This window comes from Engraulis encrasicolus, chromosome 8 (genome assembly GCF_034702125.1).
Source record: "Engraulis encrasicolus isolate BLACKSEA-1 chromosome 8, IST_EnEncr_1.0, whole genome shotgun sequence".
NCBI classification, from domain to species: domain Eukaryota; kingdom Metazoa; phylum Chordata; class Actinopteri; order Clupeiformes; family Engraulidae; genus Engraulis; species Engraulis encrasicolus.
Genome location: NC_085864.1, coordinates 37261557 through 37333645, shown reverse-complemented (window position 1 = coordinate 37333645; position 72089 = coordinate 37261557). Strand labels below are relative to the sequence as shown.

The window sequence follows — 72089 nt, the reverse complement described above, 5'->3', positions numbered from 1 at the left end:
GCATGAGCTTAGTACGCTCGGTTAATAGAAAGGCGAAAATGAGAAACGAACAACAAAAAACCAAAAAAACAAAAAAAACTGCCATAATCAAGACCAGTTTTGGCGGAAACAGGGTTCCGAAATACAATCTCCTGATTCAGTTGCCTGTGCGGTTTCCACTTAGTCAGTACTCGGTCGTTTCCCAACAACTGATGTGAGGAAGGTCCCGACGAACCAGAGAACACGCACAGACTCTCGGCACGGCAACAAGCTTGTCTGAGGCCAAAAACAAGCAGAGGTTCACGTTAGCCAACTGGTGGTTCGCGGAGTTGTGTTCATCCCGTGAACACTAGCATGCTATTGAAGGACAAAATGACCGGCAGCACAAAACACAAAATGTGACTGAACAAAATGTCGGAATGACAAAAATCATCGTTGACTGTACAAATAGTCAGTAAATTATATTAGGCGCATTGGGAAAACATTAAATAGGCCATGGCTCTTCTCGAAATGCCACAGATCTGTTGATACATATTAACTGAGTTACAACTCACATCATACCAGTACGCGCGCGCCGTACTGTAATGAGGAAAACTTGCAACACCGCACATGATCGCCGAAAGTGACTTGCTGACACGAATCGCCACTATGCTCTAAGAAACTTGTCCATAAACCGCACGGCCAAGTACAGCCAAGGGAACACAGACTCCCCATATGGCTTGTACCTGTCTAGGTCCCCCCAACCACAGTGCGTTGTGGTCCCCAATCCTACGCACTTATGAGCTCTCGTTATGCCAATAATCTGACTACTTGCACCTCACCCGCTTGTTGGTTGCTGAGTCGTTGCCATGTGAAGCGATGATATTCTGTGTTTGTGTTTGGGTTGATATCTTTTAGTTAGCGAGAATCTATATGGTCTCATGGGGATGAACACAACACAAGGGCATTGCATTTTGTCAAAACCGTTTCATGCCCAGAAGTCCAAACCTAAACTGTTTGGGGACCTCACAATGGCGGAATGCGCAGCATCAATTAGCAGTCACGAGTCACTTTTAAACTTGTAGCCTCACCTCTGCTGAAAACATGAGGTGGTGGATTCCAAGTAGCAGCTACAAGAGGGTCAAGTTAAACATTTCACGCAGAATGATGTGCTCACGAGAAGAGTCCCAGCGTGAAAGTGCCACAAAGGGCTTTATAACTGTTTTCATCACCGGCCCAAAATGTGTAGCGCCATAGTGACGTCCTAGCGGTGCAAACGATGTATCAATTCCCAATTTTTTAAAAACTTTCGAGATCCATTGAGCAAGCGGTTGTGTAGGAGAGATGCGCTTTCCCACAGAAGCGCAAGGGGGGACGGGGGGCCGTCGGCTACACAACCCCGCTCGGGGGGGGGGAAGTTCCTCCGAGTGCTCAGAATCTACAAAACACGCAGGGTTAGTGAATGCCCAAACTTTCACCGCAGCATCTAGTTTGCAGCTCATTTTTGGGTTAAGTTGGGTCCAATCGCCTTTTTCCAGCCATGATTCGCACGCTTGCTGGCCCCGTGTCTCGTTCAGGTTAGCTGGCAAGGCACGCTGGCAAAGACACTTTTCGCCGGGGTAACTGCACTCTACGGGGGCGCCAACCGAGGAGTGACTGCAGACTCAAAAGTTTGAGATCAAACCAGACCTGAATGCGGGCCTGCCGTGCTAGCTTCTTGTCGACAGGCATACGACCAAGAACATAACTAATAATGGGAGTTAAAACAATTAACACTAAGCAATAGCCTAGTTTTGGCCCACAAAGTAAGTTTTATAAAATTATTGATTTGCACATGTTTAACAAATCATAAAAGGGGCTATATTATGAGGTGAAATTATGATTACAAATGTTCTATTAGCTGTAATAATGAAATATTTTTTTTTTATATCACGAGTATTAATACGATAGAGGAGAAAGGTCACGATAGCACACGGTTACTCTCGTTCCTCTGACGACTACTGTATTCGTGGGCATATCACGCCACGCCCTACCTCTGAGGCTGCCCTGGTGTGATTGTGTGATACTTCTGAAGGTATCATTGTACATATAACTCCACCTGAAACAACAAGCCTCAGTAAGGCCTGCCTGTGTGATTGTGGGATACCTTGTAAGCGTTTGTTTTACATGTACCATCTATCCACGTGTATACCACAGCATCTGAGGCTACGTTGAATGTGAATGTGGATGTACCCTTGAAGTATCACTTGTAACAATCTCATCGGATTGTCGGCTGTTATGCCCTGGGTTGAAGGTTCTCTCAGTAATCACACGTGACATCTATCCAGCTGTAACACAGATTCCTCTGAGAGGAGGGGCCGGAGAGCGCCCAAAAGGCTGCGCTGTGTGATTGTGGATACTTTGAAGGTAATCACTGTACATCTATCCACTGTTAACACAGCATCCTGAGGCGTGCCCTGTGTGATGGTTGGATACCTTGAAAGGGTATCACTCTACAGCAATCCACTTTAACACAGCCTCTGAAGGCTAGCCTGTGTGATTTGTGGATACCTTGAGAAGGTATCACATGTCGTACGCATCTATCGATAGTGGATACCGTTGAAGGAATCACCTGTACATCTATCCACGTGTAAGCACAGCCCTTTAGGCCTGAGCTGAATGTGTGACTCTGTGGATTGACCTTGAAGTAAGAACACAGTGACAAATCTAGTCCAAAAACTGTAAAACAAGCCTCTGGGCACTGCCTGTTGTGATTAGTGGATACCCTTGAAGTGTATAATTGTTACATCTATCGCAGCTGTTAACACAGCCATTTTAGGCTGCCTGTGTGATTGTGGATACCCACGAACGGTCATCACTGTAACATCAATCGCACTGTAAACACAAGCCTGCTGAGCGCTTATCCTGTGTGATGTACGAATGGAGTATACCTTGAATGTATCCCTTTACATGTACATTATCCACTGTTTAAAACAACCTCTGAGGACTGCCTGTGTGATTCTGGGGACTTACGCTGGAAGGCATCACTGTTAACATCTATCGATTGTGGGAAACCGTGGACACCTGAAGTATCACTGTACATCTATCCACTGTGAAGAACAACATCTGAACCTTGCATGTGTCGATTGCGTGGATACCTTGAATGTATCCACTGTACATTCGTATCCACTGTAAAACAGCCTTCTGAGGGCTCGCACTGCTGTGATTCTGGATACCTTGGAAGGCACACCTGCGTAACATCTTATCGATTGTGGACACCTTAGAAGGTATCACTGATACATCTTATCCCACTGTGTGAAACAACATCTGAGGCTGCCTCTGTGATTGTGTGAGATATCCTTGAAAGCGTATCACTTGTACACCTAATCTACTCGTAAAACGGCCTTCTGAGACTGCCTGTGGTGATTGGGGGATAACCTTGAAGGTATCACTGTAAATCTGACCGATTTTGGATACCTTGAAGGCATCACTGTAACATCTATCCACTGTAACACCAAGCCTCTGAGGCTGCGCTGGGTGATTGTGGATTACCTTCGTACACGGTATGACTGTACAATCTACTGAATTGTTGATACCTGATAATGTATCATCTGTACATCTATACCACAGTTAACACAGCCTTTAGGCTTGCCTGTTTGTGCTTGTGGATACCTTGAAGGTACACACTCGTACAATACATCAAATCCACTGTAAACACACCAGCGCCTCTGAGGCTGGCCTAGTGTGAACTTAGAGGATACCCTTGAAGGTAATCACTGCGTTACATCTATCCACTGTACCAGACAGCCCTCTGAGGCTGCCTGTGTGATTGTTTGACTACCTTGAACGGTATCAGCTGTAACATTCTATCCACTATTAACACATCGGCTCTGAGGCTGCCTGGTGGTGATTGTGGATACCTTGAATTATCACTGTACATCTATGCGATAGATGATCCTTGCGAACGGTATCACTGTACATCTACTCCACTGTAACACAGCCTTTAGAGGCTGCCTGTGTGATCTGTTGTGTAGACCTTTGCGAAGGTATCACATGGACACATCAATCCACTCATAACACAGCCTATGATCGCTGCCTGTGTGATTGAGTGCGTACCTTTGAAGCGGTATGAATCTGATAAACTCTATTGATTTTGGCTACCTTGGAAAGGTATCCACTGCTACATCTATGTCACTGTAACCAGCAGCCTCTTAGGCCACAGCCTTTTTGAGATTGGGTGGATACCTTGAAGGTACCAGCTGCACAGTCTACCACTTTAACACGACCGCCTTTTAGGCTGCACCTGTGTGATTGTTGGATACCTTGAAGGTATTCACTGTCCAATGCTATCGATTGCGTGGAATACCGTAGAAGGGTAACTCACCATAGGTTACCATCAACGTCCCTGTAACACACTTCTCTGAGGCTGCCATGTGTGGATTGTGGGGAGTACCTTGAAGGAATCACTGTACACCTATCCACTGTAACACAGCCTCGTGAGGCTGCCTGTTTGGATTGATCTGTGATACCTGAAGGTATCACTGTACGATCTAGTCGATAGTTGGAATACCTTGAAGGTAGAACTGGAACTGTACAGCAGGTAATCACAGCCTCTGAGGCTGCCTGTGTGATTGTGGACACCTTGAATGTATCACTGTAACATCTATCCACTGTGACACACACAACTCGGTGGTTGCCTATGTGATAGTGGATACCTTGAAGGTATCACTGTACATCTATCGATTTTGGATACCGGAAGGTATCACTTGTACATCTATGCACAGTAACACAGCCTCTGAGGCTGCCTGTTTGATTTTGGATACCTTGAAAGTATCACTGTACAACTATCCACTGTAACACAAGCCTTGTAGGCTTCCTGTGTGATTGTTGATACCTTGAAGGTATCACTGAAAAGCAATCCCACTCATATGACAAACGCCTCTGAGGCTGGCCTGTGTGATTGTTGGATACCTTTAAGTACTCACTGTACATCTATCGAATTGTGGTTGCCGTTGAAAGTTATCTCCATGTACGATCTATCCACTGAAACAACAGTCTCTGAAGGCTGCCTGTTTGATTGTGGATACCCTTGAAGGTATCCACTGTACACTCTATCCACTTTAACATAAGCCTCTGAGGCTGCCTGTGTGATTGTGGTATACCTTGGTACAGGTATCACTTGTACAGCTAACGATTGTGTGTTGCCTTGAAGGTATCACTGTACATCGATGCCACTTGTAACACATGCTCTGAGGCTGCCTGTGAGATTGTGGATACCTGTGAATGTATCACTGTACATCTATCGAAGTGGATAACCTTGAAGGTAATCATTGGTAAATCTATCCACTGTAACACAGCCAATTAGGCTGGTCCTGTGGTGGATTTGTGGATTACCTGGATGGTATCACTGTACATCAAATCCACTGTAACACATCCTATGAGGCGTGCCAGTGTGATTTGTTGATACCTTGAAGGTATCCACTGTACATCTATCCACTTTAACACAGCCTCCTGAGGCTGCCTTGTGATGTTGTGGATACCTTGAAGGTATCACTCAACAGTCCGAATCCAGGCTGTAACCCCCATCAGACCTCTGATGCTGGCCTGTTGAGATTGTGGATACATTGAAGAGTTTCACTGTACTCATCTACGAAAGTGGAATACCTGTGAAGGTATCCAGTGTAAAACATCTATCCACTGTAACACAGCAGTTTAGGCTGAATGTGTGAATGTGGAATACCTTGAAGGTATCAACAGTACATCTATCGCACTGTAACACAGCCTCTGAGGCTGCGCTGTGTGATGTGGTGGCTACCCTTGAATGTATAATTGTACATCTAGTCCACAGTAAACACAGCCTTTAGGCGTGCCTGTGTGATTATTGTGGATACATATGAATGTATGCAACTGTACAATCAATCCATGTGTAACACAGCCTCTGAGGCTTGCCTGTTTGATATGGTGGATACTTGGAAGTGTATCACGTGTACATCTATCCACTGTAAAACAGCCTCTAGGCGTGCCTGTGTTGATTCTGGATAGCCTTGAAGGGCATCACTGTACAAGTCTATCGATATGTGGACACCTTGAAGGTATCACTGATACAATCTAATCCCACTGTAAAACAACATCTGAGGCTGCCGTGATGGTGATTGTGGATACCTTGAAGGTAAAATCACAGTACATCTATTGATGTGGGGGGGGGGATACCTTAATTAATCGACTTGTGTACATCCTATCCACTGTAACAACACAAACGCATTTAGGCGCCTGTTTGATTGTAGTATACCTTGAAGGTATCACTGTACATCAATCCACTGTAACACAGGCCTCTGAGGCCTCCATGTGTGATTGTGGATACCTTGAAGGATCACTTTACATCTAGTCCACTGTAATCCACAGCCTCTGAGCGCCTGCCTGTGTGATTGTTGTTACCCTTGAAGGTATCACTGGGGGTATAGGGGCCATCTACCACTGTAACCCACAAGCTCGCGGAGGCTGCCTGTGTGATTGTGATACCTTGAAGGTAAAAAAACAAAAAAAAAATTCACTCTAACAGCAATCCACTGTACACAGCCTCTGAGGCTGCCTGTGTGAGTTGTGGATACATTGAAGGTATCACTTACAACTCTATCGATAGAGGATACCATTGAAGGTATCATTCCTGTTCTATCTGATCCACTGTGACACAGCCTTTAGAGGCTGAATGTGGTGATGTGATGGATACGCGTTGAAGGTAAGTCACAGTACATCTATCGCACGTAAAACACAGCCTCTAAGCCTGCCTGTGTGATTGGTGGCATAACCTTGAAGGTATTATGTATCCATCACTCCACTGTTACACAGCCTTTAGGCTGCCTGTTGTGATTGTGGATACCTTGGAAGGTATCACCTGTTACATCATTCCACTGTAATCACAGCCGGAGCACAGCCTCTGAGGCTGCCTGTGTGATGTGTGGATACCTTGAAAGTATCACTGTACATCTATCACTGTAAAAACACGCTCGGAGGTCTGCCTGTGTGAGTCTTGTACCTTGAAAAGGCATCACTGGATACAGCATACTGCATTGTGTGACACCTGTAGAAAGGTATCCCTGTAACCTCTATCCACGTAAAACAGCCTACTGAGGCTGCCTGTGTGATTCTTGAACCGTTGAATGCATACTGTACATCTATCGAATGTGACACCTTGAAGGTGATCACTGTAACATCTATCCACTAGTAAAACAACATCTGAGGCTCGCCTGTGTGATTGTGAAACCTTTGAAAGGTAACACTTACATCAATCGATTTTGGAATACCTTGAAGGTATCAACCTGGGGGGTACACCTATCTACTGTAAACACAGCCTCTGAGGCTGCCTGTGGTGATGGTGGATACCTTGAAGGTATCAGCTGTACATCAATCGATTGTGGATACCTTGAAAGGTATCACTGTACATCCCTAAGCACTGTAAACACCAGCCTCTGAGGCTTTGCCTGGTGTGATTGTGGATACCTTGAAGGTACAACTGTACATCTATCGATTGTGGGGTTACCGTATAGGATCACGTACATCTAGCCACTGTAAACACACCGTTAGGCTGCCTGTGTGATTGTGGATACCTGTAAGGGATCACTGTACCATCTATCGGATTGGTGGATACCTTGAAGTATCATCTGTAACATCATATCCACTGTAACACAGTCCGTCTGAGGCTGCCTGTGTGATTGTGGATACCTTGAAGGTTTCAACTGTACATCTATCCCTTTAATTACAGTCCTTGAGGCGGCGCTGTGTGTTGGGATACCGTGAAGGTAATCACTTGTACATCTATCCCGTTAACACAGCCCTCTGAGGCCTGCCTGTGTGATTGTGCTGGATACCTTGAAGGTATGACTGGTACATCTATCGATTGTGGATACCTAATGTATCACCTGTACATCTATCCACTGTAACACAGCCTTTAGGCTGCCTGTAGTGTTTGTGGAGACCTTGAAGGTATGCACTGGTACTCATACTGTACACGAGCCTCTGAGGCTGCCTGTGTGAATGTGGATACCTTGAAGGTATCATCTTTACATCTATGCCACTGTACGCACAGCCTCTCGAGGCGGCCTGTGGGATTGTTGTTACCTTGAAGGTATCACTGTACATCTATCCACGGTCAGCACATGGTCTGAGGGCTGTGCCTGTGGTGCTTGTGGATATCTTTGAAGGTATCACTGTACATCATATCGATAGTGGATACGTTGAAGGTATCAGTGTACATCCTATCCCACAGTAAACACAGCCATAAGCGGCCCGTGTGATTGGTGGATACCTTGATGGGTTATCACGGTACATCTATCCACGTAACACGCCGATGAAGGCCGCCTGTGTGTTGTGGAGGTACGGCTTGAGGACAGGGGCTGTTACAGTACATCTATCCATTTGTCAACACAGCCTCTGAGGCGCCTGTGTGACATTGTGTGGAGGCCTTGAAGTTATCACTGTACGTCTACAATGCAGTCGCACTGTAACACAGCCCTCTGAGGCTGCCTGTGGTCAGGAGTGGCCAGTGTGATTTGTGGAATACATTGAAACACGGTAGCACTGGACATCTATCGATTGTGGATACCTTGAAGGTAATCACTGTAACATCTATCCACTGTAACAACAGCCTCTGAGGCTGCCTGTTGATTTGTGGATACCTTAAGTAATCACTGTACATGTGTCGATTGTGTGATACTCTTGAAGGAGTATCCACAGTACACTCTATCCAACTCAACACACCTCTGAGAGCTGCCGTGGTGATGATTGTTGGATACCGTGAAGGTAGCACTTGTAGGATATATCGATTGTAGTTACCTGAAGGTATCACAGCTACATCCCTCTGTAACACAGCCTTTAGGCTGCCTGTGTGATTGTGGAAACCTTTAGGGGTATCAACTGTACATCTATCTAGACACACCTCTGAGGCTGCCTGGTGTATTGTGGATACCTTGAACGTATCACTCTACATCTATCCACTCTAACACATCCTCTGAGCTGCCTTAGTGATGTCTGGTGGAACACGTTAGCGTCACTGTAACATACTAAGTCAGTGTGAATTGGTGGATACCTTGAAGGTATCACTGTACAGCGTAGTCCCTGTAACACAGCCTCTGAGGCTGCCTGGTGATTGTGGGGATCACCTATTGCCATGTATCACGGTTACATATATTACATGTGGAACCCGTTAATTAATCACTGTAACATCTGATCCACTGTACAAGCACAGCAAAGCTTTACCTCTCCTTGTGTTGAGATTGTGGATACCTTGAAGGTATCACTGTACATCAATCCACTGTAACACAGCGTCTCTCTGAGGCTGCCTGTGTGATTGTGGATCACCTTGAGGAATCACTTGTTACATCTCGTCCACGTGTACCACAGCCCCGCTGAGCTGCCTGTGTGATTGTGGATCCGTTGAAGGAATCACTGTACATCGATCCACTGTAAGCAACATGCCCTCTGAGGCGCGGCCTGTGTAGATTGTGGGATACCTGGAAGTATCACCGATACACTACAAACTACATCAAATCCATCAGGACACACCGCGTGAGACAGCTGCCAGTGTGTGGATGGATGTGGATCATGGAAGGTATCACTGTACATCTATCGTGATAGTGGATACCTTTAAGGTATCACTGTACATCTATCCACGTAACACAGCCTTTAGCTGATGGTGTATTGTGGATACCTTTGAAGGTATCACAGTACATTATCCACTGTAACACAGCCTCTGAGGCTGCCTGTGTGATTGTGGATACCTTGAAGGTATAATTGTACATCTATCCACTGTAACACAGCCCTAGGGCTGCCTGTGGTGATGCTGGATACCTTGAAGGTATCACTGTACATCAATCCACTGTAACACAGCCTCTGAGTGTGATTGTGGATACCTTGAATGTATCACTGTACATCTATCCACTGTAACACAGCTTCTGAGGCTGCCTGTGTGATTCTGGATACCTTGAAGGCATCACTGTACATCTATCGATTGTGGACACCTTGAAGGTATCACTGTACATCTATCCACTGTAAAACAACATCTGAGGCTGCCTGTGTGATTGTGGATACCTTGAAGGTATCACTGTACACCTATCTACTGTAAAACAGCCTCTGAGACTGCCTGTGTGATTGGGGATACCTTGAAGGTATCACTGTACATCTATCGATTTTGGATACCTTGAAGGTATCACTGTACATCTATCCACTTTAACACAGCCTCTGAGGCTGCCTGTGTGATTGTGGATACCTTGAAGGTATCACTCTACATCAATCCACTGTAACACAGCCTCTGAGGCTGCCTGTGTGATTGTGGATACCTTGAAGGTATCACTGTACATCTATCGATTGTGGTTACCTTGAAGGTATCACTGTACATCTATCCACTGTAACACAGCCTTTAGGCTGCCTGTGTGATTGTGGATACCTTGAAGGTATCACTGTACATCTATCGATTGTGGTTACCTTGAAGGTATCACTGCACATCTATCCACTGTAACACAGCCTCTGAGGTTGCCTGTGTGATTGAGGATTCCTTGAAGGTTTCACTGTACATCTATCCACTTTACAGTCTCTGAGGCTGCCTGTGTGATTGTGGATACATTGAAGGTATCACTGTACATCTATCCACTTTAACACAGCCTCTGAGGCTGCCTGTGTGATTGTGGATACCTTGAAGGTATGACTGTACATCTATCGATTGTGGATACCTTAATGTATCACTGTACATCTATCCACTGTAACACAGCCTTTAGGCTGCCTGTGTGATTGTGGATACCTTGAAGGTATCACTGTACATCTATCGATTGTGGATACCTTGAAGGTATCACTGTACATCTATCCACTGTAACACAGCCTCTGAGGTTGCCTATGTGATTGTGGATACCTTGAAGATTTCACTGTACATCTATCCACTTTAATACAGTCTCTGAGGCTGCCTGTGTGATTGTGGATACCTTGAAGGTATCACTGTACATCTATCCACTTTAACACAGCCTCTGAGGCTGCCTGTGTGATTGTGGATACCTTGAAGGTATCACTGTACATCTATCGATTGTGGATACCTTAATGTATCACTGTACATCTATCCACTGTAACACAGCCTTTAGGCTGCCTGTTTGATTGTGGATACCTTGAAGGTATCACTGTACATCAATCCACTGTGGCTACTGTACATCAATCCACTGTAACACAGCCTCTGAGGCTGCCTGTGTGATTGTGGATACCTTGAAGGTATCACTGTACATCTATCCACTGTACCACAGCCTCTGAGGCTGCCTGTGTGATTGTGGATACCTTGAAGGTATCACTGTACATCTATCCACTGTAACACATCCTCTGAGGCTGCCTGTGTGATTGTGGATACCTTGAAGGTATCACTGTACATCTATCGATAGTGGATACCTTGAAGGTATCACTGTACATCTATCCACTGTAACACAGCCTTTAGGCTGAATGTGTGATTGTGGATACCTTGAAGGTATCACAGTACATCTATCCACTGTAACACAGCCCTAACTGTGTACATCTGTCCACTGTAACACAGCCTCTGAGGCTGCCTGTGTGATTGAACCTTGAAGGTATCACTGCTACATCTATCCACTTCCTTGAAGGTCGGCACTGTACATCTATCCACTGTAACACAGCCTTTAGGCTGAATGTGTGATTGTGGATACCTTGAAGGTATCACAGTACATCTATCCACTGTAACACAGCCTCTGAGGCTGCCTGTGTGATTGTGGATACCTTGAAGGTATAATTGTACATCTATCCACTGTAACACAGCCTTTAGGCTGCCTGTGTGATTGTGGATACCTTGAAGGTATCACTGTACATCAATCCACTGTAACACAGCCTCTGAGGCTGCCTGTGTGATTGTGGATACCTTGAATGTATCACTGTACATCTATCCACTGTAAAACAGCCTCTGAGGCTGCCTGTGTGATTCTGGATACCTTGAAGGCATCACTGTACATCTATCGATTGTGGACACCTTGAAGGTATCACTGTACATCTATCCACTGTAAAACAACATCTGAGGCTGCCTGTGTGATTGTGGATACCTTGAAGGTATCACTGTACACCTATCTACTGTAAAACAGCCTCTGAGACTGCCTGTGTGATTGGGGATACCTTGAAGGTATCACTGTACATCTATCGATTTTGGATACCTTGAAGGTATCACTGTACATCTATGCACTGTAACACAGCCTCTGAGGCTGCCTGTGTGATTGTGGATACCTTGAAGGTATCACTGTACATCTATCGATAGGTGATGCTCTCTGAAGGTATCCTGATACATCTTCACGGTAACAAGCAGCGCATGTGGCTGAATTGGGAGTGGTGGAGACCTGGGGTATCAAGGGAAACTTCTATTTGTGGAAACCAGCGCCGGGCTGCCTGTGTGCTTGTGGATACCTAGGGTAATTTTGTAACATACTATCCACGTAAACAGCTTTAGCTGCCTGTTGATGTGGATACCTTGGAAGTATGCACTGACATCAATACAGTAGTAGCTGCCTCTAAGCTGCGGGGCTGGGTGTGATTGTGATACCTTGAACTACTATGTGTCCTCTGGAGGGGCATCGGGCCTAGGAGCCGATGCAGGAGGAAAGTATAGATAACCATGCCTGTCTCAGACAACATCAACATCTAGGGAATCAGGGATATTAGGGTTTCTTTGACCCCTGTGAGTCCCCAAACATCAAGCACTAATGGAATGATAATTGGTCTACTAGAAGTATCAGTAATGCAGGGAAAAGGGTCACAAGACCTATACATACACTTGCACACACCCACTTGCACATACATACTTACTCATACATGTGTTCAGCCAATGTCACCTACACGGAATTTCACTAATGTAAACTTTAAGCTAGGGGTACATACACCCAAGGCAGCACGAGGACCGGTCCATGTATGGTGCCGGCCCGCATAGTCTTTGAAGAGTGTGTATTGTGCAATTGTTCAAATGACACCTTGACTTTGTAAGCCACGTACCAGGAGTGAAGGCCCAACCCGAGACAAGACACTACCACATATGGTTGCATATTTTTATTGCTAAAGATAGGACAGAAATCCTCCATTGTAAACTTTCGCAATGACCCTAAGACGTCATAGAACGGGGGGTTCTACAAGGTATATATTCTGGCACTGTGCCAGCTGAAGCTCAGATCACTTTGCGAACGATACCTCACGCATCTGAAGCAAGCTGTTCTCGGGTTGGCCAATCCTTCGCTCTTGGTACGCTGGTGGCTGTTGGCAAAAAATTTGAAGACAATAAACTCAACAACAACGACTGCTGAAACACTGTGTGGGCTGAAATTCTTCCAAAACGTGACGACGGGACCAGGCCTTGTGCCACCTAGCACAGGGGGCCTGAGGGGCTCAAATTTCGGCAAAAATCTTCATCAGTATCACTGTACATCTATCCACTGTAACACAGCCTCTGAGGCTGCCTGTGTGATTGTGGATACCTTGAAGGTATCACTGTACATCTATCGATTGTGGTTACCTTGAAGGTATCACTGTACATCTATCCACTGTAACACAGTCTCTGAGGCTGCCTGTGTGATTGTGGATACCTTGAAGGTATCACTGTACATTTATCGATTGTGGTTACCTTGAAGGTATCACTGTACATCTATCCACTGTAACACAGCCTTTAGGCTGCCTGTGTGATTGTGGATACCTTGAAGGTATCACTGTACATCTATCGATTGTGGATACCTTGAAGGTATCACTGTACATCTATCCACTGTAACACAGCCTCTGAGGTTGCCTGTGTGATTGTGGATACCTTGAAGGTTTCACTGTACATCTATCCACTTTAATACAGTCTCTGGCCTCACAGTTGTCCTAGTAACTGCTATCCAGACAGCTAAACAATCCCATTAGAAAACACTTGAGACACCGAGGGTGAAGTTTGGTCGTTTATGGATGATTGTGAAACTGAAAAACATACAAATTCATTCGTATAAATCTCTTGTGTTGATATGGATATTCGAATCAAATAACATAAAAGTTACATAAAAACGGCATTGTCTATATGAATTTCACTGCCGTAATATTGGAGCTAAGCTAACATAAATTCATTGAGAGTAAAATGACAAATTAAGAAGCTGGTGTACTAGTTAAGTCGGAACAGATATAACATCAAATAAAAATATTATTCACAACTTACAGAGATTGCCTTTAGCTGCGTTCAAGGAACGAGAAGTTAAACTGGTGGGTTTCATGTAGCGCTTGAGATAACTGTCAAAGAACCAAGGGCATTCTAAGGTCTCGCAGCTGGAGTACAAATGTAAACATATGTCAAAATAAGGGTTTTCCTGTTAAATGCTGGCGTAGCCAGAACAAATACAGTCTCTGAGGCTGCCTTTGTGATTGTGGATACCTTGAAGGTATCACTGTACATCTATCCACTTTAACACAGCCTCTGAGGCTGCCTGTGTGATTGTGGATACCTTGAAGGTATCACTGTACATCTATCCACTGTAACACAGTCTCTGAGGCTGCCTGTGTGATTGTGGATACCTTGAAGGTATCACTGTACATCTATCCACTTTAACACAGCCTCTGAGGCTGCCTGTGTGATTGTGGATACCTTGAAGGTATCACTGTACATCTATCGATTGTGGATACCTTGAATGTATCACTGTACATCTATCCACTGTAACACAGCCTTTAGGCTGCCTGTGTGATTGTGGATACCTTGAAGGTATCACTGTACATCAATCCACTGTAACACAGCCTCTGAGGCTGCCTGTGTGATTGTGGATACCTTGAAGGTATCACTGTACATCTATCCACTGTACCACAGCCTCTGAGGCTGCCTGTGTGATTGTTCATACCTTGAAGGTATCACTGTACATCTATCCACTGTAACACATGCTCTGAGGCTGCCTGTGTGATTGTGGATACCTTGAAGGTATCACTGTACATCTATCGATAGTGGATACCTTGAAGGTATCACTGTACATCTATCCACTGTAACACAGCCTTTAGGCTGCCTGTGTGATTGTGGATACCTTGAAGGTATCACTGTACATCAATCCACTGTAACACAGCCTATGAGGCTGCCTGTGTGATTGTGGATACCTTGAAGGTATCACTGTACATCTATCGATTGTGGATACCTTGAAGGTATCACTGTACATCTATCCACTGTAACACAGCCTCTGAGGCTGCCTGTGTGATTGTGGATACCTTGAAGGTATCACTGTACATCTATCCACTGTAACACAGCCTCTGAGGCTGCCTGTGTGATTGTGGATACCTTGAAGGTATCACTGTACATCTATCCACTGTAACACAGCCTCTGAGGCTGCCTGTGTGATTGTGGATACCTTGAAGGTATCACTGTACATCTATCGATTGTGGATACCTTGAAGGTAGAACTGTACAGCTATCCACTGTAACACAGCCTCTGAGGCTGCCTGTGTGATTGTGGACACCTTGAAGGTATCACTGTACATCTATCCACTTTAATACAGTCTCTGAGGCTGCCTGTGTGATTGTGGATACCTTGAAGGTATCACTGTACATCTATCCACTTTAACACAGCCTCTGAGGCTGCCTGTGTGATTGTGGATACCTTGAAGGTATCACTGTACATCTATCCACTGTAACACAGCCTTTAGGCTGCCTGTGTGATTGTGGATACCTTGAAGGTATCACTGTACATCTATCGATTGTGGATACCTTGAAGGTATCACTGTACATCTATCCACTGTAACACAGCCTCTGAGGTTGCCTGTGTGATTGAGGATACCTTGAAGGTTTCACTGTACATCTATCCACTTTAATACAGTCTCTGAGGCTGCCTGTGTGATTGTGGATACCTTGAAGGTATCACTGTACATCTATCCACTTTAACACAGCCTCTGAGGCTGCCTGTGTGATTGTGGATACCTTGAAGGTATGACTGTACATCTATCGATTGTGGATACCTTAATGTATCACTGTACATCTATCCACTGTAACACAGCCTTTAGGCTGCCTGTTTGATTGTGGATACCTTGAAGGTATCACTGTACATCAATCCACTGTAACACAGCCTCTGAGGCTGCCTGTGTGATTGTGGATACCTTGAAGGTATCACTGTACATCTATCCACTGTACCACAGCCTCTGAGGCTGCCTGTGTGATTGTTCATACCTTGAAGGTATCACTGTACATCTATCCACTGTAACACATCCTCTGAGGCTGCCTGTGTGATTGTGGATACCTTGAAGGTATCACTGTACATCTATCGATAGTGGATACCTTGAAGGTATCACTGTACATCTATCCACTGTAACACAGCCTTTAGGCTGCCTGTGTGATTGTGGATACCTTGAAGGTATCACTGTACATCAATCCACTGTAACACAGCCTATGAGGCTGCCTGTGTGATTGTGGATACCTTGAAGGTATCACTGTACATCTATCGATTGTGGATACCTTGAAGGTATCACTGTACATATATCCACTGTAACACAGCCTCTGAGGCTGCCTGTGTGATTGTGGATACCTTGAAGGTTTCACTGTACATCTATCCACTGTAACACAGCCTCTGAGGCTACCTGTGTGATTGTGGATACCTTGAAGGTATCACTGTACATCTATCGATTGTGGTTGCCTTGAAGGTATCACTGTACATCTATCCACTGTAACACAGTCTCTGAGGCTGCCTGTGTGATTGTGGATACCTTGAAGGTATCACTGTACATCTATCCACTGTAACACAGCCTCTGAGGCTGCCTGTGTGATTGTGGATACCTTGAAGGTATCACTGTACATCTATCGATTGTGGATACCTTGAAGGTAGAACTGTACAGCTATCCACTGTAACACAGCCTCTGAGGCTGCCTGTGTGATTGTGGACACCTTGAATGTATCACTGTACACCTCTCCACTGTAACACCACATCTGAGGCTGGCTGTGTGATTGTGGATACCTTGAAGGTATCACTGTACATCTATCGATTTTGGATACCTTGAAGGTATCACTGTACATCTATGCACTGTAACACAGCCTCTGAGGCTGCCTTTGTGATTGTGGATACCTTGAAGGTATCACTGTACATCTATCCACTGTAACACAGCCTTTAGGCTGCCTGTGTGATTGTGGATACCTTGAAGGTATCACTGTACATCAATCCACTGTAACACAGCCTCTGAGGCTGCCTGTGTGATTGTGGATATCTTTAAGGTATCACTGTACATCTATCGATTGTGGATACCTTGAAGGTATCACTGTACATCTATCCACTGTACCACAGCCTCTGAGGCTGCCTGTGTGATTGTGGATACCTTGAAGGTATCACTGTACATCAATCCACTGTAACACAGCCTCTGAGGCTGCCTGTGTGATTGTGGATACCTTGAATGTATCACTGTACATCTATCCACTGTAACACAGCCTCTGAGGCTGCCTGTGTGATTGTGGATACCTTGAAGGTATCACTGTACATCTATCCACTGTAAAACAGCCTCTGAGGCTGCCTGTGTGATTCTGGATACCTTGAAGGCATCACTGTACATCTATCGATTGTGGACACCTTGAAGGTATCACTGTACATCTATCCACTGTAAAACAACATCTGAGGCTGCCTGTGTGATTGTGGATACCTTGAAGGTATCACTGTACATCCATCCACTGTAACACAGCCTATGAGGCTGCCTGTGTGATTGTGGATACCTTGAAGGTATCACTGTACATCTATCGATTTTGGATACCTTGAAGGTATCACTGTACATCTATGCACTGTAACACAGCCTCTGAGGCTGCCTGTGTGATTGTGGATACCTTGAAGGTATCACTGTACATCTATCCACTGTAACACAGCCTTTAGGCTGCCTGTGTGATTGTGGATACCTTGAAGGTATCACTGTACATCAGTCCACTGTAAAACAGCCCCTGAGGCTGCCTGTGTGATTGTGGATATCTTGAAGGTATCGCTGTACATCTATCGATTGTGGATACCTTGAAGGTATCACTGTACATCTATCCACTGTAAAACAGCCTCTGAGGCTGCCTGTGTGATTCTGGATACCTTGAAGGCATCACTGTACATCTATCGATTGTGGACACCTTGAAGGTATCACTGTACATCTATCCACTGTAAAACAACATCTGAGGCTGCCTGTGTGATTGTGGATACCTTGAAGGTATCACTGTACATCTATCCACTGTAACACAGCCTTTAGGCTGCCTGTGTGATTGTGGATACCTTGAAGGTATCACTGTACATCAATCCACTGTAACACAGCCTCTGAGGCTGCCTGTGTGATTGTGGATATCTTTAAGGTATCACTGTACATCTATCGATTGTGGATACCTTGAAGGTATCACTGTACATCTATCCACTGTACCACAGCCTCTGAGGCTGCCTGTGTGATTGTGGATACCTTGAAGGTATCACTGTACATCAATCCACTGTAACACAGCCTCTGAGGCTGCCTGTGTGATTGTGGATACCTTGAATGTATCACTGTACATCTATCCACTGTAACACAGCCTCTGAGGCTGCCTGTGTGATTGTGGATACCTTGAAGGTATCACTGTACATCTATCCACTGTAAAACAGCCTCTGAGGCTGCCTGTGTGATTCTGGATACCTTGAAGGCATCACTGTACATCTATCGATTGTGGACACCTTGAAGGTATCACTGTACATCTATCCACTGTAAAACAACATCTGAGGCTGCCTGTGTGATTGTGGATACCTTGAAGGTATCACTGTACATCCATCCACTGTAACACAGCCTATGAGGCTGCCTGTGTGATTGTGGATACCTTGAAGGTATCACTGTACATCTATCGATTTTGGATACCTTGAAGGTATCACTGTACATCTATGCACTGTAACACAGCCTCTGAGGCTGCCTGTGTGATTGTGGATACCTTGAAGGTATCACTGTACATCTATCCACTGTAACACAGACTTTAGGCTGCCTGTGTGATTGTGGATACCTTGAAGGTATCACTGTACATCAGTCCACTGTAAAACATTCTCTGAGGCTGCCTGTGTGATTGTGGATACCTTGAAGGTATCACTGTACATCTATCGATTGTGGATACCTAGAAGGTATCACTGTACATCTATCCACTGTAAAACATTCTCTGAGGCTGCCTGTGTGATTGTGGATACCTTGAAGGCATCACATGTACATCTATCGATTATGGATACCTTGAAGGTATCACTGTTCATCTATCCACTGTAACACAACATCTGAGGCTGCCTGTGTGATTGTGGATACCTTGAAGGTATCACTGTACATCTATCCACTGTAACACAGCCTTTAGGCTGCCTGTGTGATTGTGGATACCTTGAAGGTATCACTGTACATCAATCCACTGTAACACAGCCTCTGAGGCTGCCTGTGTGATTGTGGATATCTTTAAGGTATCACTGTACATCTATCGATTGTGGATACCTTGAAGGTATCACTGTACATCTATCCACTGTACCACAGCCTCTGAGGCTGCCTGTGTGATTGTGGATACCTTGAAGGTATCACTGTACATCAATCCACTGTAACACAGCCTCTGAGGCTGCCTGTGTGATTGTGGATACCTTGAATGTATCACTGTACATCTATCCACTGTAACACAGCCTCTGAGGCTGCCTGTGTGATTGTGGATACCTTGAAGGTATCACTGTACATCTATCCACTGTAAAACAGCCTCTGAGGCTGCCTGTGTGATTGTGGATACCTTGAAGGTATCACTGTACATCTATCGATTGTGGACACCTTGAAGGTATCACTGTACATCTATCCACTGTAAAACAACATCTGAGGCTGCCTGTGTGATTGTGGATACCTTGAAGGTATCACTGTACATCCATCCACTGTAACACAGCCTATGAGGCTGCCTGTGTGATTGTGGATACCTTGAAGGTATCACTGTACATCTATCGATTTTGGATACCTTGAAGGTATCACTGTACATCTATGCACTGTAACACAGCCTCTGAGGCTGCCTGTGTGATTGTGGATACCTTGAAGGTATCACTGTACATCTATCCACTGTAACACAGCCTTTAGGCTGCCTGTGTGATTGTGGATACCTTGAAGGTATCACTGTACATCAGTCCACTGTAAAACAGCCCCTGAGGCTGCCTGTGTGATTGTGGATATCTTGAAGGTATCGCTGTACATCTATCGATTGTGGATACCTTGAAGGTATCACTGTACATCTATCCACTGTAAAACAGCCTCTGAGGCTGCCTGTGTGATTCTGGATACCTTGAAGGCATCACTGTACATCTATCGATTGTGGACACCTTGAAGGTATCACTGTACATCTATCCACTGTAACACAGCCTCTGAGGCTGCCTGTGTGATTGTGGACACCTTGAAGGTATCACTGTACATCTATCCACTGTAACACAACATCTGAGGTTGCCTGTGTGATTGTGGATACCTTGAAGGTATCACTGTACATCTATCGATTTTGGATACCTTGAAGGTATCACTGTACATCTATGCACTGTAACACAGCCTCTGAGGCTGCCTGTGTGATTGTGGATACCTTGAAGGTATCACTGTACATCTATCCACTGTAAAACAGACTTTAGGCTGCCTGTGTGTGTGTGTATACCTTGAAGGTATCACTGTACATCAGTCCACTGTAAAACAGCCTCTGAGGCTGCCTGTGTGATTGTGGATACCTTGAAGGTATCACTGTACATCTATCGATTGTGGATACCTTGAAGGTATCACTGTACATCTATCCACTGTAACACAGCCTCTGAGGCTGCCTGTGTGATTGTGGATACCTTGAAGGTATCACTGTACATCTATCCACTGTAACACAGCCTTTAGGCTGCCTGTGTGATTGTGGATACCTTGAAGGTATCACTGTACATCAATCCACTGTAACACAGTCTCTGAGGCTGCCTGTGTGATCGTGGATATCTTGAAGGTATCACTGTACATCTATCGATTGTGGATACCTTGAAGGTATCAATGTAAATCTATCCACTGTACCACAGCCTCTGAGGCTGCCTGTGTGATTGTGGATACCTTGAAGGTATCACTGTACATCTATCCACTGTAACACATCCTCTGAGGCTGCCTGTGTGATTGTGGATACCTTGAAGGTATCACTGTACATCTATCCACTGTAACACAGCCTCTGAGGCTGCCTGTGTGATTGTGGATACCTTAAAGGTATCACTGTACATCTATCGATTGTGGATACCTTGAATGTATCACTGTACTGTAACACAGCCTTTAGACTGCCTGTGTGATTGTGGATACCTTGAAGGCATAATGTACATCTATCCACTGTACCACAGCCTTTAGGCTGCCTGTGTGATTGTGGATACCTTGAAGGTATTCCTGTACATCTATCCACTGTAACACAGCCTCTGAGGCTGCCTGTGTGATTGTGGATACCTTGAATGTATCACTGTACATCTATCCACTGTAACACAGCCTCTGAGGCTGCCTGTGTGATTGTGGATACCTTGAAGGTATCACTGTACATCTATCGATAGTGGATACCTTGAAGGTGTCACTGTACATCTATCCACTGTAGCACAGCCTTTAGGCTGCCTGTGTTATTGTGGATACCTTGAAGGTATCACTGTACATCTATCGATTGTGGTTACCTTGAAGGTATCACTGTACATCTATCCACTGTAACACAGCCTCTGAGGCTGCCTGTGTGACTGTGAATACTTTGAAGGTATCACTGTACATTTATCGATAGTGGATACCTTGAAGGTATCACTGTACATCTATCCACTGTAACACAGCCTTTAGGCTGCCTGTGTGATTGTGGATACCTTGAAGGTATCACTGTACATCAATCCACTGTAACACAGCCTCTGAGGCTGCCTGTGTGATTGTGGATACCTTGAAGGTATCACTGTACATCTATCGATTGTGGATACCTTGAAGGTATCACTGTACATCTATCCACTGTAACACAGCCTCTGAGATTGCCTGTGTGATTGTGGATACCTTGAAGGTATCAATGTACATCTATCAATTGTGGATACCTTGAAGGTATCACTGTACATATATCCACTGTAACACAGTCTCTGAGGCTGCCTGTGTGATTGTGGATACCTTGAAGGTATCATTGTACATATATCCACTGTAACACAGCCTCTGAGGCTGCCTGTGTGATTGTGGATACCTTGAAGGTTTCACTGTACATCTATCGATTGTGGTTACCTTGAAGGTATCACTTTACATCTCTCCACTGTAACACAGCGTCTGAGGCTGACTGTGTGATTGTGGATACATTGAAGGTATCACTGTACATCTATCCACTGTAACACAGCCTCTGAGGCTGCCTATGTGATTGTGGATACCTTGAAGTTATCACTGTACATCTATCGATTGTGGTTACCTTGAAGATATCACTTTACACCTATCCACTGTAACACAGCGTCTGAGGCTGCCTGTGTGATTGTGGATACCTTGAAGGTATCACTGTACATCTATCCACTGTAACACAGCCTCTGAGGCTGCCTGTGTGATTGTGGATACCTTGAAGGTATCACTGTACATCTATCGATTGTGGATACCTTGAAGGTATCACTGTACATATATCCACTGTAACACAGCCTCTGAGGCTGCCTGTGTGATTGTGGATACCTTGAAGGTATCACTGTACATCTATCGATTGTGGTTACCTTGAAGGTATCACTGTACATCTATCCACTGTAACACAGCCTCTGAGGCTGCCTGTGTGACTGTGAATACTTTGAAGGTATCACTGTACATTTATCGATAGTGGATACCTTGAAGGTATCACTGTACATCTATCCACTGTAACACAGCCTTTAGGCTGCCTGTGTGATTGTGGATACCTTGAAGGTATCACTGTACATCAATCCACTGTAACACAGCCTCTGAGGCTGCCTGTGTGATTGTGGATACCTTGAAGGTATCACTGTACATCTATCGATTGTGGATACCTTGAAGGTATCACTGTACATCTATCCACTGTAACACAGCCTCTGAGATTGCCTGTGTGATTGTGGATACCTTGAAGGTATCAATGTACATCTATCAATTGTGGATACCTTGAAGGTATCACTGTACATATATCCACTGTAACACAGTCTCTGAGGCTGCCTGTGTGATTGTGGATACCTTGAAGGTATCATTGTACATATATCCACTGTAACACAGCCTCTGAGGCTGCCTGTGTGATTGTGGATACCTTGAAGGTTTCACTGTACATCTATCGATTGTGGTTACCTTGAAGGTATCACTTTACATCTCTCCACTGTAACACAGCGTCTGAGGCTGACTGTGTGATTGTGGATACATTGAAGGTATCACTGTACATCTATCCACTGTAACACAGCCTCTGAGGCTGCCTATGTGATTGTGGATACCTTGAAGTTATCACTGTACATCTATCGATTGTGGTTACCTTGAAGATATCACTTTACACCTATCCACTGTAACACAGCGTCTGAGGCTGCCTGTGTGATTGTGGATACCTTGAAGGTATCACTGTACATCTATCCACTGTAACACAGCCTCTGAGGCTGCCTGTGTGATTGTGGATACCTTGAAGGTATCAATGTACATCTATCGATTGTGGATACATTGAAGGTATCACTGTACATATATCCACTGTAACACAGCCTCTGAGGCTGCCTGTGTGATTGTGGATACCTTGAAGGTATCACTGTACATCTATCGATTGTGGTTACCTTGAAGGTATCACTTTACATCTATCCACTGTAACACAGCGTCTGAGGCTGACTGTGTGACTGTGAATACCTTGAAGGTATCACTGTACATCTATGCACTGTAAAACAGTCTCTGAGACTGCCTGTGTGATTGTGGATACCTTGAAGGTATCACTGTACATCTATTGATTGTGGTTACCTTGAAGGTATCACTGTACATCTATCCACTGTAAAACAGCCTCTGAGGCTGCCTGTGTGTTTGGTGATACCTTGAAGGTATCACTGTACATCTATCCACTGTAACACAGCCTCTGAGGCTGCCTGTGTGATTGTGGATACCTTGAAGGTATCACTGTACATCTATCGATAGTGGATACCTTGAAGGTATCACTGTACATCTATCCACTGTAACACAGCCTCTGAGGCTGCCTGTGTGATTGTGGATACCTTGAAGGTATCACTGTACATCTATCGATTGTGGATACCTTGAAGGTATCACTGTACATCTATCCACTGTAACACAGCCTCTGAGGCTGCCTGTGTGATTGTGGATACCTTGAAGGTATCACTGTACATCTATCGATTGTGGATACCTTGAAGGTATCACTGTACATCTATCCACTGTAACACAGCCTCTGAGGCTGCCTGTGTGACTGTGAATACTTTGAAGGTATCACTGTACATCTATCCACTGTAACACAGCCCCTGAAGCTGCCTGTGTGATTGTGGATACCTTGAAGGTATCACTGTACATCTATCGATTGTGGAAACCTTGAAGGTATCACTGTACATCTATCCACTGTAAAACAGCCTCTGAGGCTGCCTGTGTGTTTGGTGATACCTTGAAGGTATCCCTGTACATCTATCCACTGTAACACAGCCTCTGAGGCTGCCTGTGTGATTGTGTATTTTTCTCTGCCTTTCACACTGACAGCGTTGGAGTGCGCGGCCAGTCCTATTAAAAAAAAACCCACAGTAATACCCCTTAAGATGTAGGAGCTCTGGAACATTTCTCTCCCTGTCTGTCTCTTTGTCTCCCTCCCTCTCTCTCAGTCTTTGTGTGTGTGTGTGTGTGTGCGCGTGTTTGTGTGTCTTCATATTGATTCATGTTGACTATGAGCTATAAAACCTATGCTTACTAATATGATAATGCTGTGTTGATGTCAATGTACTTACAGCATGATGATTGGCCTGCACCCCTGACTTTTGCTGTCCATCTGAGTCCCATACTATGTGAGGCGTGTGTAAATGTCCAGGAAGAAACAATAATCCAACTATGCTCTTCAGTGTCCTGCTTGTCGGCACCCAACGTGTTCGGTCCTCCCCGATCCGTTACCAATCTCTTAGCTCATGCGCTACAATTCGCCCATGCGGTGCTTATGCGATGTGGTCCGAGTGTTCACGACAGTGCCCGATACGTCCCTCGCTGTTTTCCGTCCCTCTATATGACCTCAGGGTGGCGCCAAATTACAAATTACCTCAGGTTACTCTGTAGTATACAGTAGTCACTCTCTAGTATACGGTACGTTTGCGCTTCCTGTGTTTAAATTGATTTTAGCACCGAAAATGAATACTTTCACATTTCACCGGGCACTGTTGGACTTCATGGCGAAGGGAGAAGTGTCTGCTGGGGTTGAAAAAAAAGAAATGAAGATTGGCAAGCAGCAATTATCTTGTCAGAGGTAGGCCTATAAACTCAAATGTGACTTTTGGTTTTAACCAGGACATATTTTTGTAATTCTGGATTCATTTAACTCCAACTGCCTTTGGTTAGGGTTAGTTATCTACAGTAGCCTATTATTATTATTATTATTATTATTATTATTATTATTATTATTGTAACACACCTGAAATATTGCCTTGTACGCGTGATATGTTTTGGTGCACTAATACTAATTTTTAAAAAGAGTTTGAATAAGCGTCTAATGTCATGTATTGTATTTCTAGCATTTATACAACTTCTTCCTATGAACTTTTGTTTTGTTGGCGAACTAATACTGCTTCCTATACTGTCTGTTGTTCGGTTCCCAAGGGGACCGGGTTGTCATGGGTACGTGAGACTCGAGAGAGGAGAGGAGATTATCCACGGAGAGACATTTTTGATCGGTGAGAGGTTTAAAAGACTTTACAATGTGATTCAAGTGAACTTGACAAATACCTACGTGTAGGTGAGGGAGAAGTTCGACACACAAGCTTTCTGTGTCCGTTTTGTTTCAGTTCCTAGTTAATGTTTATTTTTGTTTGAGAAGTTAGTCACCGGTTTCGGTTTGACAGTTGGAGATGCTATCTGCCCGGTCAACATTGGAGCCTCGGCTAGCCTGCTAGCGCCTGGTAGCGCTGGTTACTGCTGAGGACCTTCAGGCTGAGAGGACCAGCTCCGTGTCAGAAAACCATTCTGGTGGCGTGAATGGTATTGGGGTCGAGACTCCGGTGTGACATCGGGTGACGGTTGAGTTTGTGGATACGTGAATGTGGATAAACGGCGATCTGCGAGTAAACATTTCTGTTCAATGGACGGTAAGAGCTCCATCGCGCGCCAACATGGGTACCCACAATAACTTTCGTTAACCCCGGACGGGTATTTTTCTTGATTCTGTTTTGTGTGTGTTGTCTTTGTCTGTGTTTCTGACATTTGGTCAGAGTATCCTTGAAGGAGTGTTTGGGCGAATCAATTCCAGTGTGTAAATTGCTATCATTTATCTTTTAATATAATCTGTTTCCCATTGATGTTTTATTTATGGGTGTTAGATACTCCAAATTCATGTAATATAGTGAACGTCTGTTATGAATGTTGTTATCAATATCTCTGAGGTGTAATTCAGAGTGGAGGCTCGCGTACAACATAAGCACAGCAGTCAACAGTAACTACTTCTATAGTTTACCCCAGGCCTCTGGTAAAGTGAGTAATCCCCCCCTAGACGGTAAATGACCTAAACCCCTTAAGGCGCGGCTTTATAAATTCATTGTTACCAGTATGGTAATGACCAAGTCGTGGTGCATTACTAAAGGGCCTGTGTTGTGTCACAGTATTGTAGTGCTATGGTAGTTACATTTCAATGTCTATTACAGCGTGCCTCAGGAGGTACGGCGCGCATTAAGGGGCTACTAGTTCTACTTTTAAGGATGATGAGTAGGGTTGCTACATTATTATTATTATTATTATTATTATTATTATTATTATTATTATGAGTAGTATTATAGAGTGGTTCAAAACATATATTACAGGAGGGCAGTTTTTTGTCACCATTGGAGAATACGTCTCCAACAAGTATGATGTGCCTTTTGGAGTTGCTTAGGGTAGTTGCTTGGGCCCTCTCCTCTTCTCTCTCTATATGTTGCCCCTTGGCTCCATCATCAGAGAGCAGGATGTTGATTTTCATAGATATACCGATGACACACAATTATATATCTCTGTTGAGCCAAGCCAAACCACTGCCATTCATGCCTTGACTAAATGCATGTCTGCCATCACAGATTGGATGAACAGTAACTTCCAAAAATTAAATGAGGATAAAACTGAAGTGCTGCTCATTGGCCCTAAGGAAAAACGTGCAAAACTCCACTCAAGCCTAGGTGACATAAGCATGCATATTAAAGATAAGGTTACTAGCCTAGGTGTGGTCATAGACTCGAATTTGAGCTTTGAGCCTCACATCAACAAGATAACAAAATCTGCTTTTTTCAATCTTAGAAATGTCAACAAAGTACGCGGCTTGGCCCCCCCTGCTCTCTTCTCTGGCCTGCCAAAAAAGTTAATTGACAAATTGCAACTCATTCAAAACTCTGCGGCGAGAATCCTAACAAGAACCAGAAGGAGAGAGCACATCACTCCTGTCTTGGCAGACCTGCACTGGTTGCCTGTCTCATACAGAATTGACTTTAAGATTCTGCTGACAGTATTTAAAGCATTAAATGGACTTGCCCCTAGTTACATCTCTGACATGCTCTCTTTTTATGCGCCTGCTCGAGCTCTCAGGTCCACTGATGCCAAGCTGCTAAGGACTCCCACCCCCCCCCGCAAAAGAAGATTGGCGACGCCGCGTTCGTTTGCTATGCGCCCAAGAGATGGAACGCCCTCCCAATCAAGATCCGATCAGCCAGCTCCGTCGACTCCTTCAAGAAGCAGCTGAAGACCCACCTTTTCATCCTTGCCAACTCCTAGCTGCCAAGGCGGCACAGTGTCCCAGCTGTAGCAGCGTCCTTACTGTTCACGACCAGCCCTGGCAGGGGGCTACCCTAGGTGGCCGCTGATCTCTGCCTGAGGTTTCTTCCTGGCTACAGGTTTTTTTTTCTCAGACCTCATTGAGCTTTTTCCCCCTACAAACTATGAATCAAGCAAAAGGGAGTTTTTCCTCACCCCTGATGCCACCAGGGGCCGCATCTGAGCGCCCAAATTCAGTGGGACTATGTATGACTTACGCTAGACCCAGCCACTATGGATCTTACGTCTCTAAGAATCCTGGTTCTAACCTACGTTGACCTATGTCTCTACAATCTCTATCTATCTCTTCTACCTCTGCCTTCCTGCTATTTCTGTCTCTCCTTTTAAATCCACCTCTAACAATGAGGTTTTTTCCCAATTTGTTAAGCACTTTGAGTTACATGCCTTGTATGATACAAAATACAATTATTATTATTATTAACAATTATTAAACTATAGTATTCATTTACCTCGGGATTAACAAAAGTACTCTACTAGTAGGGGCCACACCACTGCCAAGGTTTTGGAGGCCCTAAGCATATGTGGTTTGGAGGACCCCCTCATAATTAAATAATAATAATAATAATAATAATAATAATAATAATAATAATACGGATCAGGCCCAGATAGGAAATGGATAAGGGCCAGATGAGCTCCACATACGGATCCCAGATCCGGGCCAGATGAGCCCCAAATGTGTATTACGGATCGGGGCCAGATCTGGGCCGGATCCAATCCACATGTTTTCTATTAGTGGCGATCTGGGCTTATCTCTAGCCGCGGCTCTGGTATTACACTAGCTAGGCCTATCTATCTATCTGTTTCAAGATGAATGTTATTCACCCACAACATCAGCCAATAATAATGACTTCATAATTGCAAATAATTCTACCTGCATCATATCAGACCCTAAGTACAATGTATCAATCTGTATGTAACCCACAGACAATCAGTTATTTTACATTGGCCCCCAAAAGAAATATATGCGCCTGGTGGTCCTGTCGGAGGACCAAAAAAAGGCAGTCGAAAGAGAATGCAACGATGACCCAGGTACAGGGTGGTGGTATGAGAGCGTCAAGAGATAAAGTGGTCCGTGGCTACTACTGGTCCACTATAAATGACGACGTGAGGGAATAGGTAGGCGTTTTTCTCTGGCATAACATCACATACTTTGTTCAGAAAACATTTTGATATTAATTGGTTCACTCTCACCTGCATTGTGTTTTACTTTTTCAGTACAAGCACTACCACCAATGGCAACTTTCATGATCCAATAAAGACCGTGCCCCATCTCCTCCACCCAATCCAGGTAGTCTCTACCTTTGTGCTGTGAACCGTGCCAGAAATGAGCTAATTGAAAGCACTAATTGCACTTAAATGTTTTTGCAGGTGAATGAGCCATGGACGGTAATCGGCATGGACCTAATCGGTCCCCTGAGGACCACCGAGGCAGTGCACACATAGGTCCTCACCGTCACTGATCTTTTCACCAAGTGGGATATGACTGAGCCTCTCCAGACGGCCTCAGCAACAGCTGTTGCTACAGCACTGATGGGGAAGCTGTATCTCTTTAGATTTGTCAAAAAATTCATATCGGACCAAGACCGAGAATTTGTCAATGTGGTAGGCTATGTAGGCCTATACAGCCCAACCTCAAAATGTTTCCTGCGTTTTCCATGGATAGGTATGTGTTTGAGTAAAACAAACATTGCTATTCCATTCTATAAACTACTGACAACTTTTCCTCCTAATTTAGAAATAAAATATTGTCATTTAGATTATTTATTTGCAGGAAATCTCAAATGATTAAATAAACACACAATGTCTCCAAATCTCAAAAAGGCAAAGAAAAGAAGATGATATTAACTTAAAAACAACATAATAGAAATGTATTGACTTAGGAAGACCATGTCAGGGTATTGATCTGACCATGTCAGGGTATTGGCCTGGTGGTCCTCCATCCACAGCTTGATTGGCAAGCTGAGAGGCTGGAGTACTGTCCTACTTTACAAAAACTATCAGCATTCAGGGACATTGTCAGAATAGAAGGATTCATGTTTTAGCCCAAGGTAACTTTGTACAGCGAATCAGTGGCACACAGTTTGCAAAGATGAAAATTACCGATTTCAGCCTTGCGGAAATACCTTCAGATCATCACCAATCTAATCCAACACTTGGTCATCTAGACTAGAGACCTGGAGAGGTCTACGCACAACAGTATCTTACACCTGCTGTGAAATTTGGCCACGAATAATCTGAGGGTGATTCAGGCCTCATTATCAAAACTGATCAACCATTTTCACTTAACAGCCATTACCGGTGCAGCATGATGGAATAAGCTGTGGCATCTTCATGCTGATTGTAATTTTGATTACAATGTAGACTACACAACATCTTCATAACCTCTGATGCATCTCGTCCAATCAGATATCAAAAAATGTATTCACCGTATCTAACTACTGTATAAATGTTCATAATCTCCACCTGTTTACCTCCTCAACAGTACGCCTTCTGCCTCTGCAGCGGTGCCCCTTTCGACTCCGAGACCGTGAGTTAGAATGGTATACATCTAAGACATGAAATGACAAAATTACTAAATCAAACATAAGAAATAAGCACTGCAACGATGTGTTTTACAGAGCGATATACCACAAATCCGCAAGTGGTGGTGTCTCCAACTGATGGAGAGGTTCTCCATCCAGAGGTAAGATTTACTGCACAGTGTAATGCTAAGGGGGGGGGGGATTGGTTGAAACAATGACTGGAATGCAGTTACTCAGGATTTGTAATCTGAGAGTACAACTAATAGTCAGGTCATGTCTTCTAAAAGACAGGGGCAGGACTTGGGACGGAGATTTGCCTATTGGACGGAAGAAGCAAAGCAACTGCTGGATGGGACCCTTCCTCCAACCTTCAGGGTGAAGGCCATCAGGGGTCAGGAGCCGGTAGGCCAGTGTGTGTTGTCAATAATGCATTGAATGTAATGTCAGAGGTCGCTTTGGCCTTGGAACTCTGACATGCATGCAATATTTGCCTTTGGTCAGGGTCAGTTTTCCAAAAAGTTGACACCTGAAGGCAAATCATGTTAATTTTCGGCATACAACTGATTTAGGGGTATTCAAGGGTGCTGAATCCAAATCTGCCGTATGCCGGACGCAAAAATGTACCGAAATGCCTCAAACGGGCAAAATCCAATATGGCCGCCGCCACCGTGTTAAAATCCTACAATCACTTTTCTTTTGGACTAAATAAGGTATGAATTTGAAGACGGCACTTATTTTTATGTTTTCAGACATGGGGAATCCCATTATGGCATCAGATTTAAGATCAGATTGGAAGAAAATGCTTATGTCATTGGCTGGCAGCCATTTTAAAAGCAGAGAGCCTCATATTGTCAGCGATTTTTACATTTTTACTAATCTTTCAAGATCCACAGAAAATAATGCTCGTTGTCTCTGTGAACACAAATACTACAGAAAACTGCACTGAACTGTCTACTTTCACCTGAAAAAAGAAGTTTGTGTCTACCTTTTTCCATTCTTTAGGTATGGGCAGTAGAACATAGGATGACACCACAAAAAAGCGCTGATTTTTGACCCCAAAATACTACACTTCTTTCTGCCCATATTTTTGCTTTAAGGACAAATTGTCTTTGATAGTGTTCATGTTTGTTATGCAACATTTTCAGGGGGTTTGAAGGGTGCTCAATGCCAATATGCTGTATACATAAATGTATATTCCCATAGTACCTCAAAATGAAGGAATCCAATATGGCCGCCGTCACCAGTCTACAGTGTACATTTCTTTGATTACACAAGGTAAACTCTTAAGTACATTATGTAGCATTAGGTTTTCATACAAGGAAAATTCATTTCCATACTCAGATTTAAGATAGAAATCAGAGGAAATTATTTCAGTGTAGTCTGAATTCCAAAATGACCCCAAAAATTCTTCACTTGTCTCAACCCATATTTTTGCTTTAAGGACAAAGTGTCTTTGATAGTATTCATGTTTGCTATGCAGCATTTTTAGGGCTTTTGAAGGGTGCTTTATTCAAATATGATGTGTATTAGGCTCAAAAACCTCTTTAATACCTCAAAATGAATTAATCCAAGATGGCCGCCATCACCAGACAAGGTGAACTCTTAATTACATTGTAGCTATAGGTTTTCATACATGGAGAATTCATCTCCATACTCAGATTTAAGATTAGAATCAAAGGAAAGTATTTCAGTATAGGTTGAATTCATGTTTACAAGTGACAGTTGACTTTCGTGTCAATAAGCTGATCATTTGAATGAAAATGTTTTCTCTACTTCCACTTTTATTTTAATGCTTATTATGACATGATGCAATATGTCACCTCAATCCACCTCTTCCATTATGAGAAAAATGTACACACATGTACTGAATGTGCCTAAATATAATATGCACATCTACAGTTTGTGCATTAGGAATTCATTGTTTGCCAATTTTATTGCGCGCTTACATTATATCTTCGAATGGTGGAAAGGTGAAACATGGATCAAAACAAACATATATGTTATTGTGAGGAATTTACTTGATATACTATGTTAACTCATTCCCAACCAATACCAACCTCATCCTCTTTTGGCAGGACAAATAACATCATGCACTGCATGGCACTTTTGCTGCAAATGCAACAAAAGCAAAGTACAAACCCCAACTCCGATGAAGTTGGGACGTTTGGTAAACAGTGAATAAAATCAAAATGCTATCATTTTCAAAACATTCAATCTATTCATTAGATGGAGAATAGTGAAAAGACAACATATTAAGTGTTAAAACCGAGAAAAAATATTGTTTTGGGGGACATATGTACTCATGTCTAATTTGATAAATCCAACACGTCTCAAAAGAGTTGGGACGGGGACAATAAATGGCAGCAAATGTCGAGGAAGACTAAAAACAAAACAAAAGACAACACTTAACAGTTAAATACATTAATCGATGAGATGATTTTATATAAAAAACAGTGTTAATTCCTATCTTGGACATGATTTCACCAGCTTAAATGGTGGGTGTATTCCTTGTCATGTTTTGCAATGTTTTCCTTTCTGTAGTGCTTACAGTGTGACAGATCTTGACCAAAAACCCACCATTTTATCACCTGCTGGTCCTTATGATGGAGCCAAACTGTTAAAACATAGTAGAGAATGCAATTTGACCTTACTATGTGGCAGTAATCGAAGATCTCCCTTCAAAATATAATGCATGAGTGGCTTTTCATGCTGTTTAAAACCCATCTATACCATTCAGCACTGTATTTAACTCTACCGATAAGTGAGAACATCTTAACCAATGCACTACTGCACCCGGATGCCATCATGGAGGCTGACTTTTGAAGCTAGCACTAACACAAGTTGGATGGTCCATTTTCACTGTAGCACAGGATGTGCCATGCTCTATTATTGTCAAAAACAATGGACTTCTACAACTTCTGCTGACTTCTGTAAGCAAAGGACAGTTTCCCATGTCTTCTGGGCCTATTTCAAGTGAGCTCAGGTGCTTAGGAGAATGTTACACCCCTGTATCATTTGCATGCATTAAGCATTCTTAATATGGTCAATTTTCAATAGCTCTAGCACTCCAGGAGTTAGAGTGAGACTACAGCCAATATATATTTCATGATGTCATGAACCTATACAATGATTTTATTAACAAAAATATGTCTTATATACACTCAATCGTGGTAAATCAAAGGGAATTCAAAAATGTATGTAATAACTATGGTAATTATTCCCTTTGCATCTTTAATTCTGAGTGACTCAGCCTCTCTGTGATGATCTTATACCTGGACACGTATATTGTCCGTCAGTACAATTCATTTTGAAATGTTCTTCTTTGTTGTTTTTATCTTATTTGGATGTTTATTACATTTCACTGATCCCTGTCCCAACTTCTTTGAGACGTGTTGGATTGATCAAATTAGAAATGAGTACATATGTCCCCCAAAACAATATTTGTTCTCGGTTTTAACACTTAATATGTTGTCTTTTCACTATTCTCCATCTAATGAATAGATTGAATGTTTTGAAAATGATAGCATTTTGATTTTATTCACTGTTTACCAAACGTCCCAACTTCATCGGAGTTGGGGTTTGTAAAACATGACATTTTGCTTTGATCAGTCCTAATAGTCTATGCCATCTAATTCAGATGTCACATGGTTACATAAAATGCCCCACATTATGAAGTCTCTGTATGGAGTCAGGACCACATACCCATTCCTGTCCTCCTGCCAGTCTATTGGACAGGGCTTTAGTCCCACTGCTCCTGTATCTGCCACCTATACATGGGTTCTCATTGTTTATCAACACAATGTTATGAGGAGGGGCAAGACACTGGCAGCCAACCACGTGAGCTAATTTTTTGACAGATTTTGTGACAGTTTCCAACAATCAGAGGTTGAGTTGTGCGCACGCAGCTAGTTTCGCGCAGTCAGGTTATAAACAACATTTAGAACCCATGTATTCTCAAAGCATGCAAAGACATCACAATTTGTGCTTGCCTCATCCAACTCTGCATCTGCAAGAAGTGGCATGGAGTACGTGGAGTCAAGCAGTTGCTGCAATTCAGCAATTCCAGGAGGGGTGATTGGGAACAAGTTAACTTAGTAGCCTATACCAAGTAAACAATTTTGGTTAGAGTAGAGGAGGGTGACTGTATGTGCATATACATTTGTCCAACAATAAAGCAATCACTAACCACTTCACCAGAGGGCTATGATCATTAGTGGGACAGTCAGAGCCTGTCACAAAGAAAGTATGCCTTTTAATGTATGCTGATAACACAGACACCCCCGACACAAGACATCAACAGCCAAGGACAGTAGAGCAAGTGGTAGTTTTTAGGTACCAGGCATAGAAATGTAGCCTGGTCCTGACCATCCCATAATACTACTATTTCTTTTCGTATTCATGGTCTGGAGGTTGTTTGATCTGACGCGATTGCAGGAAGCGGGAAGGAGTTTGAACAAACCTATCTGACATCTATCTTTGGCGATGTAGGACCATTTAACAGACATGCCTGACAGACTATCCTACCGTAGGATATCATTACAATGTAGGACCATTTGTCCTGTCTTTCTCACAGCACATGAACACAATATTCAAAAAAGGACATTCCAAGTCAGCAAGGACTATCTGATTTTTGATACCTCCTCCTCGTTTAACTTAATTAGCATTAGACAAAAGAGCAAACTTACACGCATAGTGAATCAGGCTATTGAAATGACTGGCCCACCTAAGCCCTCCCTATCTAGCTGTACAACAGTGCAGTGATCAGGAAAGCCAACCTGATCACAGAGGACCCCTCCTTCCATCACTCCTTTTCAACAGCTTCCATCGGGTCAAGGCTAGCCTACAATGTGCCACTTCTTTTATCTAATTAAGTTGTACCAGGGAGAGGTATTGAAAATCGGAATGTCCTTGCTGACTTGGAATGTCCATTTTTGATTATTGTGTTCATGTGCTGTAAGAAAGACAGGGAGGTGCCCATGCTCTACTGCCTGCCCTTGGCTCTCTCTCTCCAGCTGAGCACCATTATTGATACACTGCAAATGTACACTCCAGTATATTTGATAGGCCCATTTAAAGTCTATACTTACACAATTCTACCAACACAAGAGAACAGACAGACTATATTTTCCTCCTGCTCCCCTGTTCCACAGGGTTGGACATGTCTGTATGCTGAGCCCCATTCTATAGTCTCTCCACACCCATGACTGCAGTATGGCCAGCAAAAGGGACTGAAGGTGGCAGCCTGGTGTACAGAGACAAATTTCTCTAGCTCTGAATGAAAAGAAAACCAAAGAGATCATTGCTGCCTTCAGGAGGCACACCTATAGCGAGAATAGACCTAGCCCTCTCTGAACCTCCCGCTGTCTCAACAGAGCTAGTCATGAGTTCTTGGCTCTCTATAGATAGATCATTGGCACTACAGATGTATCATCAAAGTAAGGACCAAAGACTAAAACCACATTTCACATACACATGGACTGTCTGACTGTTCATTACAATCTCTCGATCCCCTGATCTCCTTCCATCCTCCTATTGTTGTGCAATAATTGATACAGTGCAATGTGTTGAGCTGAATTTTTGCCATACTACAGAAAAAAAGGCCAGCCTTGTAATAAATGGTTATATTTGTCGCAGTGGCCATCTCAGCTGAAATATGTACAATAAGCAAGACAATCTATGCAATAACTTTGGATGACTGATGTGCAATACCAGCTTGAGTATGTCCTTTCTGTATACACACAGACACAGACACAGACACAGACACACACACACACAATGCCACTCCATCATCTGTTCACTCTATTCTAATCTAATCTATTCTATTCTATTCTATTCTATTCTATATATTGTTCACGTCAGTCTGCCTCTTGATCCCCCTTTATAGGCCTAGATATACAGTAATCTGAGCACAGCCATTAACCCTTGTGTTGTGTTCGTAAGCTGCATACACCTGTGGTGTTCGGGTCATTTTTGACCCGTGATAACAAAACTCAGCTATAAAATACCTAAAACACTAGTTATCATCAAATGTTGTTTTTCATCTCATGGCTAACTTGGTATGTATTCATATCCATGGAAATATTACTTGATGTATTCATCTTTTTGACTTTAAAGATCTTTTATCTTACATTATGCAAATCGTTTTTGATGACCAAAACTATCAAAATCTGCATAAATTCACTATTAATACCTCCCAAAGTGATACAATTAGTGATTATGTTGTCCATGTATTACAGCTGATATGAGAGTACAACAACCCCCAAATTTATTTTATTAGTTCATCAAGAGTGGCATTTGTGGTGTTCGGGTCCAAACCAACCCAAAGAGATTTATAGCAGGATAAAGACCAAATGTCAACTAAATTAGTTTTTCAGTGCATAAAATGAATGTTTAAATATGTTGACTTGGTGTTTTTCAATATTTATATGATTTTAGTGTGGTAAATATACAAAATAACAATTCTGTCAGAGTCACAGCTATTCCGCCAATCTAATGCAAAGGTATTGGAAATGAACACCTCAATGAACATGAAAAAAGTCACACTATTCATCTGAATCCCCTATGCCATGAACATGGACCATTATGTCATTGCCACATCAACTTTATGGAAAGTATAAGACCAGTTCTACAGGTTTGGGTGCCATTATGAATTTTTGATACGTTTTTTGGAAAAAATAATGTGCAAAAATGTATTTTGCAAACAAATGTGCAAAAATCTCATTATATAATGCAGAAATGGATTCCCTGACCATGAAAACATATGAATAGACACCAGAAATACATCTGTACTCCTTTCACAACAGGAGATATGACATATTGTAGTGTATGGGACTGTCCGGCGGCCATATTGGATTTGTAATATCAAAAAGCTGGCAAAAAAAAAGTTCAGGCGACAAATATATTTTCCTCACCATAAATCACCAAACTGAAGACAAAGGGCAACCAACAGCTTTTCAGAAATGCATACAACAACCAAAAATCTATACCGGGTCAATTTTGACCCCCGAACACCACAGATTTTTTTTTTGGACCTTTAAAATTTACTAAAATGATAAAACATATTTTTTTGTGTTGAAATGATTGTGACTGAGGATTAGATGAAGCCTTATTCCAAGAAAATAAAGGAAAGTGTGTTTTTTTCACACTAAAACTTGAAAACGGGTCAAAAATGACCCAAACACAACATACAGTAAGGGTTAAACCGGCAAACATAAAGTAATTCCTATACAAAGGATAATATTAAAAAATATTAGATTTAGGGACATTCAGACTCGTGTGTGCATTTATTTCTTATGGGTGAAGAGGTGTGGAAACATTGTGAGGTGGTTTGAGGTGGAAACATTTCATCATGGTATAATGCATTAAAAATAGAATTGAAATAGGGAAAGATTTAAATACAAATGGTCAATTTATGGAAAAGAAAATATCCTGTTGCAAACATGAATTCAGACTACACTGAAATAATTTCGTTTGATTTCTATCTTAAATCTGAGTATGGAAATAAATTCTCCTTGTATGAAAACCTATAGCTACATAATGTACTTAAAGCGATGGTTCGGAGTAGAATCACCCTAATGCCATTTGAACCGTGACACCCATCCACCTTTACACCCGAAGTGTTTTCTGCCGCAGGCTTACATCAACAGAGTTGCCGTGTTATTCGATGTTTATTCCGGATAGCTTGACTCAAGCGCATATGGATACTGGGCACCGTCTCCAAACTTTCCCCACAAAAATAACATGTCATGACACCAAACTTCTACAGTATAACAAATGTGGTTTGTACTCACAAAAAGATGAATTTGAAACTTTGTACATAGTCCAGGAGTTTATTAGTAACAACACACGAGACGATTAGCTTTTCTGCTGCTAAACATCCGTCGACGTCACTTCCTCCAGCTGGGACTTTGTTGATGGAAACAAATACACGTGAGTCCGGAAGGCGGAAAACTCAAAAAGACAGCTTGCGCTACAACTAGAAATTAACCACTTCGGATTTAAATTTTACCACGTTTAATAAATAGAAGACGATGCCACACTCGTGCATATATCCTGGCTGTGGACTAAAACACAAACCTTACAATAAGTGGACAGTCCCAGCTGGAGGAAGTGACGTCGACGGATGTTTAGCAGCAGAAAAGCTAATCGTCTCGTGTGTTGTTACTTTTTTCAGGTGAAAGTAGACAGTTCAGTGCAGTTTTCTGTAGTATTTGTGTTCACAGAGACAAAGAGCATTATTTTCTGTGGATCTTGAAAGATTAGTAAAAATGTAAAAATCACTGACGATATGAGGCTCTATGCTTTTAAAATAGCTGCCAGCCAATGACATAAGCATTTTCTTCCAATCTGATGATAAATCTGATGCCATAATGGGACTCCCCATGTCTGAAAACATAAAGATAAGTGCTATGTTCAAATGCATACATTATTTAGTCCAAAAGAAAAGTGATTGTAGGATTTTAACACAGTGGCGGCGGCCATATTGAATTTTGCCCGTTTGAGGCATTTCGGTACATTTTTGCGTCCGGCATACGGCAGATTTGGATTCAGCACCCTTGAATACCCCTTAATCAGTTGTATGCCGAAAATTAACATGATTTGCCTTCAGGACCTTAAATAAGCACCTTTTCAGAAATCCTGCCTAGACTACTAATATTCTTGCATGATACATAAAAAACAAGGACATGAAGTCACACCACAGGAAATTCAGTGCACCGTGGCCATTTTCATCCTTTTGTATACATGACTGACCTCAGAGCTCATGCTAACTAGATAATGATATTGAGTTTAACTGTAAGACTAATACGAAACATGACTTCTGATTTGCTTAGTTTTAGGATGAGCCCCTGGCGTTGAGGGACCTCCCACGGGCAGCGCAGTGGCTGCAGGGACCAGTCCACACGCCCTCTTTCCTGAAGATGGAGGAATGCAAAGAAGAGGCACTGGAGCAACTCTACGAGGACAACTTCCAAGGAATGTGCATGGAGCCCTTTTCTTTTAGCTTTAAAGGACCACTCTAATAGAAAACTGTAAGTTTACATGGTTTCAAACGTGTTTTCATGTGTCCAGAAACAGAACTCTAATGTACAGAAGTTGTTTTGTTCAGTAGTAAGGACTGTTTGTAAACATTGTTTTAACCGTTTTTCAACACTCTTAGTCCCGCCCCCCAAAAACAAACACGAGCCGGAATTGATGTCAGAAGATGAAAAATCACGTCTCAATCCACGCACTTGTGTCAGCCAAAATATCTGCACTTATTTGCCGTTAAGTTGAGGGTGGGAAGTGCACTGCATCTCAGTACACAGTGCACAGTGTGGGGAATGGAACGCACACCGGGTCATTAGCAGCGCCTTGGCTAACTGGATCTGTGTACACTGTGGGAGCAGTGAAATTTGAGTGCAGATATGATAGTGATGTTATAGTTCAAATATACGATCTCTTTGTGTTATAGAGTGCATGGTGTTCATTATCCAAGACGGCGAACAGTTTGCAAAGAAATGTTTTCAATTTCAATGAAATAGAAAGTCTAACAGCACGAGTTCTGCAACTACAGGGCTTGCATATTAGCTTTCACCACGTCTCTGTATAAAATATAGGACACCGTCCACAGACATGGAGTGAAACAAATAGCTCTAATACCAAATCTGCCCCCCGACATTTTCACTGTTTGGGTGAATATCAATGACGTAACAATAGCGCCGAAAATGGCAGCCTTGTTTTTCGCTCCTAATCTTTCTGATATATTTTTAATAATATTACTATGTATAAACCTTTTTTTTCTACGACAAACAAGTTGCCTCATTCAGTATGACAGAGAGACACTACTGGACATAAACTACTCGCTGTCAGCTCATGTGGAGCCGGAGTTTCTTAACTGGGATACTGCGCTCACTCGGGACGCATCTTTCCCATTGTTGCCATGGAAGAGACGCCGCCGCCACCGCCGTCCAAGAAGTAGGAGAGCCGGTGTGTTAGTGCGACTGAGACAGCGAGCAAATCGACCACCGCTCCCAAGCATACTCTTAGCCAACGTTCAATCTTTGTACAATAACATGTGTGAGCTGCATGTGTAGCAGAGTGGAACTTTTACGGTAATTATCCTTAAAACAATAATTACCCTTTTATGTGTAATTGCACGACTACGCCACTGGGGGAATTTCGCCACCCAGAGTATTGATTGAAGACAATGATAACCCAAGGCACAACAGGTTCGGATAGACGTAGGCAGAGACGTGTACTTCTTGTTTCAAAATAAAAAGTCTTTTCTTTATTAACACATATTTAAAATAAGAAAATAAACATACATTAAAACTCCGGGACCGCCGGAAACAAAAAGGGACAGGAATGTGCAGAGGGGGAGGTCTGAGGTTATATGGTAGAACTCAATGAGACGCTCAGTGCAGGTAACCCGTGTCTACAGTATTCCTATTTACCATATGCGCATAGGCATAGGCTACCACGGCAAGCAAGTGATTCAATCAGTAAGTCTTCCCACTGCAAGCAAGTGATTCAATCAGTAAGTCTTCCCACGTCAAGCAAGTGATTTAAACAGCAAGTCTTTCCACTGCAAGCAAGTGATTCAATCAGTAAGTCTTTACACGTCAAACTGTGCACGTCACCCCTAAAGCTACAAGTGCATAAGGAGTCACGGGGCCTGCACTGAAAGCGGTGAGAGAATAGAACTTCAACAGAGTAAATCTATTGCCTAGGTAGGCCTAGTTAACAGCAGCAATACTAGTCAGACCAGGAGAGGGGGGAAGGCGGCCGGGCGGAAATTAAACAAACAAAAACAAACAACAGAAAAGCAAAACTAATTGGGCAGGGACAAAACAGCAGTAGGACTAAGCAATGTTGCCGACCCTCGACGGCACACTCTCAGCACAGGAGGACAGAGTGCGAGTTACTGGTTGGCACAGACGGATCGCACACCAAGGAGAATCTCAGGCTCACCTCCACATTAACAGGCATGGATTCGCACCTGGGGCTGGCCATCCCAGGATCTCTGGCTAGCTCAGCCAGAGCGCAGCGTTCGCCAGCACAAAAACCCCAAACACGGGAGAGCTCCAGCTAAGCGCTCACTTTCAGCTGTTTTTATAAAACAATGGGCTAGCCGCCACTTACTGCGGAGCCACTCAGTAGCTAGCTGAGTCTGTGACGTCAGACTAGTATGGGAGCTGGCAAGGGACAACGCTCACCTTGACCGTAGACAGGTCTACCCTGTTACATTTTCTCCCAGCTTTTTTTCATCGGCGCCCCGACGATGGGCTAGCTTTCCACAACCAGGAGTCAGGTCACAATGGGCCTATGCACACAGGCAGGCAGACTCTTACACAAGCATGCACACATACAATAAGCAGTCACTCACGCACTGGCACCCTCCTAGTCAGGCAGGCAGGTATGCTCCCCGACAATCATGCACACAGGCAGTCGCGCACCTACAGGCAGACAGGCACACAGTCACCCCATCGCACACACCCTACAATGCACCAAGAGAACTGATCAGCATCATCATACACACACACAAGCATACACACACACAGTGCAAGAGGACCCAGGTTGGAGGTTGGGGAGGCATGGACATGTCCCTTGAGCCCGGCAGCGCTCCGCTGGCACGGCCACTACTCAGTCCAGGGGACGGCAGACCTCCTGTTGGCCGACGAGGGGAGTGCCTCCCACTACGCCCCGATTGGGCTACCGGCGAGGGCTGCGGCGGAGCAGGGACCCGTTGCCCATCACAGTTCCGGGCCAGGTGGCCGGGCTGATGGCACCGCCAACACAACTTGGGGCTCCCAGGCGACCCTGCTTGAGGCCGCTGCAGCAGCTCCACCCACTGCGACAGGAGACTGATCTGTTCCCCCTGCCGCCTTGCCATGTCCTTCAGCTCCGACAGTCCCTCATAGTCTTCCTCCATCTTGTGCGGGGACGGACACCACCTCACCTCCTCTCAGGCAACCCAAGACTCGGTGGGTCGTTGTGGAGATTCGAGTCCCCCGCCGAGCCCACTGCTGTTTTGTCCCTGCACTGCCCTTTACTCAAAAAAAACGAAAAAACAAAAACCTAACAAACAGAAAAGCAAAACTAATTATTTGGGCAGGGACAAAACAGCAGTAGGACTAAGCGATGTTGCCGACCCTCGACGGCACACTCTCAGCACAGGAGGACAGAGTGTGAGTTACAGGTTGGCACCGACAGGTCGCAAACCAAGGGAGGATCTCTGGCTCACCTCCACATTGACAGTTATGGATTCACAACTGGGGCTGGCCATCCCAGGATCTCTGGCTAGCTCAGCCAGAGCGCAGCGTTCGCCAGCACAAAAACCCCAAACACGGGAGAGCTCCAGCTAAGCGCTCACTTTCAGCTGTTTTTATAAAACAATGGGCTAGCCGCCACTTACTGCGGAGCCACTCAGTAGCTAGCTGAGTCTGTGACGTCAGACTAGTATGGGAGCTGGCAAGGGACAACGCTCACCTTGACCGTAGACAGGTCTACCCTGTTACACATGCAAGAATCTCTTTTCAGAGAGAAATCAAAGACTGTAACATAATCTGTCTCACGGAGATGTGGTTATCTGAAGATGCGCCAAACCAGGCCATTTCTCCCTCTGGCTTTTCTGTGTTCCGGACCGACAGGTCGAAAGAGCTTGTCGGGCAAAATTAGGGGTGGAGGGGTGTGTTTGATGTTTAACGGTGCTTGGTATGACAGTGAGAGTATCCACGTAATCAAAACCTTTTGTTCTCCAGACATTGAATACCTTACAATTCTATGCCGGCCATTCTGGTTACCAAGAGAATTCACAGCTGTTGTAGCAACCGCAGTATACATTCCACCGCAAGCGGATGCGAAGCTCGCGCTAAAAGATATGTACGCGATTATCAGCAAAACATATGTACGCAAAATTATCAGCTTACATCCAGAGGCTGCCTTTATCGTCGCAGGCGACTTTAACCACGCTTCTCTGAGAAAGATACTGCCCAAATACTTCCAGCATATAGATGTAAACACACGTGGAAATAGCATATTAGACCACTGCTATACTCCCTTCCGTGATAGGTACAAGCCCCTCCTCCGCGCACCGTTTGGCAAATCGGATCATTCCTCAATCCTGCTCCTTCCAGTTTACAAGCAGAAACTAAGGGGTCTGAAGGGCCGTACACACACGTCACTACTAGTTACTCGCTCAGCGGATGAAGTAAATAGAATGTCGATGTGTTCCAGCGAGACTCGCAGGCGAGTAGGCGAGCACTGTACAAGCGATGCGATGTGGGCGGATTCCGAGTTGAAAATATTTTATCTTCGAGCGAGGCGAGTAAGCGAGTAACCAATTGGAATGCGGTACTTCTCGCCTGTTCATTGGCAGTTAAAGCCGCGGGAACTTTCAGTGAACGTTCCATGAAAGAGTGGCGAGTAGGCGAGCAAGCGAGAAGCTAGCATTGTGTGTGTATGCCGCTTTACACTAGCCTCGCGAGCCATCCTACGTACTTCCGCCAAAGGATTGGCTCCACTACTGTAGTCTGGCCGTGCTTCTCTGTGGAGTGCTTGCAGCAGTAGAATTTTGATTGCAACGCCCCCCCCAGAAAACAGCCAATAATCGAATACGCCCCCCACGTGGGGACGAAAGGGGGAGAACGCTCGTGACAATGACGTACACATCTGCGCCAGAGCCATTGGTCTGCGCTATGTTGTTGTTGAGTAACTGCCAGCGATTGGGTGAGAGGTGTCCAATAATTTCAAACCATAACTGAGTGCAAACTTCCTGCTTTCTAAAATTGCTTCAGAGCAAACAAATGCCAGACCATAAATACGAAATGAAATGATAGTATTATGGGATGGTCAGGACCAGGCTAGCTTTACACACCAAGGCGGTAAAGCGGCGCGGAACGGCCCCGTTTTTTACCGGCGTCTGTGAAAATACATTGAAACCTATCTGTCCTTACACACCAACAGGCGGTAGTCGGGCGTCAGCGGCGCGGGAGCTGGCTCCGCGCCATATTTGGAAAATAGAGCTCGAGCGTATTTTTCACGCCGGCGACCGGCGGTGTCTCATTCAAATGAATGGCAAAGTAGCATGCTAGCTTTGGCTGTGGGGAGGGTTTTCAATAGGACTGGCCGCGCACACTAACACTGTCAGTGTGAAAGGCAGAGAAAACATGCCAGCCAAAACTAAGCAGAAAGACGGCGTTCGTCCCGGGACCGTTCTTTTCCGCCTTGGTATGTTTTGGCCCTAAAACAGAGCCCACCCACTGTCAAAACAATTAGCTGCTGGTCTGATGAATCAGATAGTGAACTGCAAGGCTGCTTTGAATGCACTGATTGGGACATGTTCCGTGAAGCATCTAATGGGGATATAAATTAATACACAGAGACAGTCACTGGATTCATTCAGAAGTGTATTGAAGACATTGTTCCATCAAAAACAGTCAAAATATATCCAAATCAAAAACCATGGATAAATAACCAAGTTAAAGCCCGGGATAGTGCATTTGCCTCTGGAAACAAAGACCTGGAGAAAAAAGCCAGATATGACCTGCGAAAAACAATCAAAGCAGCAAAAAGAGAATATAGGCATAAGGGTCCGTGTATCTCGTGGCCATTCGATTTCCTTTTCCAAATCGGGAAATAGAAAACTTTTTTGTTTTGGAAATCGGGAAACGAAAATCGGAAAACGAACCAATTTTCATTATCCGTTTCATTCTGTTAAACGCGGGCAGGCTTGTAATTCAGAATTAAATTATGGCTTCGTTTTTCCATCACCTATTTTTTAATTACATGAACCGGAAGACGTTGATTGAGCGCCTGTCCGTCAGCTGTGAAGGAACGTAGGCCTACGGTGCGAGCGCAGATCTAGGTCTGTGGGTGCGAGTGATATTCCTAACATCTGGCCAACATTCCTTTGATTTGGGTTGCAGTCTTACCATGGCTAAGTCTGTCTTTTAAATTCTGGTTTGTTTGGGTTATTATTACCCTGGTATAAATACCCCTGCACGTAAGTTTGCAGAGTATGACGAAAGTTTTTGACTTGCCCTCTTCGTAACGCTAGCACTCAAGTAGGCTAGCTGGCATGATGCCACCCACAGCCCAAACTGTTTGTAGCTCTGGCTGTAATGGCTATTCATGACTACGAGATGAAATATAACAACCGATAGTCATATTCCCTCTCGAGCCGATAGCAGACATCCCAAGTTCCAAAAACTTCTTTCAGTGAGATGCTTATCGACCCTCGACACCCCCGACAATCAAAACGACATTAGTGTTAACACGCGTGTATTCATGTCCTTTATATCGCCCAGTCTGCATAGAACATCTGCCTACTATTTTTCCCAGGACTTTTGCAGGGCGTACTACTTGTGTGCTCACGCAAAACTATTCCAAACATGCCGCACGAGTCATTATCTTTCTCTGCCCCTTTTAAAATCAGGGATATTTCATCTGACTCGCAGGCATCAGGGACAGGGGGAACTGCTATCATACGCCCTTCATGGGATGTCTGCGAATGCGATAGCGGATCTCGTCATGCTTTAAGGTGGACCTACAAGCATGCAATTCGAAGCGTAGTGGTGAACGTTCTCTGGGAAATATAAATATTAGTGCCATAGCCTACATTTAAATGAGGACTTGTTAAAAACGTATAAAATATAGGCTATACTAGAGTAAACACCTCTGATGTGGCTAAGCCACAGATTCTGTAAAGGGCTGTGGCTAAGCCAACGCTTTACCCTGACACTGACACATTAGCACAGTTTCCGGGTCAACAAAAACTTAATGTTGAGCAAAATAAGAAATGGGAAAACGGGTCGTCTCTCTAATTCTGATTCCCATATTAAAGCGCTGAAAAGGAAATCAGAAAATGACTTGATTCTCGTTTTTTTGTTTTCCGGTTTCCAAACGGGAAACAAAATACGAGTGGTTTCTCGTTTATTGTTTACTTAAAAATCGGGAAACCGGTCATTTGTCGTGGTCCGTTTTCCGATTTGAAAATGAAAATCGAATGGCCAAGAGATACACGGACCCATAAGATTGAGGAACAGCTGGAAGGTAATGACTCAAGAAATATGTGGCAGGGACTGCACATGATTTCAGGTCTGAAGGGGAAAAAATCCAACATCCAAGTCTCTCATCCCTCACTTGCAGACGAGCTGAACCAGTTCTGTTCTGTACCTTTAAATGCTCGTGCCCCACCGGGCATTTGTTTAGGGTTGCCCTGGCAACCGACCTGTCAAAATCAGTTAATCATGGGCGTTTTCACACAGGGGCCAGGGTGGGCCTGGGCCCCTGTAGAAGTGGCCCGGGGCCCCCCTAGGGCCCCTGTGCCGAGCAGCCGCCTATAAAAAATTAATTTCTAATGGCTGGCGCGAAGAGCGGAACAAGTTTGCAACGTGCATTGACTGATTCCAAGCGCAACACACACAGGAAGTGATTAGGAGGGTCAGTTGTCCCGGACACAGGAACAGAGGGGGTACAAAATTGGGTCCTAGTTACATTTCATGTGTTTGCTAGGGGGGCTTCCACATTGCGTTGTCCCCAGGCGCGACTGAGCTGGTGCTACTGCTCCTGCTGGAAGCACTCAGGCGTTGCCTGCTCTTCCTTCTGCAACAAGCCGATGGACCTGCAGACCTGAGGTAGAACTAGTTCTTAAACCTTTGTGGGACCACCACACGCAGGACTTGAATGGACTACAACGCGGCTGAGGTGAGGAAACAATTTATTATTTCCTAAAGTTACTCGATGAACAAGCCGATTTAAACGGAATGGTGGCAATGCATTCGGTTTGGGCATGTAGCTGTGTTACTGCGGGAATAGAATACTCCTGTCAGAACTTTAGACTTTGCCTAATTGCTGCTGATGTTTGTAAGAATTAGCGAAGCCATTTAAGTGAGTAAACTATTGTCTTTTTAGCGTATAACAGACTGGTAGGTCTTGTTCACGTGCAGTCCGAGATTTACACTAAAGTCTGGTGTGGCTGTGATGTCGCGTAGCATAATGCAGTTAACTAGATTGATATTTTAAACGTTGCTGTCTTTAAGGCAAGTGTAATATGTGTTTACTGTAATGTGTCTGATTAGCAGGCCAACACTTTGCTATGATCATTCATAGCCTACCGTCTGAGACCAACTGTAATTCATGCCTGGTCACCACGACTCCCCATGATCGCAATTAATATTAGTGTTTTATATCCCCAACCATTGTAAGCTAATAACGACCAAACGATCATTTTTTTGGTGAACCCAGCCATGAAACGGAACAAGCACATGCGGTCCTTTTTCGTTCCTATCTGGAAGAGGAAGATAGAGAATGAGGGAGATGTGCTGGAGGAGAGAGAGCATGTGGAGTTGGAGGAGAGAGAGCAGGAGGAGAGAGAGCAGGAGGAGCTGGAGGAGAGAGAGCATGATGAGCCGGAGAGAGAGCAGGAGGAGGAAGAACAGGAGGAGCTGGAGGAGAGAGAGGTGGAGCCGGAGGAGAGAGAGCAGGAGGAGCTGGAGGAGAGAGAGCAGGATGAGCCGGAGGAGAGAGAACAGGAGGAAGGAGCAGTCAGAGACAGAGAGAAATGGAGGGATTTGCAGGGCTGGCAAGTCAGTCAGCAGCACCCATGTGGAGCAGGCCTACTACTGCACCACCAGGTGTGTGTGTGTGTGTGTGTGTGGGTGTGTGTGTGTGTGTGTGTGTGTGTGTGTGTGTGTGTGTGTGAGTGAGTGAGTGAGTGAGTGAGTGAGTGAGTGAGTGAGAGTGAGAGTGAGAGAGAGAGAAGTAGGCCTATAAACAGTAAAGGTTACGATATCCTGTCCATATAATGTGTGAACTCTTTAAATAATGGCTTAAACACTGATTGGTGATTAATCTATTTTTTTGCATTTGAACGTGTACTGTGTAGTATTTTTAGTAGTTTATTTCCAGAACTCATGCAGCCCATTCACAAATGTTACCTTTTTCATGAATATGTACCATCATCATCAAATTCATTGTCATAAATTGCACTTTTAATACATGACAAGGGGGATATTCTCCATGTCCACCATTTTGAATAAAAATATACTTGCGACTGGAATACATACTTAACATACTAACGTAGTTAGTAAATATTAGTTCATTACTTGTTAAATATTCATGAAAACATCAAATTGGCAACAATTTCAGTGTGCAGCATGGTTGCAATATCTACTCTGGTCACTTATACAGAATGAAACTCTGAGTAAAGTGTGTCCTCTTCTTCCAGATATCAGCATGTGTAGGGATGACTCTCCAGTGCAGCCACAGATGAAGACCTTCCCTTTCACCATCATGGGAGGCAAGAAGCGTAGTTTCCAGGCCAGTTGGTATGGTATACATCAGTGGCTTGAATACTCTGTTTCCTGTGACTCAGTGTTTTGTTTTGCATGCCGCCAGTTTAGCCCACCAAATGCAGCATCCACTGTATTCGATTCTGCATTGGGGTTTAAAAACTAGAAAAAGGCGACTGAGAGAGAGGGAGGTTTTGCAGTTCACCTCAAATCTGACAGGCACAGCCAAGCAATTATGGCATGGAGGGATTATCAATGGGCTGTAAAAACAAATAAAACTCTGGAAAATGTCCTTAATGAGCAGCACAATAAACAAGTGAAGGAAAATCGAGAGTACATAAAAACAATAGGCGAGGTGCTGTTGCTTACAGCTAGGCAAAACATAGCACAGAGAGGGCATGCTGAATTTGGAGATTCCAACAGCAAAAGCAACTTCAAGGAAACTCTTGATATAGTTGCCAATCATGATGCAGTTGTTAAACATAGGTTGGCAAGTATTCATAATGCAAAATATACAAGCAGCACAATTCAAAATGAGGTGCTAGAGTGTTTGGCTGATATGATTCGATCAGAAATCATTGAAGAAGTGAAACAAAGTGAAACCTTCAGTGTCATGGCTGATGAGACTAAAGATGTGTCAAAAAAAAGAACAGATTTCGTTCATTCTCCGTTATTACTACAATGGAGTCATCAAGGAGAGTTTCCTTCATTTTGAATGTGCGGAGAAGCTGGATGCAGCAGGGCTTACATATAAAACTGGAACGTCATGGTCTTGACTATAAGAACCATCTCATAGGCCAGGCATACGATGGTGCAGCCGTTATGAGTGGTAAACACTCAGGCGTACAGGCACGCATTAAGGAGAAGGCAAAATATGCCTTTTACATTCACTGTAGTGCACACTGTCTTAATTTAGTCCTAGTGGATGTGGTCAAAACGGTCCCGGAAGCAGCAGAGTTCTTTGCGTTGCTACAAAGTCTCTATGTTTTCACCTCATCATCATATGTGCATGCTAAATGGCTGGCTGTTCAGAAGAACATGTATGGGAACACGAGAGAGTTACAGCCATTGAGTGACACTAGATGGGCATACCGATTTGTAGCCCTGCGCAACATAATGGATAGGTTACCTGCAATCAAACAAGTTCTGCAAGAACTATCACAAGAGGGCAGAGGAGATCAATCTTCTGAGGCCCGTGGTTACAAAGTCATGTGTAAATCATCAATTTCGGGCGACAGCAACCTCCCTCGGGCTGGGCCCCCGAGGGGTGGAAACTGAGAGAAGCATCATCACTTTGGGTGCAGTGTCAACTACCACCCTCGGTGTAAAGAACCCAGTAGTCACTGGTTCTATAATTGTTTTGTTCTATTGTTTGGTTCTATAATTCCTTTGTTATGTTTGTTGCCGCTGTTATGTTTTCAACATTCTAAGAGATATAGATAAATAAACTACATGAACTCGGACCAGCAGTTGTTGGAAGGCCATTATTTACGGGGACATTACAGTAAGGAATTGATCCACACCTGCCCGACTGGATGATCGCAACAAAGTCACAGAGCAAAGAAGCAGCGAGCACCAGATCGACGCAAGTGTAATGGTCATCGGAGAAATTCAAACAAACATCACATCGGACAAGTGTCAAGTCAACTCGCACGGAAAGGGGAAGGAGATCGCAATCCCAACACGAGATGGACACGGAAAAGGCAGCGAAAAGGCAAGAACTTAACACTTTTCTTTGCAATGAAACAATTGTCGATAGGCCTGTGCCAAAGGATGAGATGATGTAGTCTCAGTTAGACGCTCTGAACGCGAACGCATTCCTACGGAAAAAATGTTACTATACAGTAAAGAAGAACAAGAAAGGAAACGGTGTAGTCTTTATGAACAGTGGAAAGTGTCAGCGCGTTCAACCAGACAAGAACTGAAGTATGAGACAACAGAAAAACGTAATGGAGCTCTCTTAGACGAACTAGCAAAAGGAAAAGCTGATGTTCTGAAAATGTTTGATGAATTAAGATCGCATTATGCGCCTGATCCAGAGATGAGACGAAAAGTTGATGCATGTGTAGCAGTAACTAAGCGCATACGACTTTGTTGCGAGCGTCGACGTTGCGCAAGGCACGTCAGCGAGAACTTGTTGTCACGATGTGGGTGTTATTAAATACAGCGCATTTGCAGTCGGCCACAAATATGAACGAGACGATGAGCTCGCACCGGTTTGCTCTACTAACACACCACGTGTGAGGAGTGGGGGGACAGGCAGTGAGGAGGAGCTGAAGTGGGGACCTGCGCAAACTTGTGTAGAGGTGTGAGACAAGACCCATATACACACGTGAGTGAGTTGTTGACCAACCAGTTCATGGGCGCGTGACCTCGGAGGCAGTCCGTCGACGAGCGTTGAAGGGGATAAGCAACTGCAGAGGTTGCAAGATCTGACTGCAGCCGCATTCATCCCGCGATAGTTTTACACCATGTGACATGTCACCTCGTCAACGCAACGTCGACGAAATTTCGAAGTTTGACAGGAAATCTAACCGTCATGCAGCATTTTCATCCAGGGTGCATTGCTGTCTAAATGCGCATGCATGCATTGATGTCATGTCGAATGAACTTACTGGTGACCTCACGCAATGCTTAATGACAGACTGGTTTTTGAGTACGATGCAGAATGTGCAGGACAACGCGTGCGTGAATTACGCGAACCAGAATATGCAATGTCAGTGTATGGATCCGTTTCAGAAATCAGCTGTCTTGCAAAACATTCCAGTGTCGCCGAAAAACGAGCGGAAGCAGCTGCAGATCTAGCAGCAAAAGAAGCAATGAATGACCTAAAGGTCGCTCGAGCGAGATTCGAAGTGTATGACAGAGAAGTAAGAGAGGAGTATGACGCACAGATCTTCCAGCCCTCTCGTGAACACCAACCACTTAACCAAAGTGCTCCTCGCGCCCTAACGCAATATAACCATGACATTCCATCTTCAAACACCCAAACGCCTTCACTCGATGTCGCCTGTTTAGCAAAAGCAATTCAAGATAGCATAGCCACACAGAGACTTCCAGTACCAACACCTACTGTGTTCAGTGGCGACCCAATTCACTACATTGAATGGAAAGCTTCGTTTCAGTCACTCATAGATAAAAAGAACATCTCCCCTGCAGATAAACTGTATTACTTGAAGAAATATGTCAGTGGCGCAGCCCAAAAATGTATCGAAGTGACATTCTTTAGAAGTGATGATGATGCTTACAGAGATGCCTGGAAAAGGCTTAATCAAAGATATGGGCAGCCCTTTGCCATACAAAGAGCTTTCAGAGATAAGCTATCCAACTGGCCAAAAATATCATCTAAAGACGCAGAAGGGCTAAGATCATTCTCTGACTTTTTAAACGCATGTCTACAAGCAATTCCACATGTAAAAGGCTTGGATATTCTAAATGACTGCGAAGAGAACCAAAAGCTGATTCTTAAAGTACCCGATTGGCTGGCAGCTCGCTGGAACCGTCAAGTCACAAAAACCCTTGTAGAAGGAGGAACGTCAAGTCAAGTCAAGTCAAGTTTATTGTCAATTTCTTTACATGCACTGGTCATACAAAGAATTTGAAATTGCGTTTCTTGCTCTCCCATGCAGACAACGTTTCCCACCTTCAAAGAATTCGCCGACTTTGTGTCTCTGGAGGCAGAAATCGCATGCAACCCTGTAACTTCTCTTCACGCTCTTCATTCATCTCACGACAAGAGAGAGGCGAAGGAATCCAAAGGGAACAAAGTTAACGTCTTTACTACCCAAGCAGCTGCAAATGAAAATGATATAGGCCTAACAACAAAGGAAAAAGTCAAAAGCCCATGCATGTTTTGCCAAGACAACTACCATCAGCTCCCCAAATGCCCAGAATTCTTAAATCAAACGTTACAATATAGGCAGACCTATGTCAAAGGCAACAGACTGTGTTACAGTTGTCTAAAAGCTGGTCATGGACCAAAGAAATGTAGCCTGCGTTAGTTCTGCCAGGGAGACTCAGAGCACCTGTGCATTTCGCAGAGCCAATCAGCGGCTGCCATCGCCTTTATAGCGACGTGTCTAAACTCTCCTTTCTTGCTGGCTCTAGGCATGGCCGGTCCGAAATCTGCGCGCGCCAAAACTTTGTTTACTGCAGTTAAATGTTTCTTTCTCGTAGTTTCAGGAGCATTATCGTGCTGTCACATCTCCCACCTCTCCACTCACGCCCTTAATAGAAGGCTCCCGTACGTTTCGCTTGTCCTCGAGGCTACTTTCATTTCGATTCAGTTTTAGGATCTCGCCATGTCTGGGCAGCTGGCTTCGGCGTCTTTATTACACTTCAGGGGTTTTGCTGGTGCTACGTTTTTCTCTCTATCACTAAGCGCTCTGTCATACTATCACGTCGACTTCTGGTTCGGACGCCCGCAGGGATAGTAGTTTTAGGAAGGTTGGCAGCGCTGCTTTCTGTGGTCACATGTGCGTAAGTAAGCGAGGCTTGCCTCTCATAGGAGCTTAAAATGTATTGCTTTCATCAACCTTGGCTATAGGTTCTCAGTTTATAGTCACGCGTTTACTTTCTTCTTCTTTGTCTCGTTTCCCGTTGCCGCTGTTTTTTCTCCCCTCTGACTGCTTAAGTTAAATTGTGGAGTGCTCCCTGTAACGACTTACTAGTCGCGTTGCGTCCTCCTTGCCGACCTAGAAATATTCATAACTGACTCTTATGGTTGTCGTTTGACTGATCGCTCGTGCACTGGTCTGTAGCCTTCGTGGCGTGGTGGCAATGTGTTGTGCGTCACGGTGCGTTATGTGTAGCTACTAGAGTCGACGTTCGCCCTCTATTTTAGTCATGCAATTCACTCACGGGGTTCTCGTTCCTAAGAATCGGCTCGTCATCTCTATGGGAGCGGCTCATTGTTGACCTGCTACATTCTGTGTAATCCGTGTAGGCCTACTTGTCTGTTTCCGGTGAGGTTGCCCACGCGGGGCCTTTGGAGTAGTGCTGGTGGAGTTATTCGCTGGCGCAGTGGCATTAGACCTACCTGATTAATGACGTGAACCAACTGGCTATATCTACAGAATGATTTTATTTATTGCAGACATGATCTTAGTGTATGGTCGGATTTTCCTCCTAGTTTTTATTTTCAGCTATTTATTGTCTTGATTTTGATTTATTGCCTATTTTAGTTTGGCGATACTGTATTTCATGTTAATTCTTGTGCTTTCGCGTTTTTCTGTTGCCTTCACATCATATCGCGGTGTTGGGCCTTCATGGCCCTCGGTCCTCCTATTTAGACCTGGCTGCTGGCTCTTTGGTCAACTGCCTTCTTTGTTTATTCTTGAAAATACTTTTTGCATAACTAGAGGTTTATATCTATCATTTTCAGATGTGGGTATTCTGGCTCCTAGGTAAATTACTTTAAATGTTCATAGCCGTGGCTATAGGGAGGGAAAGTAATCTCATCGCCCCCTGCTGGCAACGTTCCAACCCCCTGCAACAAATGAATGTTTTTTTTCTTTGAAAAATTACATCTCGGCCCTGACGACGAAGTAGAAGTAGTGGCAGTCATATTATGGGCATGTTGGCCCGTTTTATCGAACCAGGTGGTAAAATGTTCGGTTTTTCACTGATCTGAGCTGATTTTAATATTCTTTTAAAAGCTAATACAGAACTACACTGACTGGCATGTGTGGCTTGTTTACTCCATGTAATTAGCATAGCCAAATTAGCATAGCCAAACGTGAGCCAGAGAGGTGGTTACTCGTCACCACAGAAGCCATCATATCTACTAGAGAATTTAAAACCATACCAAAATGATCGCGTGTATATATGTGTAATAAGAAGACAATGTGGAACTCATAGGATTACAAGAATGTGAAGATATGCGAAGAACTTGCGTTCGTTCGCGTTCATTTGTTTCTCTGTGTTGTCAACGAGGCGCGAAGCACAGCATGCTGGGAGCTGTAGTCCGTTTCCGACCAGATTGGCACAATTTCTATTTTTCTTAAAAGGGCAAAAAATGACTTGAGATTTTCACAGGTAGTAGTTCATGCTATTGTGTACGCTGAAAAATGTGTCTGGTGTTATAGTTCCAAGTCATATCTTTGTGGGATTTTTAAAAAAACTTGTCTATGGGAGTTTCAATAGGATCACCCTGGTGTTTGGAACGTAACCGCTAGGATCGCTGTTTTCCACTTTCCCTCCCAATAGCACACTCTGCTTTTCGCTCACGATTCAGAGATGTTGTGCCGTGGTTTCGCATGCCAGCACCCACGTTTCTCTCTCTCCGTGTGGCATGCTAATTAGCTCTGCCCATTGCCGGGACTCAGTATGCTTCCGCGCAGTAGCCTAAACTGTGGGATTAACCACACATTAAAAGATGTGTTGATAATGGCCATGTCCTTTCGTTCTAGGTTCACTACTGGCGATTGCACGCTGCATGTTCCGAGTACTCAGCTGTCAGACTTATCGCATCCACGTTTGCAGCTGGAGCCCTTTCCACCAACGATGCATAGTATCGTATCTGTCCCTCTCTTTCCTCCGTCTTATAGGTGATTTCAATCAGCACTGCACCGCTGCCTGGAGACCCGCGCGACTCCGCTTTTAACTGCTTGGTGGTGCATGGCTTCCCGTGGCTCACTTAGTAGTTGCCATGCAAATGGGCCCGGGATTCTTTTGGGGGTATCAACAGGCCGTACAAAGCATTAACTAGCTACACCCTCGTCTACAATTTAAGGGCGCACCTATCTAAGTGCATTTTATTTCAAATTATTGCAATTGCTTAACATATGATCGCNTTTTCTTTCACGTGCCAAGCATGACTCTACTACTCCTCGTACAGTGAGTCATCCATCTGAAGTAGTAGGACGAAATTGATGAATTGACTATCTTTGATATGAGTATCCAACCCTTTAACCATGCACAAGTTCCAGTTAACCTCTCTGCTCTCGTAGGCATGCCCAGGCCCTCTACCGCACCAACGAGTCAACCGTTGCAATTTGTTCTCGCTGCTAATTTCACCCGTCTCTGTTATCTCGTTGCTGTCTCATTCTCCTCTCTGTGTACATGCTGCATTCCAGTACAGTTAGCAAACCACAACGTCTGCCTAGTCGTGGCAAGGAAGGGAATGCTCGCCTAGCTATGGCAAACTGTCATTGTCGCTGACTGTAAACTCTATCTTTCCGTTCCAGGTGCTCAGATGGTCATGCTCGTCCACACGTTGGGGCCCATCGCTACCCATGTGCGTTTCCTTCCGACATGTATTTCCTTATTTATCACAGGTCAAAGGCCTGGTGCACTCTCAATACGTCATCAGAAGGCCTACAGGACGTCATTTGGGATCCGGTTTTATGCCAGTGACCCTGGTTACCCTAATTAATTTTCACTCATCTCTATTCTCCTCCCATAAGGTAGAACATCTAAGTCCGATACTCTCGGGACTGGCGTCATGGTTACTGTCGCACATCACTGTGCCGCTTTCGGTCCTCATGCTCTATACTGCACTATTTTTCCCCTTGATTCAACACTTCTCAGTCCTCACCACCCACCGGCAGGTGCATGTTTCTGGTCTTTAACTCCAATACGCCTTCAATTCGTATGATGTTAGGCATTCAATTTTGTGCGCGCAGCAGGGATCCAGGTCACCCAAGGTAATCTCTGCACCTCTATTTACCTCTTAAAAGTCATAGCCTAATCCATGCCCAACGCGACTGACTCACGCTACCCATCACCCTCGGTATCTTGCACACGCTCATCATATCACTGCGGTGGCCCGTTTTCTCCCTGCCGATGTCCTAAAGCTCAAGCTCACTCCGTAACGGCCTATAAGGTATCCTCCCTCACAGGTGTTGGTGTTGGCTCTCGTCCCGGTAACCATTCATGCGCGCACGTTGCGCCATTTAGCCCTCATTACACACTACTCTCCGTGAGAACGTCTGTCTGCCTTAGTCCGTTATTTTCTATCTGTTCCATGCGTATGTTTACCTTCTATTTCACTGCCCCCGCGAGGCTCAATCACTACTTCCCTCGTAGGCACGCGCACTCTGCGCCGATTAGAGTTGACCTGTCATGCTCCCCGTGAGAGCGCCTGTCTGCCTTGTTCGTCATTTTCCTCCTGTGTTGTATGTCAATGTCCCTACATGTTTATGCCCACGTGAGGCAAGTCACTGCTATCTTAGTGCACGCGCATGCAGCGCCGATTAGAGTTAATCTGTCAATGCTCACCATGAGAGCGCCTGTCTGCCTTGTTCGTTATTTTCCTCCTGTGGTGTATGTCAATGTCCCTACATGTTTATGCCCACGTGAGGCAAGTCACTGCTATCTTAGTGCACGCGCACGCAGCGCCGATTAGAGTTAGTCTGTCTATGCTCCCCATGAGAGCGCCTGTCTGCCTTGTTCGTTACTTTCCTCCCGTGTTGTATGTCAATGTCCCTACATGTTTATGCCCACGTGAGGCAAGTCACTGCTACTCTAATGCACGCGCACGCAGCGCCGACTAGAGTTTATCTGTCAATGCTCCCCGTGAGAGCGCCTGTCTGCTTTGTTCGTCCTGTGTCGTATGTCAATGTCCCTACATGTTTATGCCCACGTGAGGCAAGTCACTGCTACCTTAGTGCACGCGCATGCAGCGCCGATTAGAGTTAGTCTGTCAATGCTCCCCATGGGAGCGCCTGTCTGCCTTGTTCGTTACTTTCCTCCTGTGTCGTATGTCAATGTCCCTACATGTTTATGCCCACGTGAGGCAAGTCACTGCTACCTTAGTGCACGCGCATGCAGCGCCGATTAGAGTTAGTCTGTCAATGCTCCCCATGGGAGCGCCTGTCTGCCTTGTTCGTTACTTTCCTCCTGTGTCGTATGTCAATGTCCCTACATGTTTATGCCCACGTGAGGCAAGTCACTGTTACCTTGTGCACGCGCACGCAGCGCGATTAGAGTTAATCTGTCAATGCTCCCCGCGAGAGCGCCTGTCTGCCTGTTCGTTACTTTCCTCATGTGTCGTATGTCAATGTCCCTACATGTTTATGCCCACGTGAGGCAAGTCACTGCTACCTTAGTGCACGCGCACGTAGCGCCAATTAGAGTTAGTCTGTCAATGCTCCCTATGGGAGCGCCTGTCTGCCTTGTTCGTTACTTTCCTCCTGTGTCGTATGTCAATGTCCCTACATGTTTATGCCCACGTGAGGCAAGTCACTGCTACCTTAGTGCACGCGCATGCAGCGCCGATTAGAGTTAGTCTGTCAATGCTCCCCATGAGAGCGCCTGTCTGCCTTGTTCGTTACTTTCCTCCTGTGTCGTATGTCAATGTCCCTACATGTTTATGCCCACGTGAGGCAAGTCACTGCTACCTTAGTGCACGCGCACGCAGCGCCGATTAGAGTTAGTCTGTCAATGCTCCCCATGAGAGCGCCTGTCTGCCTTGTTCGTTACTTTCCTCCTGTGTCGTATGTCAATGTCCCTACATGTTTATGCCCACGTGAGGCAAGTCACTGCTACCTTAGTGCACGCGCACGCAGCGCCGATGCTCTCCGAGAGAGCGCCATGTTTTACTGCCCACGTGAGGCAAGCCACTGTTTTCTTAGTGCACGCGCACGCAGCGCCGATTAGAGTTAAATAAATAGTTAGAAAAAAAAAAAAAGAAAAAAAAAAAAACTCCGCTAAACTCTGTCTGTCTGCTGCTGTCCGCCTGTCTGCCTTGTTCGTTATTTTCTTTCTGCTCTACATGTCTGTCTATCTATTTTTCTGCCCCTGAGGGGCTCAATCACTGCTTCTTAGTAGACACGCGCACGCTGCGCCGATTAGAGTCTCTCCCTGCCCCCGTGTGGCGCATTCGGTAAATGCTCCTTATAACGGAGCCCGCGCCTTGCTGGCGCGTTACTAGGTCAAGCTCATGCGGCCCCAGCTGTAGCATTATATGCCACAATCGGGTGCTGCTTTACAATTCACAAGCACTCAAAGCGGTACCTACTAGTTATGGCCGAAAGTACTCTATTCCACGTTTTCGAAATGTGGCCATGCAAATTCTTATCGAATAGCCCTGCTATAGGTTATTACAAGTGTGCCACTCTCCGCGAGGGCCCTTGCTTCTTGTTTACATGTACTGCCCTCGTGAGGGCGCCCTGTATAAGTGCATAAGTGCCCTGCATAAGTGCCCAAGCTGCAACCACTGGTGGTGGTGTAGGGGATTTCCATGTCCACTTCTTCATGTGGCCGCAGGGGCCTGCCTGTTCCTGCCCATGGTTTTTGCAGTGTTTCATGTTTGTCTCCTTTATTTGTCCTCCTCAAATGCTCTAGGTGGGTTCCAGTCGTCGCCTACGGTGGGTCACGCGTCTCCTCTTGTCCTTGTTCTCTCTTTTGGGGGTAAGTTGCGTTATTTTCTCATGATTTCAATCGTCATCGGCAGTATTACAATCCGGCATGCCCTCCTTAGTTTTGGGGGTTAAAAGTCCAGTTCCTGCTGCACGGCTACGGCAGGCTCTACTGGATCCGCCAGCGCAAGACCCAGGCTGATGATTGGACCTACGCCAAATACTGTCTACTTATGCCAATTCTATTGTCAACTATGTTAACAACATTAAATTGTTAAATACGAATTTATCTCTCTGAGTCTTAATGGCAGAAATGTAGCCTGCGTTAGTTCTGCCAGGGAGACTCAGAGCACCTGTGCATTTCGCAGAGCCAATCAGCGGCTGCCATCGCCTTTATAGCGACGTGTCTAAACTCTCCTTTCTTGCTGGCTTTAGGCATGGCCGGTCCGAAATCTCCTCCTCCATCCCCACCGCCACCAGTTGGGTCCAGTCTTCCTGTCCGGGGGGTTAAAAGTCCAGTTCCTGCTGCACGGCTACGGCAGGCTCTACTGGATCCGCCAGCGCAAGACCCGGGCTGATGATTGGACCTACGCCAAATACTGTCTACTTATGCCAATTCTATTGTCAACTATGTTAACAACATTAAATTGTTAAATACGAATTTATCTCTCTGAGTCTTAATGGCAGAACTGCAGATATCGTCACAAGTGCAGCCTGTGCAAAGGACAACATCCCACCTGCCTTCACAACAACAGAACAGATGAACATAGAGTGAGGCAAGTCAACCCAGTGCAATTCAATGAGGTGGAATCAACATCTGCCACTTCTCTTAACGTCACCAGCCAAGGTCAGTCAGTTAATACCTCTATGATAGTACCAGTGTGGGTCTCAAACGAAAAAAATCCATCAAATGAGAAACTTGTATATGCCTTACTAGACACTCAAAGTGACTCCACTTTCATTGACCAAGAAGTATGCAAAGAGCTACAGCTTACCACTTACCCAGTAAAACTGAAACTTACTACCATGATAGGAGAGAATATGATTCTGAATAGTGAAAGAGCATCCGGCTTGCGAGTGAGAGCCTTCAATTCCACTGTGCACATTGATCTACCACCCGCCTACACCAAAAACTGTATTCCTGTCAACAGAGAGCATATTCCAACTCATGAAACAGCCAGCAGATGGAGCCATCTCACCACAATAGCAGATCAGATACCACCATTGCTTAATTGTGAGGTAGGACTACTGGTAGGCTACAATTGTCCAAGGACACTCGTACCCAGACAAGTCATTACAGGAAAAGATGAAGAACCCTTTGCCATACGCACAGACCTAGGATGGGCTATTGTTGGATGTTCATTTTCACACTCTGATCCATTGTCAACCAGTCATTGCCACAGGGTGACTGTGAATGAGCTACCAGCCATAACTCCCTTTGATGCTCTTAAAATTCTAGAGACTGATTTCAGAGACACGCAAGACAATGACAAAACAGTTTCTCAGGAAGATTTAATGTTTCTCGACAAACTAAAAAACAACATAAAGAAAAATTCCCAAGGACATTATGAAATGCCCCTCCCATTCAAGGAAAGACCATGCTTACCTGACAACAAGCAGCTTGCCATTGTGAGGCTCAATCACCTGAAAAGAAAGTTAAATGCAAATGAAAGTTACAAAAGGGATTATGTAAAATACATGGCTGACATAATTGAAAGAGGTGATGTAGAAAAGGCATATTCCGAAGGCACAGATGGAGAGAAGTGGTTTATACCTCACCATGGTGTTTATCATCCCAAAAAACCTGACAAGCTTAGAGTAGTCTTCGATTGCTCAGCAAAGTACAAGGGCAGCAGTCTCAATCAACACCTTCTGTCAGGTCCGGACATGACTAATAGTCTGACAGGTGTGCTCATCCGTTTCCGATAGCACCACATTGCCCTGATGTGTGATGTGGAAAAAATGTTCCATCAATTCCATGTATCTGAGAATGATCGACACTATCTATGCTTCCTATGGTGGGAGAATGGAGACACCACTTCAGCTGTCCAAGAGTTTAGAATGAAAGTTCATCTCTTTGGAGCCGTCTCTTCACCAGGGTGTGCAAATTATGGTTTAAAGCAACTGGCCAAAGAACACAGAGACTCACATCCACTGGGATCACACTTCGTTGCCAGAGAATTCTACGTGGACGATGGGGTGACCAGTGTGGACAGTGAAGACAAGGCCATCTGTCTAGCAAAAGAGGCTCGTGAGCTGTGTGCAAAGGGAGGTCTGCGCTTACACAAATTTGTGTCAAACAACCACGCTGTTCTGCAAAGCATCCCGGCAACTGAATTTGCCACAGACATCAAAGCCAAGAGTCTCACATTCAATGATGGAGCATTAGAGAGAGCTCTAGGAATACACTGGAACGTCGACAACGATTGCTTCACTTTCAAAGTTACACCAAAGAATCAACCAGCAACAAGACGTGGTGTCCTCTCATCTGTTGCCTGTGTATGACCCACTGGGTTTCATTGCACCTTATCTCCTCAATGGAAAAAGAGTTCTTCAAGAAATGTGCCATGAAGGAACAAAATGGGACGAGCCAATTCCAGAAAATTTAAAGCCACGGTGGGAGAGATGGCGAGATGACCTCGTTAAACTGGAGAAAATCCACATAACCCGTTGCTATCAGCCGGCAGGCTTTGGAAAGGTTACCAAAACACAGCTACATCACTTCTCAGACGCCAGCACTGCAGGCTATGGACAATGCACTTACCTGAGACTGATCAATGAAAAGGGAGATGTCCACTGTTGTCTTCTCCTGGGAAAAGCACGTGTCTCACCACTGAAAGTTGCAACTATACCCAGATTGGAGCTCACCGCAGCCGTTGTGTCAGTCACAGTAAGCAACATGCTCAAAGAAGAATTAGGCTATTCAGAAGTGGAGGAGTTTTACTGGACCGATTCAAAGGTCGTCCTAGGCTATATTAACAATGATGCCCGTCGCTTCCACACCTTTGTTGCAAACAGAGTACAGAAAATCCGTCATGCCTCAGACCCCAAACAGTGGTTTTATGTACCAACTGACAGAAATCCAGCAGACTATGCTTCCAGAGGAACAACCGTAGACGAGTTACTGGCATCAGACTGGTTCACTGGACCAAGCTTCTTATGGGAAAAAGACATAGAAATGCCATCTGAAGAGCCCTCAGAGCTACCGGTCGGTGATCCTGAAGTCAGAAAGGCTCAAGTGTTCCAGACAGAAACGGCTGAACAAGTAAATCTCATCGACAGACTAACCAAATTTTCCTCGTGGTCTAGTGCCGTACGAGCAATTGCTCGCCTCATGCGACGCGCAAGAAAGAACAAAGCATCCACCCTTTCAACAGTCTGTGAAAGACAAAGCGCAGAACAATTCATAATCAAGCAACTGCAGGCACAAGCATACAAGGAAGAGATAAAACTACTGAGCAATGGACAACACCTTCCAAAGACCAGTAAATTGTATGATCTCGATGTGTTCCTGGACGCAGACAAAGTGCTCAAGGTGGGAGGGAGACTCAGCCGGTCTTCTCTTCCTACTCCATTCAAACATCCCACAGTCATACCACAGGGACAACACATAGCAAAGCTCATCATTGCTCTTTGTCATGAAAAAGGAATGAAATGTGAAAATTTATTTCTGTTTACTTTTACACTATGAAGTGTGAACGGTCACCTCCTTCTCCTCATATTCAGAGTGCATAAAACAGCACTCAACTGTGTGGTCTGTTGATAGCCTGAATAGTACAGTAGATTAGACTCCATTTTTTGACAAAAATCTATGGAGGGTTAACACAAAGTTTGAAATTGTGTTTGACCAGTCTCCAATGTGCAGTTTAACTAATAACTAAAAATAATGCATTGACATGAAATACAGACTGATACATTCAATAAATACAGTCACACAGAGACACTATGATGGACAATAAATACACAAACACAGTGGACACACACACACACACACACACACACACATGGCAGGAGGAGATCATACAGGTGATGTGAAGATGCTGTATATAAGGTGCAATGAGTAAAGTGTAAGTGGCATGGTGAAAGAAGTGTTCATGGAATATTCTCCAGTATCCTTGGAATATTCATGTGGTTTTCTTCAGAACGTTGAGGAGACTGATGGCTTGTGGAAAGAAGCCGTTTCCCAGTGTGCTTGTGCGGCACCGCATGCCGGGCTAGCGCTTCCCTGATGGTAGTAGGAAGAACAGTCTGTATGCTGGATGAGTTGTGTCTTTATGATGTTCATTGCCCTCTTGGAACAGTGTGAAGTGTACAGATCCTGAATGGCTGGTAGTGATCTTATGAGCTTTTCTGCCGAGCTCACCACACTCTCTGTACTGCCTTCTAGTCTTCAGCTTGACGGCTGCCATGCCAGACAGAGAGGCTGCTGGTCAGGATGCTCTCAATGACACCCCTGTAGAAGGTGGTGAGTGCCGATGTGGGGCGGTCGGCTCTTCTCTCATCCTTCGCAGGAAGTGGAGTAGTGTCTGTGCCTTTTTGAGATGGTGGAGCCATGTGGTGCAGTTGGCAGAGGAGGAGCGGCACAGTGGTTGGTGCTGGGTTGATCAGGTTCAGAACCAAAGTTGCTGGTGTCATCAGCCCTCCCTCTGAAAACTGGCTCCGTGCCTGTCAAAAAAAAGGCATGCTAATGTTATGAATGAAAATAAAGACAAAAACAAGCACCCCCTATCTACCTACAGAAAGACATGACCATGTGCATATGCTTGTGCACACGCCCCCCCACACACTGCTACTGTCTTAAAGTGTGGCACGCACGCAGGCAGGCACGCACGCAGGCCTATTCTCCCCCCTTTGCCTCAAGTCAAGTGTGCATTTTAGAGGTTGGCCTCACCTGCACATGTGTGAAGAGCAGGGAGATGGGAGGTTGAGGATGACGAGGCAGGGCAGGAGGTTCTCCTTGTGAGCTGCCCTGGTCCTGATGCTGATTGCCCATCACCATGCTGTGGCTCATCAAACCCATTACTGGCATATCGATGCTGAACAGGAACGACTGCTTCCATCTGCACACATGCATGCACACACACACACACACACACACACACACACACACACACACACACACACACACACACACACACACACACACACACGAGAGGGTATACATAGAATACACTACATAAAAATCACACCCATCATTTTAATGCAGAACACCAGGCTGAAGAGATACAGAGCTTCTGGCCTGTACAGGGGTCACTACTACTGTGCCAGTGTTTTGGATTATCCTCTATACACAAGTTCTGCTATAAATAAACACAGCACATGAAGGAATTACTGTATTGGTCTAGTGCAGAACAAAACAGATTCAGTGATTTACTCACCACTGTGTGCAAGTTTCTGTGTTCAGCTCAGGTGGAAGCCTCCATCACAACATGTTGGTACTGACATCAACCATCTTTCAGAAAACTGGCTGCCTGTCAGAAATAGCAAAATTATGTTACCACAACAAAGTAGTATCTTAAAGATACCCTTAACCAAAGGCAGACGGACACACACTGCCACTGTCTTGGTTCTAGGACACACACACGCCCTTTAAGGGTCACATGTATAATGACCGGGTTCTCACTCACTCGCACACTTCTTTTCTCCTACTTTTGCCTCAGACAATGCAGTGAGTTTTAAAAAATTGGCCTTACCTGCACATGTGTGAAGGGCAGGAAGAGAGGTTGAGGATGGAGCTGCCAGTCAGGAGGTCCAGAGCTGTCCTGGTCCATCACCATCATGTGGATCATCAACCCCAACTTCTTATATCTGCGTGCACACATTCTCTCTCTCACACACACACACACACACACACACACACTTGGAGAGATACAGGTTATATGGCACATCAGGAGGCAGGGGTATTGTTGCGCTCTAAATGTTTAGAAATAAGTAGGTGCATGGACCCAAAAAGTAGACTTCAATGTGGGAGCACACTAAAGACACTAAGGTCAAGTCACTACTCTCTGATGGCAGCAACCTCAAACGTCTGCTCTAATCTGCTCTGAGAATTGTTAAAAAAAAAAAAAAAATCTGCTTGTGCTTGACCTTAGTGTCTTATTTAGTGTGTGAACCTGCTCCCACATTGAACTATATGGCACATTTAAAATCAGACCCAATGACAAGTCAAGTCAAGTCGGTTTTATTTTCAATTTCTTTACATGCACTGGTCAAGAATTGAAATTACGTTTAACACCAGGTTGAACAAATATGACACCTCCGACTATTCTATACATCTTTGCCTCAAAGAAACACAACTGATAGCTCAGATGATGAAACAGACGTGCACAACACAGCACAGGAAGAAACTACTGTATAAACACCTTTTGGCCCAGTGCTTACCGGTAATTTGTTTAAGGGTAAATACAGCATCATTTCGTGATAGCGTGTACACATCCGCGTGTCATTTGAAAGGGATGTCAAAACTATACGTTTATTCAAACGAGTAACAAACCACGAAACTGTTATTAATACGGAGATCGTTTCGTGATCACTTTGTGGCGAACTTTATGATATTTAAGCAAGCAAGCACACAATCCGATAACCATTCGAAAGACCGTCAAAACGTTTATGAATTAACTTTTCGTAGTAGGCCTAGTTAACTTTTATTCTAGTCTGGCTAGCCCTTAGTATCCCTTCATCTCACCCTTGTCATGTTAACGTCTTACCTTACACATCACAATGTACTCCATTCACATTTGCCTCGCTCGTACTGTCGTAACAAGATTCTGAGATGTGCTGCCTTTGTCCATTCTGACCAGGCTGGCTAGCTAGCTACCAGGTTGGAAATACTGTAATAAACTAGCACAGATTTCCCAGGCAGTGAAGCCTGTAGTCGGGTATGAAGGGCAACAGATGTTCATATTTGGGAACCAAAGGCAGTTTCCTGCTTAACATATGCAGTGAAGTAGTCACAAGAATGGTAATTACACAGGAATAATAGTTGCTTTGTCTGCCCATAACTTATTGCTGTACATTATGACCACTACACACACAACATCTGAAACAAACTTACGAAGGGCGGCCTGTTAGCTTGCCTTGAAGCTAAAAAAAATTAGCCAACACCGCTAGTTGGTGGGGGTCGTGGGCCGAGGTGGTTAAATGTTCGCCCTCCGACTGAAAGTCAACTAGTAAAGTAACCGTTATGTATATTCATGCATTTATACTGAAATCTTACCGACAGTTGAGTGATCGCTGCAGCGAAATCCATCCAGTGAGTCGTTTTAAAATGTCCCGCGCGGCGCTTGTGTTGTCATTCGGTAGCATGTCACTGACATCAGAAACTTGAACAGCCAAAGGGGCGTTACTGTGAGGGCGGTCTAGTAAGGGGGAATGGGCGTAGCGGTATTAGCTGGACAAGACGCAGCTGGACCATATTGGGCCCTCGAGGGTTGGAAAAACCAAATAGAAGCACTACCAATTATTTTTTATAATTATCTGCTCCTGAATGTTGATGGATCACAGTGTAATGTCATGGGTTCGATAGGACCTACTACACATTGTCAAATAGGTTCTATTCAAAGTATCTCTTGCCTGGTAGCAGCCAGACTCGGTCATCTGTGAAATATAACTCAGTTGTCTAAAATAATATGACTACAGGTAATCAAAGATACGTCCTAATTTAATAAAAACATTCTCATGGCACAGGAGTTCCTGTAAGAAATTACAAAGGGTGCACTTACTTCTTTTCCTACCTTAGTGTGTGTGTATTGCTGCAACATCGTGTTAATACTTCAAAATATGAAGATTAAATAGTTCCAGTTTGAAAGTGTGTTTGCCTCCCCACATATGCTGTGTAGATGCTATAGGATGTGTGACATAGAGGAGTACGGTTTTATATTAAGAGCCCAAAATGTGAAATACCAGCATACTTCTTCTGTAATACATGATCAGATATCCAGTGATACCTTGTTCAGAGTCATGAAATGTTAAGTAATACATATTGTAAGTTCCAGGAGGAGAATGTAGCCTACAATGTCCAGTTGTTGTCAGTGGCAAATATTCAAATATATAAAATGTATTTACATTATTAAGCAGTGTTGGAAGATTGAATATGTTTTACTATTTTAAGATGACGGGCAGCATGCATCATTTTTCTGCTCGTCTTTACTGTGGCTGTCCTAAGATTTGTTCACATTTGTTTTTACTCATATTAAAGTAAATTGGCAATGCCACCCGGTTTGATGGAGTGTTGTTTTTGGTGTAAAGCACAATGATGATAAAAATGTATTGATCAGGGATGAAATTTTATTCATATAATCACACTTGGTAAAGAATGCATTGCTCTGTGTTATAAATACATTTATTAATGATTACTTGAATTTACGTAATTTTATAATAATAATAATAATTATTATTATATATATATATTAAAACTAAGCTTAACAAAACAGAAGCTGTCATGTGGTGGGTGGTCCTACTCTGACCATGCATGTTGAACAATGATACAGTAAGTTGAAGCTTCTGTGTAAAATGAATGTTTCTTTGGTCATTTATGGTACATTGGCGCCATCTATTGGCCATTTGTGAATACGGCAGGGTTAGTAGTGGGGCCGTTTTTATTTCGTGATCTCGCATGGAACGACAGTTGTGTTCATGCCATTATGCACTGAAAGCAAAGAATTATCTGCCTTTTGCCTGTCTTATATGTATTATGCTCAGTTTTGCCAGCTGTATGATATTTAATCCCCCCCTGTATGATGATGTATGATCAATAATAAAAAAACGCCCCCTTAGGCGTGAGTTCTCAAAAAAAAAAGCTGGAAAATATGGTGAAATACGAGCTATTGAGTTGTATAACGTATTTAACACATACACCAAATTAATTATCTAAAATAAATATGTTTAAAATAGTTTTGAGCCTTTATATGTTAATTGGGCAATGGGCACAATAACAATAGGTCTAATTATGAACTTGCTCAAGTCTGAAGCGGCTACCTCTTATGTTTGTCCCCTAAAGCACACCGTAGCCTGGGGTACGTCATCTAGTGATGGGCAAATGAGGCTTCCTGAACCAATGAGGCTTTCAGGCAAAAAGGTTCGAAGCATTCGAAGCATTTTTTGAAGCCTCATTTCTCACTGGCGCCATCTAGTGTGCAATGAAATGACACGGCAGGCATTGATTTCATTTTAAAAAATTCTTGTGTCTTACTTGTATTCGTTCCGTTTCAATAAATGTGATTGGGTGTGTGTATGGAATTAATGACTCGTGACTGTGGAACACTCAAATCAAGTTTAACGCTGCCCCATGTGTTATCGTGGAAGTGAGAGAGAGCATCATTTTGTGGAGGTCGGCGCGCGACCGGGAGTGGGCCATAAACGCAACAGCAGCCAATTAAACCGGAAAGAAATATAATGAATAGAGTCAAATTATAGGCCTATGAATGAAATGTAGGCCTAATTCAAAGATTCTAACAAATATCAGTTATCCACTAGGCCTATTCGAACTCACAATGATAAAGGTAGCATTCTGTCACCTTCACCACTAGGCCATGCCCACAGATAATTTCATTATTTATTTGGTCAGGTTTCACAGAAGGCTACCCTGCGAAATTAAAAATTTTAATTGTTTATTACACTGCTACCACGAGGATTTGAACCAATGATCATGAGAATTCAGGTCGGACAGTTTAACCACTGCGCCAGCCATGTGCCTTGGCAGAGATGAGTTTCCTTGTTGTGGTCAACATGACACAACTTGTAAAGCCCATTAAAACCCGCACAAAAACCATTAAAATAGGCTAAATAAAATATGTCTGCACTCTTATTTAGCTATAAAGTTGGGTAGGACTACTAATAATTGCTGACAGAACTGCTGTCTCGTTTATGGTAGCTTAACTCAAGGTAGGCCTAGAACTAAAACAATTTTCCACCACGTCTTCGGGAGCGTCTCACTTTGAAAATCTACATCAAAAGGGAATTGCATATCATATTTGGACATTTGGGTCAATCTACGGCATGAGCTGAATTTATTGTATAGTGGAACCAAATCAAAGTCACTACATATCCAGTTTCAACATTCACACAACAAACGCAATCTGAAAACTTGACAAGTGCTCCGAGGCGCAGAAAGCTTGTTTGGGTAGCGGCGCGCAATGACACGTCCACGCGCTTCGCAAAATGTGAAGCCTCATCTGGCATTGTCACGTGGTATTTCTTGACGTCAAACGCCTCGAAGCGAGGCTTCAGATTTTGGGCCCACTTTTGCTCGAAGCACGATTCGAAGCCTCGCTTCAAATTTCACATCACTAACGTCATCCAGTTTACTGCCAAGGTTCCCTCATACAAAAAAAGCTGCTTACTGCTGCCAGATTTTGTGTTGTTGTGTTTTCAGTCGTAGTGGGGTTTGATATAACATTGATTTGTTTTATCTCCTTATAGCTGAGATAATATAATTAGCGACATATTTTGGATGTGGGTAGTGAGTGACATTACTAATGTCTGAAGAAACGGAAGAATGCTTGGAAATCGTTCTGTTAATCCACAATTTGTGGATTTAATGTTAATCTTAATGTTTTGCATTTGAGACACAACATGCAACTGAATGCTTTGGAAGGGAACGACTGATAACGTTGTGTGTAACGAAGTAGGTTACCCAAACATACCCACCACACTACACATTTTGGAGACACAAACGTTTTTTTTCCGTCTGTGCCTTCTCTTCTGTTTTGCACTATGATCGAGGTGAAATAACAGTGAAAGTGTGTGTTTAGGTGTGTGGGTGTGTTCATGGTGTGTAGAAGTAGGCTACATTTGGGGTTCGGTATGGTGGGTGTGCGTGCTTGCGTGAGTGTCTCGCTGCTCAGATCATTCCAATAATAGTAGTAAAAATGACTTCCATCATTATTGACAGGGTCTGACAACGGCCTAATACACGACAGTGGCCTAATACACGAGCCCTCCATTACCGCCTCCTCACATAAATGAATCGCCCCCTTCATATTTCTTTGCTGCCGCCGGGTCTGGTTTAGGTCCAGGTGCTGCGTGTGATCTAACACGTTATTTGTGTATTTCGAGTTGTGCGTGCGCGTGTGAGAGAGAGCGCACGGTGGTCAGGTAAGTAAAGTAAGGTCGAAGAATATAAGGTACATGGGCCCCCCTCAAAACATTTGGGCCCCTCTCAGGCCCCTGTGGTCATTTTCTTCTGAAAACGCCACTGCAGTTAATACCCAACGTAAACAACTTACCTCCTCCTGTGATTCTTCCTCCCTCTGTTGTTTTTAATACTCCTAAAGTAATTACCGTCTGTAAGTAATAATCTTAAATTCATATTTCTTATTCCTCTGATTAGCCTAACTTGTGATTTAACTGTTTGTTTAAATATCGTACATTTTCCTTGATCTTTTACCCATATACCTCCGGTAATCTTCCCTCCCGTAATCGTCCCTTCTGAAGATACAACAGATCTTTAATGGACTTTAATGGACTTAAACGGACTTTATTTATTGAATACTTTGTTTTACACTTTGTTACAGTTAAACCTTTCTTCATTAAATGGAATCACAACGGCATCCTGACTCGCCCGTTTTCCTCTCACAATGAATGAATGAGTTGGCTGGCTGTTCAAGTCATGACAGATACTGGGGACAGCACAAGTTCTATACACGTTTTGAGGTCGACACCAAACCTCCATCCAGTAAGAGCCCCCTCCTTTTCTCACTTCTCTGACCCAGGCCTAATGCTCACAGTGGGTGATGTGCAGAAATCTTTCAAACAAGTCAACATTCGGAAAGCACCTGAAAGCAGGACCTGATGGGATTCCAGGCCGTGTAATCAAAGTGTGTTCAGAGAAACTGGCTGGTGTATTTACAGACATCTTCAACTTCTCCCTGTCCATGTGTGTGGTGCCAAGCAGCTTTAAGTCATCTATCATTGTTCCAGTGCCTAAGAAAAACCAAATCACCAGCTTGAACGATTGGTGACTTGTGGCCCTCACCCCCATCGTGAGTAAATGTTTTGAAAGGCTTGTGAAGAACATCATCTGCAAAATGATTCCACCTACGCTTGACTGTCACCAGTTTGCCTACAGACAGAACAGATCAACTGATGATGCCATCACCAGCGCACTGCACACCTCCCTAACACACCTGGAGAAAAAAGACACCTATGTAAGGATGCTGTTTGTGGACTACAGCTCAGCCTTTAACACCATTGTCCCCAGCATACTCGACGACAAACTCCGGAGTCTAGGAATTCACAGTGGCCTTTGCAGCTGGATACTAGACTTCCTCTCAGCACGGAAACAGGTGGTGAGAATGGGCTCCATCACATCATCCTCCTTGACCATCAGCACGGGAGCTCCGCAAGGTTGCATTCTGAGCCCTCTCCTCTACTCTCTATATACACATGACTGTGTGGCTATACACAACAACAACACCATCATCAAGTTTGCAGATGATACCACTGTTGTCGGTTTAATCACAAACAATGATGAAACAGCCTACAGGAAGGAAATAAACAACCTCATGGAATGGTGTAGAGGAAACAACTTCAGTTTGAAACCATTAAAGGGACACTCCACCCATTTTGCATTAGGCTTTCCATTGCTAGACACCCAGTCATACTTTTGAATGGTCTTGCAAAAATCTCTCAATTCCCCCTGAGATAGGAGAAACCCGCATTCATCTCTTAACACTTCCTCTGTCAATGATGTAAAAATGGTCATTTTGCATCATCGACATAGGAAGTGTAAGAGAGGTGGATTTCTGTTGAGACTACAAGCCTTTTTCCCACCTTTTCAACAGACCTATCACAGATCAGTGTCCCAGTGCTTTTGAAATCACTGGCATTGAGGCTCCGGTAAGCAGTGTTGCCAGATTGGGCTGTTTCCCACCCAATTGGGCTGCTTGGGATAGCCGTCTGCGGGTAAAAATGGCATTTTACAGGAAAACTCGCCCAATCTTTCCCATCGACATCAATAGAATTGGGCAGGATTTAGTGCTTCCAGGCGGGTTTTGAGCATTTTTTGGGCTGGAAATCATCAGCCTCATCTGGCAACACTGCCAGTAAGTCACTGGCATAGCTGGAAAGGAGAAGCTGGACCACACTGCAGCTTAGTTTTCAAGACTTTATTTTTTGCACACACCCGACCAACGTTTCGGTGTTGCTACACCTTCTTCACACATTTCAAGA

General features: G+C 44.2%; 1 protein-coding gene and 4 long non-coding RNA genes across 5 annotated transcripts; 3 read left to right on the top strand and 2 right to left on the bottom strand.

Annotated features, from left to right (window-relative positions):
* Positions 1-13867: 13867 nt before the first annotated feature.
* Positions 13868-14191, bottom strand: LOC134454572 (uncharacterized). Its single transcript, XR_010035864.1, has 2 exons — positions 14132-14191; positions 13868-13899 (listed from the first exon to the last, which is right to left on the bottom strand). It is a non-coding gene; the product is annotated as an uncharacterized LOC134454572 (long non-coding RNA).
* Positions 14192-25166: 10975 nt separating this feature from the next.
* On the top strand, positions 25167-26113 carry LOC134454570 (uncharacterized). Its single transcript, XR_010035862.1, has 3 exons — positions 25167-25284; positions 25635-25708; positions 25877-26113. It is a non-coding gene; the product is annotated as an uncharacterized LOC134454570 (long non-coding RNA).
* A 2324-nt stretch (positions 26114-28437) lies between these two features.
* LOC134454566 (uncharacterized) lies at positions 28438-29460 on the top strand. The gene is made up of 3 exons (XR_010035857.1): positions 28438-28940; positions 29040-29112; positions 29193-29460. It is a non-coding gene; the product is annotated as an uncharacterized LOC134454566 (long non-coding RNA).
* An 18066-nt stretch (positions 29461-47526) lies between these two features.
* On the top strand, positions 47527-48715 carry LOC134454555 (histone H3.v1-like). Its single transcript, XM_063205626.1, has 2 exons — positions 47527-47961; positions 48555-48715. The coding sequence occupies exons 1-2, from the start codon at positions 47575-47577 to the stop codon at positions 48597-48599; spliced, it is 432 nt and encodes a 143-aa protein (XP_063061696.1). The 5' UTR covers positions 47527-47574; the 3' UTR covers positions 48600-48715.
* Positions 48716-62569: 13854 nt separating this feature from the next.
* LOC134454559 (uncharacterized) lies at positions 62570-66281 on the bottom strand. The gene is made up of 4 exons (XR_010035850.1): positions 64613-66281; positions 64298-64390; positions 63811-63979; positions 62570-63584 (listed from the first exon to the last, which is right to left on the bottom strand). It is a non-coding gene; the product is annotated as an uncharacterized LOC134454559 (long non-coding RNA).
* Between the last annotated feature and the right edge of the window lie 5808 nt (positions 66282-72089).

Bases quoted from the DNA above. Each gene is read 5' to 3' on its own strand.
- LOC134454555 (XM_063205626.1), top strand. From the start codon at position 47,575: ATGAAACGGAACAAGCACATGCGGTCCTTTTTCGTTCCTATCTGGAAG. The intron at 47,962-48,554 runs GTGTGTGTGTGT...CTCTTCTTCCAG, and splicing joins GCCTACTACTGCACCACCAG to ATATCAGCATGTGTAGGGAT.